The sequence below is a fragment of the Musa acuminata genome, chromosome BXJ3-6, assembly GCF_036884655.1.
Source record: "Musa acuminata AAA Group cultivar baxijiao chromosome BXJ3-6, Cavendish_Baxijiao_AAA, whole genome shotgun sequence".
NCBI classification, from domain to species: domain Eukaryota; kingdom Viridiplantae; phylum Streptophyta; class Magnoliopsida; order Zingiberales; family Musaceae; genus Musa; species Musa acuminata.
This window is the reverse complement of record NC_088354.1, coordinates 19,048,953-19,120,883: the sequence shown is the minus strand read 5'-3', so window position 1 is coordinate 19,120,883 and position 71,931 is coordinate 19,048,953. Positions and strand designations below refer to the sequence as shown.

Here is a 71,931-nt window from a genome sequence, read left to right as displayed (position 1 = left end):
CACTCAGGAAGGCGTCGCGCGTGTAGAAGCTCTTGCCGGCGCACCCGCCTTGAGCCTGGCCGATGATGCCGTCGAAGAAGCTCTGCGTCACGATGTCGGCCACCGAGACGTCGTTAGCAGGAGGAGAAGCCTCGCACGGCCCCGACTGGCACCCGGCACCGCAGTAGTCGCTGCCGGTGCCGCAGTAGCCCCACTTGCTGCAGCAAAGGTCGGAAGAGCAGCCGCAGTTCTGGCCGGCCACGGCGATAACTCCGGCAAGGAGGAGGCCTAACAGAAACGCCATCCTGTTCTGATGTGCCATGATTGTAAGTGTGGAGGTCTCGAGATTAGGATGAATTTATAGGAGAGCGCATGAATTGATGTTGGTAGTTCGGAGCCGTGTTGGAGTTCTTCTCCGAGCGTGAAACGGATTCGTGTTTGACTGATGACGGCGTCGGTTGACTTTTGAAGGAGATTTAGATGGTTGACTTTTAGCTACATCTGGAAAAATAGCTCATATGACACAGTTGAGTTCTCACAAAAATCAAATTTCAAGATTGCAACTTCTTGTTGATAAGCGTAGTTATCGGAACGGAAACCAACTCGGTCAAAGCTTTGGGTGACTGGGTGATTGGTCGGACCGCTTATTTAACTGGAAGAACAGCTTATTTAATTTAAATAGTTTAATATATGAAACCTAATTCAATATTATATATATTAAAAATAAAAAAAATAAATTTAATAAATAATAAATAATTTTAGATAAATAAAAACAAAACTTTAGACAAATAGAAGATGATAAAAATGATAATATTAACCAACATTATAAACATAACTCATATCTAAATTAAATAGCAGATACCAAATTAAAAAATAATAATTACTACATTAATCGAATCAAAAGTAATTTGTTCAACGGTGTAAAAGTAGTTTATCCAATGTTGTCATCATAACCTAAATAGCAACAGCTGCATGTGAATTTCTCAAAGATCAAAATGGATTTTCTTTTAATCATAAAAATGCCATTCATTAATTAATCTCAATAAAATCATTTCGTGTGTGTGCATATATATATATATATATATATATATATATATATATATATATATATATATATATATATATATATATATATATATATATATATATATATATATATATATATATATATATGAGCTCATTCTATATCATATTTTAGATTTCAAACAACTCGATTTTTGTTTACTGTAATATTGGATTTATTCTTCTCATGTTTTGTTTTGGTGATCAAAGGATGAGAAGTCAAGAGAGATACATAAGAGGAGAGATGGAGAGAGGATCACGGTCGGAAGAAGAGATAGAGGACAAACAATAGAGAAGAAGATCATTTTCTTCCTCACACTAAACTATTAATAAAGTCAGATTTGTATTGTTCAACCTACTCAGAAGCTAAGGTCACAATACGAGCCCCTTCTCAATCAGTGGTTAGCTGTGAAGTCACAATGTGAACCCCTTCCCAACCAATGGTCAGACATATAGAAATGTCGGCAGCCAGTCAACAACAAACGTTAATAACATGACGACCTTAAATCAAATATTCATGATAAGAAGGAACCCATAGTAGTCATTGACATGGAGGAGGAACCACAAACTTATCCATCAGAGTATGGACGTCTTCCTCTGTCAAGTGTGTGGCTAAGTTTCCATGAGGACGCCTAATCCCTCTAGAACTCGGGCATGGACCGGTCAAAGCCAATAAGCCATCAATGAATCCTTTGATTGCGCAACACCTACCAGCCCAGCAGCCGGCCACCACTACCGAACTTATAAATTTTGTTACGGGGGACCCACATCTTCTAAGTCAAAAAAGTTGACCTTTGGCTACTCGTAAAATTTATAGTTACTTGATTTCATCAATTAGGAGAGAAGAAGAGCATAAGGCTTGGTAATTACCACGGTGTTCCCCATGAAGGTGATGAAGAGCATTAGCATCATGCTGACCTTTGGCTCATCGTACGTATAATTTATAGTTACTTGATTTCATCAATTAGGAGAGAAGAAGAGCATAAGGCTTGATAGTTACCACGGTGTTCCGTGACGAAGAACATTAGCATCATGCAATCCGATGGTTAATCAACTTTGCATATGATGATGAGTGAAATTGTAAAGATAAATAAAAAGTACATCTCAATTAGTGTCATATAATGTCTATTTATACATAGTATAAGAGAGGAGTTTTCTCAACTGAGTAGCAAGATTTCCTTATGCAATTGAGGAAATCTCATCTACTATGCAGTTGAGGAAATCTCTCAAAGTTGAGGAAATATCTCTGTTATCATACCCTCGTAATCTGTTATCATGCCCCCGTAAGATCGAGCTCCTATCAAGGATACCGATCTTGGACCGATGCAATAAATATAGTTTGTGGACTAGAGGCTTCATGAATGAGTCTGCTAGTTGATCAGTTGTTTAAACATGAGAGACACAAAGTTGACGCCTGACAACTTGATCTCGCACGAAGTGAAAGTCGATGACAATGTGTTTCATGCGTGAGTAGAACACTGAATTGACGCATAAGTAGGTAGCTCCAACATTGTCACAATATATTGTAGGAGTAATGGTAGAGCTGACTTTGAGTTCCTTGAGGAGATTTGTAACCCAATTAAGTTCAGTAGTAGCGGTAGCAATGACACAATATTCAGCTTCAGTTGTAGACCGGGCGACTATATTTTGCTTCTTAAAACTCCAACTGATTGGATTAGACCCAAGAAAGATGACAAACTCTGAGGTGGAGGTGCGATCATCAAAGTTTCCCACCCAATCAGTATCAGTAAAGGCATGGAGATGAAGTGGAGTGTGTTTGAGGAGAAAGAGACCATGATTGAGGGTCCCTTTAAGACACTGCAAAATTCATTTAACCATAGACCAATGCATAGCAGAAGGTTGGTGCATGTATTGAGATAGTTTACTGACTACAAATGAGATATCTAGACGGGTGAGAGCCAAGTACTATAAGGAGGCAAGTACTTGACAGTATTGAGTTGAATCTATAGGAGTGCTGTCATCACATATTTTGAGTGATGCATTAGTAGAGAGAGGAGTTGCAACCTCGTTTGCATCCTATATATTTGTCTTTGATAATAAGTCTTAAATATACTTTCTTTATGATATGAGGAGACCTGAGGATGTAAATGTTGCTTCCATTCTCAAAAAGTAGCTTAGGAGTCCTAAATCTTTGAGGGAGAATCGATTAGCCAATTACTTTAAAAATGTCTGGTTCTCCAAGGTATCATTGCCTGTGACAATAATATCATCTATATATAGTAGAAGATATATTGTATTCTCATTTTGTTGTCGTAAGAATAAAGAGGTATCAGACTTAGAGTTGATGAAGCTAATTGATATCAAGTTCAGTATATCAAGCTCTTGGAGCCTGACGGAGTCCATAAATGACTTTTTGTAGTTTGCAAATATGTCTCGAATACTAGTGATGAACGAAGCCAGAGAATTACTACATAAAGATATCTTTAGTTAGAGTTTCCTATAAAAAGGTATTATTAACGTCCGATTGGCATAAATGGCAGCCCCTAGAGATGGCCAAACTTAGAATAAGCTGAATTATTATAGGTTTAACTATGGGGTTGAAAGTCTCTGTGAAGTCAACTCCAGGTCGTTGATGAAACCCTTTGGCAACTAAACGGGTTTTGTATCTAGTAATGGACCCATCTAGGTTCCGCTTAATTCGAAAGACTCATTTACACCCGATAATATTTTGTGTAAGATGAAATGACACAAGAGTCCATGTAGACTTATGGAGTAGGGCATCATATTCTTCACACATGGCTTTACGCTAGTGTAGAGATTTTTAGACTTGAATGATTGTGGTATGTTCACTGGTCTCAAGAGAGGATTGTATGAGAGCATGTAGGTCGAGAACCTGACGTGGTTTAAAGATATCACTTTTTGAGCGAGTTGCCATTGGCTGTCTGGGAGTTGTAGGTTTTGGTATTGGTATGGGTGGTGGAGAGGCATTGACATGGGTTGGGTTGGGCTAAGATACATCAGTGGCACTAGGTAAAGAATGTTGTGTTTCTGAGGATATTGTTAGGATCAGAGCGGCACTAAGAGATGAGGGGTAAATTAGTGCAGTGGATTAAAACTCGTAAGTTTGAAATTGATTTCATAAATATGTAGAGATTTCGATTCGACGAAGGATGACTTAGCTAAAATAGCTCGAGTAAAGGTAGTCAAGAGTAGGGAGATGAAAACCGAACGATTTGCAACTAAGTAGAGAAATTGTTTAGAAAATTAAACACTCACACATTCAAGGAACACCACGATATATAGTGGTTCGATCAAATGACCTACATCCACTTTCGAAGCCTTCTTCGATGAGGCTCCCAACTTCCACTAGCAAATCACTTTGAAGGGGAAGGACTAAATATCCCTCTTACAACTTTCTTACAAGTGGTTCATACTCTTACAGATTTTTTCAAAGAGAAAGAGGGAGGTGAACACTTAAGCTATTGAAAATAAGACTTTGCTAGAGCTTTTTCTCACTTTCTAACTTCTCAAAAAGGTGTGATCTCTGTTGAGAATTGAGGGGTATTTATAGGCCCCAAGAGGATTCAAATTTGGACTCCAAATTTGAATTACTTTTGGGTTTCCTGGTGCTGGCGGTGCCACCGCCTGTCAGTGTCTGACATTGACAATATACTGGCGGTCCCACCGCCGGACCTCTCGGGTTCTGGGTAGTGCCACCGCCTAGTCCGACGGTGCCACCGCTTGGACTATTCCAGTTCACTGGTTGAGCCCCAAACTTGGCCCAAACCAGTCTAAACTCGGGCCTAATTGGCCCCTAATCGGGTTATAGGATTAACCTTTAATCCTAACCCAAATTATATACAAACTATGAAATTAAGACATAGCCTCCAACAAACTTCTCGACAACATCGAGTTTCCTTCCGGCGAGCTTTCCAACGAACTTCCGGCGGACTTTCGATACACCCTTGGATTTCTTCCGGCGGACTCCCAACAGGCTCCCGGTCTTGTGGCGAGTTCAACGAGTCTTTGGCAACTATTCGAACCTTCTCAGTGATCTTCATGAACCTCTGACGATCTTTTTGGTGGACTTCTGAAAACTTTGGCAAGTCCCTGATTCTTTCTCGGTTGGTTCCGGTAGCACTTCCAGCGATTCTTCGGACTTTCGGTGGACTCTCGAACACCCATCGAACTTGACTCATGTAAACTTGCTTTATATCTTCAAGCTATCGTAGTTAATCCTATACACTTAACTCAATAATATAGATTAAATCAATTAACCCATCAATTGACTTCATCATCAAAATTCGAGATTCAACAGATATGACACCAGTAGTGGGTGATATTTGTAAAGAAGGAAGAGGAGAAGTAATAGAGGGAGTGAAGAGCTGTTGAACTAGGAGAAGAAAAGAGTGTGGATCTTGAGGAAAGGGACTGGATGGTGTGGTGAAAGGTTCGTTTGAGGGGATCGATGGTATACTCTAGTGATATATATTTGTTAGAGTAGCTTGCATGGTAGGAGAATCATGGTTTTGAAATAGAAAGGCAGACTCCATAAAAATAACATGGCAGGAGATAAAGACTTTTTGAGTTTTAAGATCGTAGCATCGAAATGTATTATGTTCAAGAGAATATCCTATGAAAATGCAAGGCTTAGATCTCGGTGTGATCTTGTGTGGTGTATAAGGACATAGCCATGGATAACATAAACAACCAAATATTGTGAGTTTGTGAAGATTAGGGGATTTGAAAAATAGTTTTTCAAATGGTGATTGATTTTGGAGGACTGTAGTGAGTATACGATTAATAAGATAGATGGTAGTTTGAAAAGCTATAGACCAAAAAGTGGATGGCATGGAGACTTGATGTAGAAGAGTGAGATCAGTTTCTACGATATATTGATGTTTGCGTTCAGCAGAGCCAACTAATTGAGGAGTATGTAGAGGTGACTTAAGGTGTTGGATGCCACAGGTTGAGAGGTAGGATGTGAGGGCTTGATATTCACCGCTACTATCAGAGTAAATTGTTTTAATGGTAGATTGGAAGAAGTTTTCGACCAGCTTTTTAAAGTTGGTAAAGATTGTTGAAACTTCTGATTTATGACGGAGAGGGTATATCCATGTATAGGTAGTAAAATAGTCTACAAAAATGACATAAAATCTAAACTTATCAAAGGAGGTGATAGGAGCAGGGCCCCAAACATCAGTATTAATAGTTTTAAATGGTGTATAACATGATATGGATGAAGTGCCATTACTGAGATAAGTATCACTATGAGTGATAATACTTGTATTTTTAAGAGTAGGAAGAGAATAACGAGAAAGTAATTTATTTTGGATAGAGAGTGAGGGATGACCGAGGCTACAATGCCACACATCAATTGGAGCTGCAACTGAGGAGTAGACAGCGGGCTACTTTTTTTTTGTGGAATTGATGACCATTCATAAACATTATCTTTACTCTAACCTTGGACCAAGGATGCCCCCGTACTCAAATTTTGGACAAGAAAATAGTTAGGAAAGAATTCAATGGAGGTATTATTTTGTTTGCAAAATTGAGAAACGGAAATGAGATTTCGTTTAATGTGAGGTGTACACAAAACATCATCGAGTGTAAAAATTGTGGTAGGTGAATTAAGCATTGTAGAATTAGTATGAGTAATAGGAATTCCTTTACCGTCATGTCTTCATTTCCACTGTAGTTGTTGTGGATGGACAAGTTCTGTAGATCAAAAGTGATGTGATGGGATGCGCCGGAGTCCACGATCCAATTTTGATCACTAGTGTTTGGAGTAGTCATGAGATTTGCTTGAGGCCAATGTGATTGAGCAGGGAGTCTGGGTCGAGATCGATATTCCTTTGCAGAGTGATCGACTTTGTCACATAGTTGGCACACAACTTTTTGTTGGTGGTGAGGGCACCAGGATTACTGAGGAGTGAAGTAACCACCTTGGGTGTTGTGATTGAAATATTGATGATGTTGAGGAGGTATGGTTTGTTTGGAGATCATAGGTTTAGGAGGCATCTTGGTCAAATCTTTGTTGACAGTCTTGTTATATGGATTGCCCCTCCTCGTAGATTTTTGACTGACTTGAGCTATGATGGATGGTTAGATAATCAAGACTTCCCTCTTATCTAGTTGTCATGAGATTGGATAGGAGACTAAGCATGCGAGTGCGTGAACTATTCGCCAGGGTGGTTTGCAACTTGCACTAGGCTTCAGTAGTAGTGTCACATGAAGATATAAGCGGGGCGAGAGATCCAACAACCAAGGCTTGAATTGCTTGGAAGATAAGACGATCCTGGCGTAACCATAGTTTGTGATCTGGATTTGGTACTGGACTGGATGCTCCTGGGATGTTTAGCATTGCTGGTGGACAATGAAGGGAGCCATTGACATAGCCTAGAAGATCATAGCTAAATAGGAGATTAGAGAATTGAGCACGCTAGGATGCGTAGTTGCCAACTTTGGATAATTTGAAGGGGATGAGGGTTGCTGCATTGATGGAAATAAGGCTTGTATGTGGGAAAGTACTATGGTTCCTTGTGGGAACAACAACTAGAGCATAGGTAGATGATGAGACCATATGGAAGTAGATAAAAGGTTGCAGCGACGACAATGATCAGGAAAGAAGAGGTGGTGGTGGTGCAGATCAATGTCACCTGAGCAAGGTTGTTGGCAAATGAGGTCTTTGTTGAAGGAGATGGTTAGCTTTGTGTAAGACAGTTGCAGATCTTTATGCAGCGGATTAGCAGTTAGGAATCTGAGCAGCGATACAGTGATGCAGCAAGTGGTGTGGAAAGGTTCCAAATGCTGCTTGTCGAGGTGAAGGTGAAGCAGGACATAGTGGCTGCCCTGATCACCGATCAGAGGCAACGGGAGAGAACTACAAATATTGTTTGGTAATAATAGAAAGGGATGGTAGGCCTGAACCAAGACAATGTCCTCTCCAGGACCAAGACATGACTCGATAGGAGCGTGTCCGTAGGAAGATCAAAACGCTGCCACAGGATGCCACCGGAAGTAGTGAGGATGATGTTGCCGGAGGCAAGGACACCGGTGGTGGAGGCGTTGGTAGGGGCCACACCGGAAGCAGTAAGGACAACATTGCCAGAGTGAGAGAGCCAGGAGCTAGTCGATGGTGCCCAGCGAGAGAGTTCTGGCAACCAGGTCCACAAGGAGGGCTGCCCGATGGTCCAATGCGCAGAAGTAGATCAAGTCTGGAGCAGCGGTTCAATGATGAGGCATTGGCATAGGTGGAAGGTGGGAGGTGAGAGGTGGGTGACTGCAGTAGCTTGATTACAGCGATCCACGCGGTGCTGTGCGTGGCGCAGTTGTACGTATACGTAGAGGAGAGTGCCGGACCACCCAGCATGCAGACTGTTGGGGATGTGGCTGCAGCAGCGGTGGTTGCTGGCCGAAGGCAAAGGTTCGCATCTCTGCTCTAATACCATGATAAAGAGAAATCACATCTCAATTAGTATCATATAATGTCTATTTATATATAGTAAAAGAGATAATTTTTCTAACTGAGCAGCGAGATTTCCTCGTGCAGTTGAGAAAATCTCATCTTCTCTGCAGTTGAGAAAATATCTCGTACAGTTAAGAAAATCTCTCTATTTTCACTTAGTTGGAAGAGTCAAAAAGAAGTTTTGGATAGAGATGTCAAAGGAGGAGCACTTGATCTACTTATCAATTGGATTTGCCTTTCTTCTGGAGTCCTTTCCATACTCTATCCTCTTAGTCTTTCTATGTTACATCCTGCCTGAGTCAATGAAATGAGATAATGGCAGGGCAGCATATGCACGAACCTTCTCTGTCAAGACAGTGAAAAAGTGGCAACCATAATTTGTGAGGAATCCTTAGTGCATTAGAAGATGAAATATCACCATCCATCTCCCCCACTTTCACTTCCACAAGTACTTCATATCTTTCTCTACATCATTTCAATTATCAAAGCAGCAACTTCATGCTTTTGATGCAAACCAATGTTATCTTCTGATAGCAAATCGCAAATTGATCATCCTCTTTTCAAGTGGATATCTCAAAATCCCAATGCCATTCACTTCCAGAAGTATGCTGTATCCGTCACTTCATTTTTTAAAGCAGCACTTCACATGGTTTATGATGACACAAATCGCTCTTACCTTCATATAAATAACACACACCATTTGCATAGTTAACCCAATAATGACAACTAACACTTTATGAAGTTTCATATTCATCTTTTAACTCTTAATATCTAAAATATTCACTTCTATTATTTTTATCAGTTTCATTGATCTCAAATAGTTGTAATATATGTCAAAATTTTGCTGGACCATATGTTACATAGGATCGATTCTGAATTGGATTTGCTATTTCATACTCTTATTATGAACAAAACTCATTGAACAACAATAAGTATTTGGTGATGCCTAAGATTTACATTGAAATCTAGGATATCAGATGCGCTACAGCTCTTGATTACAAATATCCTACAGCTCTTAATTATCTAACAATAAGCTCATCTGTCACATAGGACCAATTCTGAATTGGATTTTCTATTTCATACTCTTAGTATGAACAAAGCTCATTGAACAGCAATAAGTATCTGGTGATGCCTAAGATTTACATTGAAATCTACGATATCCGATGTGCTACAGCTCTTAATTACAAATATCCTAATATGGAGGATGATGCTGCTACCTAATTGTGGAGATATTGAGATTGCTTGACCACTTGTTTACCTAAGTGAAAGAAAGTACATACCTTGCGTAACAGTATAGGCAGCATTGGTTCTATCAGAGCCTTTATTTCAGATTCATATGGTGCATTATAATTTTAGTAATGTCTGAACACTATTTTGTGCTACTCCTTTAATCATGATGAAGACCTGAAGCATCTCATGTTTATGCGGGTGTTGTCATTTATATGTTGATGAATTTAGTCTTCTAATTTTCTTCCCACATAAAAGCGGCAGTGGACTTGATCCTTATGAGCATCGTCTGATCCTTCCGCTGCAAGACTGGAGATTATGCAGCTCGATTGGTTCATTTTGAGAAAGCTAAGTCGATGTCCATTGGTTCATTTTGAGAAAGCTAAGTCCTCATGCTTCTGATAGCCTGAGAAGATTGTCCATTATTTTTCCTTCAGGTGATGACATTTCTACTTCTGCACCAAATTCTCATTCTTTTCCAAGATGCATACGTACTTGGATGTGAGTGGAACTTGCGTATTTGATTCTTCATGAAGCAAAAAAAATGCAAGATGAGCTTATATGCTTTTTTGCCTCTGTGGACCAAACAATGAGATTAAAAGTAACTAGTAATTCGATTCGATGTGCATAGCAAGTTAAAACTTCTAATTGGAACGCAGTAAAAATTGATCAGTAAACAAATGAATCATATTTTCTACCTTTTTTAGCTAGTTTATATCACAAATCTTATAAGGATTGATCCTATCTAATTACCAAAATCCTCATGTATTGGACATAACATGACGATGATGTCGATAATATCCACTAAGCATGCAATCAATATGTTACGCCATGTCTTTGTGTATAGTGACTATGAAAATTTCATTTTTCGGAGGTTTGGTCACTTTTGTGTTGGCATACTTGTTCAAGCCTCTCGTTCGTTGCACAGACTTGATATGTGATATTAGGAGATGGTAGATGCATTCGAGATGCAAAAAATATGAAGGTTATTTCAAGTTCATAATCTCTTTAGCATCATCATGTACATCTCATAGTGGTATTACATTCTATGCTTATAATGCAGTGTATACTTCATTTGAGGACACAACGGTAAGGTTATTACGATACGAGAAACAAGATCCAATCTCAATAAGGATATGCTACTACTTCATAAGGCTTATATGAATTAAGTAAATAAATCCTTGGTGGAGTTGTGCAGTTTCTGCTGGTTTCTGAAATGCAAGTAAATGTAAAGACTTACTCTTTAATAAATTATAATGAAGATAACTTTATATAACTTTAGCAGCAATCACTAATCATCTTTCAATCTTCTTGGAACTTTGTAGCGGTACAGTTCAGGTTGATGAGTGAGAAAAACCTCTAGTCCAAGTTAACACTTCAAATCTGAGTTTACAGTTTCAGATTAAAATGCCAGGGTCCAGTGGTCAAAACTCTGCTTACACCCATTTGATTTAATTAGTAAAATATGATAAACTCAATACTGCTTTACTCTAAGATGCATTGCAATCCGTGGATGTGATTGGTCGATAAAGTAGTAGATGATACAAGTGAAAATTGCTGAAGCACACTCGAGGAGACACTAAGAGACAATAGATCTCTATCCCATGGGATAATTATATATTACTTTATAGTTAAATCTTTTTATTTTTTAATCTTTAGATTTATAAAATTTATATTCAAATCCCAATAGTTAGACCTCGATCCGTAGATTTAAAAAATTTACATTGAAATTTTTATAATTATGAAAGTGAAATATTTTACCTCATTTACCATAATATTATCAATTTTATCGATGGAAGATATAGATCAAGTCAAAATTATCCTTTTGCTCATCATTTTCATGCTATTCGTAACATCGATAAAACCAACCACTATGTCGTTTTCATCGATGCACGTGTTGTCACATGGTATTTTCCAACGACATTATTGTAAACAAGGTTAAATATTTCACTTTATAACTATAGAGATTTTAATGTAAAAAAACTGGGATACTAAAGAATTCTAACTATATAGATTTTAATGTAATTGAAGTCTAAGAACCAGAATACTAAAGAGGTCTAACTATAAGAGTAATCTATAATTAGCCCTCATCCCCTTGATCTCTTAGGGTGCACGGCATCTCGTCACATCTCTTGGGCCTATCTTGCATGCTTCTCCTTCATTCTTCATTGTTAACATTGGATGTCTACCGTACCGGTCTTCATTAGAGCAAAGCCTCTTTCACCAACTCTGTCTTATTTAAGGAAGAGAAACTTTAGTTGTGACACCGTTCGTCTTCTTATCTTATAAGTAAGTTTCTTTATCATCCACCTTCTTTTGCTATTGTCAAATATATTATTTCTAAACTTCAGCTTCCAACAAATCTCCCCTCAATCTTGACCTAGAATTGTGGTTTCTCCTTTTCTATTTCCACACAAATGCCAATGCCATGTAGGTCCTCACTGAAGGACCTTGTCATCTTTGTGGTAACATCCTTCAACTCATCCCATGACATCTCAACTTTCAACCAATGATTGTTTAGATTGACATTACTTTCATTTGGGTTCATCTTCAAGATCTATCCTTAGAGTATTAGAATGAGAAATCCTTCTTCCAAATTAATTCTATGCTAAGACACCCCATTAAGATCGATCCTTATTCCCTCGTATATGAGTGTGGTCACTTTGCTCATGTTTTTGTCGAGATTGACATTACCAACCTTTGAAACGAGGAATTTGGATTGGTGACCCTCACATAGGTTTGGTTATCTCCAATGAAAATATTACTTCCCTTTGCTATCATTACGATTGGATAGGACATCAAATTGATGCTTGTGCTATCAAGCTTATTTCCTCCTCTCGTACCCCTATAATGTCATCGGATTCTTTGGGCGGAGTTCCTACTACATTGGTGTAGAAGTCTCGATCAGGTCTGGCTGGTGAGGCAAGGAATGGTAATGATATATTTAGACCCTAGATTAGGGTCCAACGTAGATCCCACAACAGTAGAGTGCCAATGAGAGTACCAAAGCAACCCTCAATGATAGAGATGATGAAGCCTCGATCGAGCAGTTCAACACAGGCTTATCACGTGATAGAATAGTGGGCTAAGGATTCTAATATCCTCCCAACACCATTAGGTGCTCCTCCTTCCACAAACACCCTTACAAATGACTCTGCCAAATCCAATAGTTGTCTTGCCTTTTCTAATATCACTATGAGCAATAATACATTCAATACTTTCTCTATTCCCAATAACCCCACGATTACTCCTTCATTAATAGTGCAAAAACCACTTATTAACTCTATCAATACCTATGATTTGGCGACTGTGATTATGGATTCACCAGATAAGTTGAATTCAATAATAGATTTTTTGAAAAAAGATGAGCTGGCTGATCCCAATATGACAATGGATCTGACTCTTTGCCTTGATATGACTTTATCTTACCTTAGTTGCCACCGCTTCATCTAAGCCCTTAGGTATAGAAATAAATTACATTAAGATAATCATGCACATAGAAGTGAATTATATTCCCATTGAATGATACTTGACTTTAAATCTTATCATTCACCCAAACACCTCTATGTTTCCTCCCTTTGCTTTTTCGATAAGATACCCAATAATTGATAGTTTTCTTGAAGTATAGGATATGACATCCCGAGTGATGTAGAAGATCAACACGATAGGTTGCCTCTTCGATATTGTGAACCCTTAAAACCCCAATCACTATGCTAAAAATTTTGATCTCCTATGAGACTTTCTAGAGTATAAGAGTAAAGATTCATCTCCCTCTAAGTCTCACTCATCGAGAACACATATGCACTTTAGCCTTAAAGTCATTAGTGGTGTCATTAAAGGTAAGAAAAAACTTAAAAACTCTATATTTGTATCTTAATATGGATTAATGTATGCTATTATCTCTCCTGTTTGATGGATCGACTTCCAACTTTCCTTTTAGGAATTATGATCTTTTTATCTTATAGTTATAGAGGCACGTGGAGGAAAATAGTTAGAGAATTTCTCTCGTTTGTCATTAGAATATACCTATGCTTATCATTTTACAAAAAAAACTCACACTTCTTAGGAGCAATCCAATAGAATAATTCACAACTTAGTCGTCGACGCTTCAAGGGTATTCTCCTTACTTGAAATTCAACAATTGCTCAATAGATGATATTTGTTAAATTTCGGATTTTGATGATGAAACTAATATGATTATGTTTAGATGTTTAATTATATTTTGAGTGATGCAGGTCTATTCGATCAGGATTAGATAGTTAACGCAGGAGGAATTGACGTTGCGCCGGAGGAGATCACGTTAGGATATTGGACGGTAGAAGGCTTCGAACGTCGGCATCGGGCCAAGAGCGGAATTGCGCCAAGGATATCGGGGTTGCGGAGGTCAACCGCCGATTGGGCAACAAGCCGCAAGAGAGGACAATGCGTTGAAGAATCGAACGAAGCGCCAACCAATGACGTGCCAAGCAATAGAATATCAATTCGCGTTGTAATAATTGTCTAGATCAGAGTAGAGTTTTGGCTTGTGCGTGCAGGATTAACTACGATAACGACGAAGACATAAAGCGAAATAAAGTGTCAGAGTCAAGCACGAAGGATTTGTTGCGAGTTCGAGAGTTCGACGAAAGTCCGAAGGTTCGTTGGGAATGTTGCCGGAACTAGCCGAGAATGAGTAGGGAGCTTGCCGAAGGGTTTTCGGAAGCTCGCCGGAAGGTACGTCAGAAGTTCGCGGAGCTCACCGAGAAAGATCATAGCTTGCCAAAGAAGCTCGTCGGAACTCGTCAAGATCAAATCGTGAAGTCTAGGAGCTTGCCGAGAGTCTGCAGAATGGTTTCCGAAAGTTTATCGGAAGATCACCGGAAGTTCGTCGGAAGCTCATCGGAAGAAGTCTTGACTTGCGAACTTTGTAATAGCTTAGGAAATGTCTTTAAATTCATAGTTAGTATGTTAATTAGGGTTAGGATTAGGTGTTAATCCTATAACCCAAGTAGAGGCCAATTGGGCCCGAGTTCGGACTGGTTTGGGCCAAGTTTGGAGCCCAACCAGTGAGCTGAAATAGTGTAGGTGGTGGCACTGCCTAGAACCCGAGAACTGAGCGGTGGCACCACCCAGCACTCGAGAGGTCCGGCGGTGGCACCGCCAGTATACTATCAGTGTCAGACACTGACAAGCGGTGGCACTGCTAGCCTCGGAAACCCAAGAGAATTCAAATTTTAGAGCCCAAATTTGAATCCTCTTGGGGCCTATAAATACCCCTCAATTCTCAGCAGAGAATACAACCTTTGAGAAGCAAGAGATTGAGATAAAAGTCTTAGCAAAGTCTTTAGCAAGTTTTGTTTTCAATAGCTTGAGTGTTCACCTCCCTCTTTCTCTTTGAAAATTTGTATGAGTGTGAACCACTTATAAAAGGTTGTAAGAGGGGTATTTGTCCTTCCCCTTCAATGTGATTTCCTAGTGGAAGTTGGGAGCCTCATTAGAGAAGGCTTCGCAAGTGGATGTAGGTCATTTTGACCGAACCACTTTGAATTGGTGCGTTCCTTGAATGTGTGAGTTCTTACTTTTTTGAAACTATTATTTATATAGCAACAAGCTTTCGGTTTTCATCTTCTCACTTTACTCTAGCTACTTTCTCCAAGTGATTGACGAATTGAAATTCTATGCATTTACGAAATCATTTTTAAATTTATAAGTTTTAATCTGTTGCACTAATTCACTCCCCCCCCCCTCTTAGTGCCGCTCCGATCCTAACAATTGGTATCAGAGCTCGATATTTCTCATTTTGGATTTACACTCGAGAGAAATGACTCTTCATGGCTTTCAAGAGGGCTTATCTGTTGTTCGTCCACCGTTGTTTAACGGATTGGACTACACTTATTGGAAAACTCGAATGAGAGTTTTCTTGATTTCTATGAATTTGGATTTATGGAATATCATTGAAAACGGTTTTTAACTTCCCTCTAAACCGATGAATGAATGGTCGGATTTGGAGAACAAGTATTTTTCTTTAAACGCAAAGGCTATGAATGCCTTATTTTGTGCTTTGGACAAAAATGAGTTCAATCGGATTTTTATGTGCGAAACGGTTTTTGATATTTGGCGAACACTTGAAATCACGCACGAGGGAACTAGTAGAGTCAAAGACTCGAAAGTTAACATTTTATTGCATGATTTTGAGCTTTTTCGAATGCAACCAAGCGAGACTATAGGCGACATGTACACCCGTTTCACGGATGTCGTCAATAATCTAAGAGTTCTTAGTAAATCTTTTTCGAATTTTGATCTCGTAAGCAAGATCTTAAGATCCCTTCCAAAAAGGTGGGATCCTAAAATAACCACAATAAATGAAACAAAAGATTTAAATATTTTTTCACTTGAAGAACTAATTGGTTCGTTGATGACATATGAAATGATGCACAATGCACATGATGAACATGATGAACAAAATCACCTTCAAAAGAACAGGAAGGATTTGGAACTCCGGACAAATGAATACCACTTGAGCAATGACTCAAGTGATGAGGACAATGATGAACTTGAACTTTGAACACTAAATCTTAATAAGTTTATTAAACAAAATCTAAAATAAATAATGAACTTGAACGGAGGAAGAGGCCAAAGAAGAGGAAGGCAACCAAGGATGAATCAAGAACTTCCAAAGGTGAAACGACGAATTGGGCTTTGACGGGCTTCGATTACAAGGTAAGTAACTCAACTCTCTTGAATTATTTTGAAATTACTTGAAGTTTTTAATGAGTGCTTAATTTAGATAGTAGGAATAGGAAATAAAAAATTATTTTTCTTTTTAGCATCTTTGAAAATTTAAAAATTTGATCATAAAAAGTATATTGCTAAGGTTTCATGCATGTTATGTTTTGAAATGTTGAATGATGTATGCAACATTTAGGATGATAATTATATGATATGTGATAATGCTTAGGATTAATCCATGTGTATCTTGATGATTTTATGCCATGCATAAGTTTTTGAAGTAAATGTTGATTTGAAACTCTCATTTTAGATTAACATGTTTTTGGTCTAATCGTTTTTATGACGAATTAAGGTGACATTCTCATGACATATTAAGATGACATAGTGCATGTACATCTATGTATGAATTTCTTGATAGTCTTTTGATGATAGATGTGATATCATGATGTGTTTGGTCTTGATGGCTTCATGACGAAACTTATGTTTCGAGTTTAAATGATGATATATGTTTTCACAAAAGATTTGAATACCCTCACATGAAATCAATTGTATGAAATGGAAATGAAATTTCTATCCTATTGAGATTAATGAATTTATTTTATTAATCTTGTGAATCTCATGAAAATAAACATGATGAATATTTTGAAAATAAATGAGTGTTTCATGCATTTGGTCTTAATGATTTCTTTTGAACATATTTTTTAAAATCATACTTGATGATGAATATCAAGATATTAAAAGGATATTATCATAGAATCATGCTTGATGATTTGTTTTTCGAAATTTACCTTTCCATCTTAAATGTTGACACTTGTTTTATTAAAGGTAAAGGCATGCTTATAAGAAGCAAATCACATGAATAGAAATTTATAAAAACGAAATGCGATCCTCTATCTCATCGACTTTTCAATAAATCTATGCTTGTCATGTATAAATTGATTAAATGTGACTTTGAGGATGATTTCAGATTTCACAAATGCTTGATTCATACTTATGACATGAGACACATTTTAAATATGAATCAGGTTCAATTCTTCAATCATGTTATATCTCCCTTAATTCATTTTGTTCTCCTAGATTTATTTACCAAAGAGGAGAATCTTCCGAAAATGAAATGATACAAATGAATCACTTATCGATATAACTTTATGAAATATCTTTTTAATGTGATATTGATAATTTGAGATGCCTGTTGGAATTCATGACATGAGATAATTGAATCCTTGACTTACTCTGGCTTGAAAAAAGATGTTTAAAATCTTGCTTGATGAGTTGTTTTATAAGATTTTGCCTTTACGTCTTGAACTTTTATGCTTATCTTGATTTAGCATATAATGACTAAGGCATGCTTAGATGAAAAAGAATCACTTAAAAAATATTTTTCCCATCTGATCGAGATTAATGATTTCATGATATTTTGTGAATCTCGAAATTGATTTTGATGACTTGATTATGAATTTCAAGTTAACGATTTGATTTGAATGAGTTTTATCTAACTCATAATCTTGATCTTGCAAAATTAGAATCACAAATAATATCTTTTGGTATTCATGAATTGATACTCACAATATGAAAGTATTGGTATTCATGACTTGAATTTGATTGAAACATTGCATGCTTAAATTAATCATTCTCCTATGTTTCAAAAATTCTTTAAATGCCTTATGTGATGATTGAAAATTAATTTGCTTTATGATAAATCTATGTATACCATTTCGAATCTCTTGAAAGTAATGTTGAGATTTTGATGAATTTGACGATTTGAATTTGAATGAGTTTGTATTCGAATTATGATCTTGACTTCTTGGATTTACTACTTGAGATTTTTTTTTCACAATCTCTTCTTTCTACACCTACAATTTTTGTTATTTATAAAAAAAAGAGATTTGATAAAATGAATCATTGTTGACTTAATGTTCGGTATCATGAATACTTTATTATCATACATGAAAATAGTGATAAATATTTTGAAAATAAATGTTTGTATCACGTTATATGATTTTACATTTTGTGCATGATGAGTTATAGTGATGATTGAAACAATGATTGAAATGATATGAATGATGATTTGGAATCATGCATATAATGATGAGTTTATATGTTTTGAAAATATATATGATGATTTGGTATTATGCATGCAATAATGATGCACACAATGATGAAATGTTCATGATAAAATTATTATTTTGATATTCATGACTTGAATCTTCCTTTCTTTTTGCCAATGACAAAGGGAGAGAAAGAGTTGCTAATATGCTATCTTGAATTGATGTAAAGGGTCATCTCAAAGAGAAATTAGCTACCTTGCATAAGTCAAGAAAATGCAAAAACTTGCTTACTTTCTTGCACATCTAAAGAAAAGATACAAATGTAACACTTGCCAAATTGTTTGCTTGCCTCATGTAAAACATGGTCCCTTGCTAGTTTGGTATTTTGCTAAGGAAGCAAAAATGATACTTCTCAAAAGAGAAGAAAGAGCTTGCTTTCTTGAACATCTTTAATTTGCTAGCTAGCATAATATACAATTTGCTATCTTGAACATTACAAAGAAATACTATCATGCACATTGTAAAGAAAAACAAATATGCCAACTTACACATCTTTAAATTTGCTAGCTTGTATATAGTAAAACTTGCATATCGTAAAAGTTGCTAGCTTGTACAGAAGCAAAGAATTGCTATCTCGAAAGAAGCAAAAAATGTAAAACTTAGAAAACTTGCAATATAATTGCTCTTGCCATGCTTTGTATCAAAAATAGGTTGATATCCTTAAAAGTATCGCATTAAATTTTTTAGTATCGCAATGTATCACATGTATCGCAAATTAAAAATTTTTTAGACTATTATCATATCATGTTTAACAATTGATGTCTTTCATGACATGATTTCTTTGCATTTTTGTCTTGTATATATCATGTGATGATTGAAATATTGATTGATGCAATTTCATAATTTATGTAAAAGTCTAAATCATTGGTTCCTCTCCTTCTTTTCGGCAATGATATAGGGGGAGAAAGATTGCTAGCTTAAGGCAAATGCTGGTTAGCTTGTACTCTTCCCTTCTTTTCGATAAAAACAAAGGGGAGAAAGCTTTTGCTAGTTAGAACATACAAACAAAAGCAAAGTGCAATCTTGCACAAGAAGCAAGTGTTGAATTGCCATGATTGAACTTAAGAATTTTACTATGCTTTTGTGCTTATATGTTGTGATAAAAATCTAGCTTCATGTTACAAAAACTTGAATATATTTTAAAATAGCTAGAGCTACTTCTCCTTTTTGTTAATGACATAGGGGGAGAAGTATATTGATGACTTCATGCATTAAATTGAATATTTTATATATATTTGCATGATGGTTTAAATGTTTTTCATAACATGTGATGAATGTTACTTGGATTTGGGATAATCTAAGTGTTCTATCAATGGCATATTGATAGGGGGAGTTTGGTTAAACTCCGGGGAGTTAAGGTTAACTCCGTTAGTCATTAATTAGTTGTCATCATAAAAAAGGGGGAGATTGTTGAATCTTGGATTTTGATGATGAAACTAATTGATTGTGTTTAGATGTTTAACTGCATTTTGAGTGATGCAGTCTACTCGATCAGGATTAGACAGTTAACGCGGGAGGAATTGACGTTGCGCCGGAGGAGATCACATCAGGATATTGGACAGCAGAAGGCTTCGGACGTCGGGCATCGGGCCAAGAGCGGAATTGCGCCAAGGATATCGGGGTTGCGAAGGTCAACCGCTAATTGGGCAACAAGTCGCAAAAGAGGACAATGCACTAAAGAATCGGACGAAGCGCCAACCAATGATGTGTCGGGCAATAGAATGTCAATTCGCGTTGTAATAATTGTCTAGATCGGAGTAGAGTTTTGGCTTGTGTGTGTAGGATTAACTACGATAATGACGAAGACATAAAGCGAAACAAAGTGTCGGAGTCAAGCATGAAGGATTTGTTGCGAGTTCGAGAGTTCGACGGAAGTCCGAAGGTTCATCGGGAATATTGCCGGAACTAGCTGAGAATGAGTAGGGAGCTTGCCGAAGGATTTGTTGCGAGTTCGAGAGTTCGACGAACGTCCGAAGGTTTGTCGAGAATGTTGCCGAAACTAGCCGAGAATGAGTAGGGAACTTGCCGAAGGGTTTTCGGAAGCTCGCCGGAAGGTACGTCGGAAGTTCGCGGAGCTCACCAAGAAAGATCGTAGCTTGCCGAAGAAGCTTATTGGAACTTGCTAAGATCAAATCGTGAAGTCTAGGAGCTTGCCGGGAGTCTGTAGAATGGTTTCCGAAGTTTATCGGTCGGAAGTTCGTCGGAAGCTCAGCGGAAGAAGTCTTGACTTACGGACTTTGTAATAGCTTAGGAAATATCTTTAAATTTTTAGTTAGCATGTTAATTAGGGTTAGGATTAGGTGTTAATCCTATAACCCAAGTAGAGGCCAATTGGGCCCGAGTTCGGACTGGTTTGGGCCAAGTTTGGAGCCCAACTAGTGAGCTAAAATAGTGTAGGCGGTGGCATCGCCCAGAACCCGAGAACTGAGCGGTGGCACCGTTGGACTGAGCGGTGGCACCGCCCAGCACCCGAGAGGTCCGGTGGTGGCACCGCCAGTACACTGTCAGTGTCAGACACTAACAGGCGGTGGCACCGCCAGCCTCGGAAACCCAAGAGAATTCAAAATTTGGAGCCCAAATTTGAATCCTCTTGGGGCCTATAAATACCCCTCAATTCTCAGTAGAGAATACAACCTTTGAGAAACAAGAGATTGAGATAAAAGTCTTAGCAAAGTCTTTAGCAAGTTTTTGTTTTCAATAGCTTGAGTGTTCACCTCCCTCTTTCTCTTTGAAAATTTGTAAGAGTGTGAACCACTTGTAAAAGGTTGTAAGAGAGGTATTTGTCCTTTCTCTTCAAAGTGATTTGCTAGTGGAAGTTGGGAGCCTCATTGGAGAAGGCTTCGCCAGTGGATGTAGGTCATTTTGACCGAATCACTTTAAATTGGTGCGTTCATTGAATGTGTGAGTTCTTACTTTTTTGAAACTATTATTTACATAGCAGCAAGTTTTCGGTTTTCATCTTCTCACTTTACTCGAGCTACTTTCTCCAAGTCATTGACGAATTGAAATCTCTACGTATTTACGAAATCATTTTCAAATTTACAAGTTCTAATCCGCTGCACTAATTTACCCCCCCTCTTAGTGCCGCTCCGATCCTAATAATATTTACTCAACCAGAATTTATTCATTTTGTTATTCAATTATAAAATGGTTGGCTTTGGTTTCTTACAGGAGTTTATAGTTTGTGCTAGTACATTGCTATTTTTTGAAATAATATTTGAAATAATCTTTTGGAGCTTAACTTGTCTAACATTCGGAGCTTAACTTTTCTAACATTCGACGATGTATTTTAGGTGACTTTGACTATATTTTACATGGCTTTGATAAATATGGTGGTCATCATTTTCAAACTAACTAATATGTTTGAACTTTTTGGGATTTTACAAAAAAATTATGTTTTAAAGAATTTGGGTTTTTTTAGTTCTAAGTTCACTTGGTGTAATAATCGAAAGGATCATGCATCTATATACATCTTGATAGAGTTTTTGCTAGTCCTCTCTAGATTCATTTATTCTTAGAACGATTAAGTTTCATATTAAACATGAATATGATTAGTACATACTTTTTCGATTTCAAAACTTTTAGTCCGAGTATACTAAAACAATCAATTTGGTTAAATCCAATTAGAGTAACCCTTCAAATAACACTAAAACAATCAATCTCTGTAAGTTGAGAGGTGTTTTTTCATACTAGAACATACACTCAGCTTAGCGATTTAGATTATAATTTAGAGATTCTTTAGATTCATACTAGAACATACACTCAGCTTTTGAATCCTAAATTGAAGAGTTTACCATTTATGATTCTAACCTCTAGTAATTAAATTCTTTGTACAACTGTCAGTTTATCCTCATTAAGCAAATTAATCTTAGATGGTGGGCTAAAGCAAAATGCTTCCGAATAAATGATGGTGATAGAAATGTCAAATACTTATTTAATATTTTAGCTAATCATCATTATAAAAACTTTATTAAAGGTATCTTGAACCCTAGCAGGGGTTGATTCTTGCACTAATAAAATTAATTCCCTAATTTGCTAGTATTACATTGACTTATAGTAATCTCCTCCCTACACCTCAAATTTGCACTAGTTGGTCATGCATCCCCTCCTAGATGTTACAATGGAAGAAGACTATCTCTAATCAAATCATTTACTATAGATGAGATTCACTCTATGGTTTGGTCCTTAGGGATGGGAAAGAGTCTTAGCCCAATAACTTATTTATTGAACTTATTTGAATGTCATTATCCCCTCTCCTTTTAATATTTTTAAATGGTTCCACATGCTTTCATCCCTCTTTGCTGGACCAAAATCATTTTTACTTTTTTATCCCTAAGATAAAAACCCGACTATGATTATTCATTATCGAACTATTACTTTATCTAATGTTAACTATCATATTTTAATTAAGGTTTTTTCTAACCATATGAAACCTTATCTTCATTATCTCATTAGTCCCCACCAAACAATCTTTCTTCCTAATCAAAACATTCATGATAATAAACTAATTGCGCAAGAGGTTGCTCGTACCATTAACTCCTCTAAGGGAAAAAAATATTTAGTCATTGTTAAGATTGACTTAAAAAAAGCTTTTGACCTCTCTTGCGTAGCTATTCTTTGTGTTCTCTCTATTATGAATTTCTCTTATGAACTTCAAAACTAGACCCAAGCTTATATTTCCTCTTCATCTTTTGTCTATTTCATTAGTGGCCATATTTCTTTAACTTTCAATAGTTGATACCGAGTTAAGACAAGAAGACCCTCTCTCTACTTAGTAAATTTTAGCTTAACTTTATACTCAAGATATTGAGTCTAATCATCGTTCTCCCTTTAAGTTTGGCCCTAATTATAGCACTAGTTATTTCATGTGTATCGATGATATCTTTTCATGTTTCGAGGTTGATAAAAAGTCTTACTTGGCCATTCAATCTATTATTATTATTATTATTATTATTATTATTATTATTATTATTATTATTATTATTATTATTATTATTATTATTATTATTATTATTATTATTATTATATATACATATATATACATATATGTATATATACATATATATATATATATACATATACATATATATATACATATATATATATATATATACATATATACATATATATATATATATACATATATATATAGATACATATATATATATACATATATACATATACATATATACATATATACATATATATATATATATGTAAAACTATAACTAAAGAGGCTTAATGTTTCTTAAAATAGAAGAATTATGCGCTACAATCCAATTGATACGACTGACAATAATTTATAGAAACTTCCTATTACTCTAAAAATCCAAATGTTGTGTTGAAAATGACTCTACAAGAGGTTGCCTACTATAAATAGATTTCACTGGCTACACATACAACCCTATTAATCTTGTCCATTATGTCACAATATAATTAAAAGCATTACACACTTTTTTTAATATCCCTATTCAATCAAGTTTGAGATAAATGGTCTCAAGTTCAACCCAATTCCTCCTCAAAGAGTCTTGAAATATTAGTGATTAGCTTCAAGAAAGATCCTCCCTTGACTTTGGGAGTTGAGTCTATCATTACAAATCAATTATGGTTTCTCTTCATTTACAGGAAAATTATCCTCTATATTAGGGACCTGGTTCCAAAAAATTATATTTACCAGCCATTATGTGAGATCCACCCTTCCTAAGGGTAATAGAATGAATAATTAATTTTATATGGGTTAAATAAAGTAAACTATTCCTGGTTGGGTTAAGTTAAACACTGATGTTTGTGATTTGTGATAAAGATGACACTTGCAAAATTGTTGGACAACAATATATACAAAACAAATTATTGCTCTACTGTGAAGCGTACTTTTAGTAGTCCAAATTGAATTTGACACCTCAACTTTTTGCGACTTATTGACCAAAAACTTGATATTCGAACAACAATTAAGTGACATCAAAGTTCTATCTCAATTGATATCATACACAATCAATCTTATACTGCTTTTGCCAATATAATCAATCAATCAGTCAATTGGGGTACGTACATATATTGCCCATATAAATAAATATGCTTTCTTTTCAATTAATCTTAATTCTACACTCTAACCTCCAAAGATTTTTAATGGTCTGACAAAAGTGTTTTTTAAAGGCCACCCTAAAAGAGAATAATACAAACCCAGGAAAGTTTGGTTTCTGTCCGCTGATGGCTGTCTACTAAGAGAGATGATTGCACTTTCACTGTCACAAGGCGCAAGAAGTTCCATCATCTCTCTAATGAAAGCCACAAAGCCAGTGTACAAAAACACATTGTAATGCTGAAGCTCCATCTTGCAGTTGATTCATGGAGATGAGTGGTGGCTCAGAATCCCAACAAGGGCCACTTGGTTTCTTGCAGTGCGCTCGGCATTAGACACCACATGCCAAAGCCAACCGATGCTCTTTAATGCAGAAGCAACAAGAGCCACAAGCACACCTTTCCCGAGTTGCTGAAGGAATTAATTCAAGTGCTTGAATGCATTGCACAAAGTAGTCCTCCAGTTCCTAACCATGCCACGCCCATTGCTCGGTTGACATCTGTCGATCGAGCTGTGGCGAATCCAGATTCCAACTCTTATCCATTCCGTGATTACCAGCAATATGAACATAGTCTCTGCATCACAAGAAGAATGAGCAAGTGAGAAAATGGGAGCAGATTTTTTAGCAGGTCTCATCATCATGTTGCTTTTTCCTTGAGGCAAAGTTTGTTTAATAAGCATTATATATTACTGCAAAAAAATTCCAGTTCCAGTTCGATTGCCATAGTCCAACCATCGGGCAAAATTATTGACATCAAACATGTCACTCACAATGTGTGATGGATGTGCTTTTAATTAGTATTCACTTCATTCATCACTTTACATCTCTTGTGGAAGTTGATGTTTCAGAAAGTCGATATCTGATATATTTATGAGTATTAATGGAGATGGTTATTGTAGTGGTTATTTTGATTTATTGTCATGATTCTTTTTACTCTGTTAGTTCACAAGAGCATTTATGCAAGAATTTTTTTAATAGAGGCTATTAAAATAATTTGACATTTTGAATGAAAGAAAATTCTGTAGTTTTTTAGTTTCCTTATAAATATACCAAAAAAAAAAAATATGTATATCATCAGCCTATTAGGAAAAATCATCAGAGGGCGAGATCCGATAAAACCATATATTTATTTGTTTGCAATCAAGATTTTACTTATAGAGGTAAAATTACATATGATGATCTTAAACCTAACATTAACAAAAACTTATTGTCATGTCCACATTTTTAAAAGAAAATTCTCGAGTTTTTAGTTTCCTTATAAATATAAGAAAAATGATCTTAAAACCTAACATTAACAAAAACTTGTTGTCATGTCATGTCCCTCTCAGACTTCACATATCTAATAAGCTTATGGATATTGCCAATTTAGAGACAGTAAGTAAATGACTCTCCAAGCAGATACCATAATTATTCTCACAATTTTGTTTTCTGCTGACAGTGCCCATGCTTTCCTCCGGTTAATCTCATGGGAATATAATTATCTATTTCAGAGCACTTTGATTTGCACATTCTGCTTAAATAATATCTTGCTTTGATTCCATTCACCTCTCCATTAATCAAGCTTTTAGCTTTTGATTTGAGAGCCCTCCCAATATCATGCAAATTCTAACCCTCTCATCCTTAATTTTGGTCAACCACCAACAGAACACACAAAAAAGGGAAGGAATTCGACTACAAGTATCTTGTCAGTTAAGAAGAGATGAGAAGCAACTTTTCACCACCCAACTACTAAAATTCCTTCCAAGATGGTTTATCCAAAAGCATCTTTGCTGAGAGTGGCTGTGCGGATGATTTCTTCCGACGCAAGTTGTACTGTTCACCATCTGCCGTCATACTTTGCTGTCGGGAGTCCAAACACTGCCAAAGAAAGTGTGGCAAAGCAGCATCAGTAGATACCAATTTTTAATGCACTGTCACAGCCCTTAGCAGCTTCCTGAATCAAGGTGTGGAAGGACAGCATTAGGAGATAGAGATTTCTTGGAAGTCAAAGCAAGAGAGAAGCCACTCCTGGCCACGAGTTCCACAGGCCACCCACAGCCACATCTTGGTAGCCCCCCACTGGCCAAACAGTAGCAGTCATCTTCGACAATGCATCGGAATTATAATGGGTTCTATTCTCTCCATTTGAATCCTTCCTTCCATTCTGATGCTCTCCTGATAAGCGGTATGTCCTCACTGAGCTAGCTTTACGGGAGCCTGCACCTGAGATCAGTTCTTGTTTCTCTCTCGCTCTCTCTCTCTCTCTCTCTCTCTCCGTCAGCTCCCCTGTCTTTGCTGCCTCTGAGGGAGATAACTCTTCTCTGGTTGTGCAGTATGGTGCCTGCTGAGGTGACCTGAAGCCTGAGCAAGAGGAGGAAGAAGACATAGCAGAGAGGTTGGTAGAGAGAGAAGGGAAGAAAGGAAGAGGAAAGAGTGAGGAGGCATGAAGATCCAGTGCGACGTGTGCGAGAAGGCGCCGGCGACGCTGATATGCTGCGCCGACGAGGCCGCCCTTTGCGCCAGCTGCGACGTCGAGATCCACTTGGCGAACAAGCTGGCGAGCAAGCACCAGAGGCTTCGCCTCGACTGCCTCTCCAACAAGCTCCCTCGCTGTGACATCTGCCAAGTACTATACTCAACCGAACACCCCCCCTCCCCTTTTGCCTTGCCTTTCTCCCCTCTCATGCTCTCAGTCATCTCTCTTGCAGCATGAGGTGAGCAACTTAGACAAGGGAGTTCAAATCTTGACATGCTAAAGCTTGACAGTTTATTCTGTAGTTTCAACATTATTCTGAGTCCTTCAAATCATCTATAATAGCATGTAGATCAATTCTTCTCATTTTTGGGGCACCATTACCTCGAAACAGATATCAATCTGGTATTTCTTCATTGCGGTAAACTTGTGATGTCAGAATTGGAACTCTAGTAAATGGATTTGAATCATACAGAAAGAGATATTAGACACAAAACAGAGGGGCCTTCCTATGGTAATCAAGATATTAGCACAATGGTTAATACCACAGCTAAATATATAACTCAAGGTTAGGAGGGTTCAAAATCAATCAAGTAATTATGAAGGAGGACTTTTAATTCATTTGATTCAATGGATACTCACAATAAAGTTATCCATAAGATAAGTGTAGCATTTTCCTAGTTAGATTCGATAAGCTTTCAGAATGGCAGAGTCATCAGGAATATCTTCTTAGTGTTTGAGTGTGGTTCTTATCTCTTCCTTTGGGGAAAATATGCAAGTGGATTTATGGGGCTATAACATGATGTTGCTTATTGAGAGCATAGTCTTTTTTTTTATTCACATTTGAAATGGAGTCTGAAAATTTTGTAGGAATGGTACTGAAACAAAGGTCAAGCACCCACCTACAAGCTAGTTATCAGTGATAGCTTCCTCTGTGCTTGTGGAGTATCAGGATACAAGCATCATATTGCTGTCTATTTGCTTGGTTACAAATTAATTTTTTTTTCATCCTTCTTATTCAAGGAAACATAAGATCTTAGATTAATTAAACCACAGTTTTTTGAATTAATTATATCCATTCAACTAGGTGTTCAATTCAGGGGAAAAAGAACACCTTGATGATTGTCTTAACCAAAGAGGTTTTTACCTTTAGAATATGGGAACTTTTTTTTTATATATAATTTGAAACAAGATGATCACCATATCTTTAAGAGCATTGCTTGCAAGAATGGATCCAAGCTCAATTGGAAGGCCTACCTGCCTAGCATAATCAGCTAACAAATCATCTACTTGATTAGCTTTCTCTGGAGATATGCACAATGGAAAATTTTACACATTTTTCCAGCAAAATATGACATTCCAAAAGTATGTTGGTAATGATCTATGAGATGCTTGCCATTTTATTCAATATTGCAACAAGTTTGTAGGATTCTTTCTCATCGATAGCATCTGGAACATCATGATTAATGATTTGCGCTGGCAGCAAGAATGGAGAAAGCTCCCTAGAGGCCATGTTTTGTTAAGAAAGAAAAAGAAGGCTGAAGAAGATGAAAGAGGAAAAAATCTAAGCAGATTGAAGTCATACGAAGAATTGCATGTCTTTGCTTGAACATTTTTAGCTTAAGGCGTGCAATTTTCGCCATAGGGTCTTCTGAAACAATATTTCTCAAATTATTACTTCAAACCAACATCTTTCCAGCTTCCAACCACATGATATCCTTGTTATGCACCTGATTAGATTCATATTTCTTGGTTCTGTGTCACTTGACTACTTCAATCCTTCTGCCTGAAAGAATTTGAAATGCCAACAATAATACATTTGGTGCTAGATAAAGTTGTGTGCCGAATGCAAAACATACAGTCATGCTGCATGAACAGAAAGCAAAGGGTTTGGCTGAAAAGGAATTGACTGGAAAAAGAATTCCTCTTAAAAATGATCTTAAAGTTCAGTAAGATTCTCGAGTTCTTCAACATGTTTGATTTATGACCATGACACTCATCCGCATATCTTTCTTGTTCTTAGTCTTTACTTATCTAAAACCTTCTCTGCACGTCTGTAAAAAAACGAGCAACATCAGAACTGCATCTATTTAACAGAATTTAGCGGTCGTCGGCCTTTGCTAACCATCTTTTGTCTCTTTTTTAGCAAATTATCTGCACCTAATTTAATCACACAGTTATGGACTGATTAACCCAATGGTGATCAGATGTCATCAGCATTGTGTGTTTCATTTCAGCTCTGGCAAATGAACTGAGGTATCGACCCATCATTCACTCAAGAAATACAAATCTGAGCAAGTCATACCTGCTTGATCATCTCAGTTGATAAAAACACCAGGATTCCAGGGATCATAGGAAATCTCAGGACCTCGGAAAAGCTATTATTAGACTCCCCATATTGACCTTTATCGACCAATGCCACTGCACAGGCAGAATTAAGCAGATGGTCAGCTTATAAAACAAGAATATCACTGTTTGCAAACTAGTAATAGTGAGTAGCAGCAAATTCTGGAAAGATACTACTAGTATCCAAGTAAATATGTACATTGATACACTTCAACAGTATTTAGAGCATGTGATGATGATTCATATCAATTTTTTTGTTGTCTCCATGTATTTTCTAGGAGAAGGCAGCTTTCATATTCTGTGTCGAGGATCGAGCCCTATTTTGCCGGGACTGTGATGAACCCATTCATGTCGCTGGCACCCTTACCGGCAACCACCAGCGTTACCTGGCCACTGGAATCCGTGTGGCTGCAAATGCGATGTGCAACAAGGACTTCAATGACAATACCGAACCACCAAACCAAGGGCCAGCCACACCAGCCGCAAAAGTTCCTGAAACACCACAAACCATTTCATCATTCATGGACTCGGCATGGGCTGCTGATGAGTTCCTTCAACTTTATGACCAAGAAACTGGTTACAAGGTATGAGTTGCTGACACTTGATTGATTCGTAGAACTTCTGATTACTTCACACAAGGTAATCATACTTGGATTCAATACATTGCAGGGGTCTCCTGTAGGATATGAGGAGTTGGATTGGTTTGCAGACATTGGTCTTTTCCATGACCAACTGCCCAAGGCGACCCAAACAGCAGCTCAAGTCCCTGAGCTCCCCACCACACAAGCAAGCAACACAGGCTTCTACAGAGCCAACAAATTCCCTGTTCCACAAGCTAGTGATACAGGATTCTACAGAGGCAACAAGTGTGGCACTTTGTTTAAGAAGCCTAGGCTTGAGATATCTGATGAGGAGGAGTACTTCACTGTCCCTGATCTTGGATAGTTCTTCGGTGTTGCATAAGCCTATCGTATAATACTAGTGATTTGAATGACTATATAAAGACAGAGAAAACAGAGACAGGAGAAGGACATAAATATTTCAACAATTTCTGAAGAAAATGTGGATAGATTTATGATTCAGTTGACTCCAGAACAGTATATTTTAGCTTGATTTGCATGTTTGTCTAGGAAGTGAATACATTTGGTTGCATAAGCCTATCGTATAATTCTCCTAAGTAGCTTATACTCATTCAACAGCTACTATTTTTATTCTTTGAAAAACTATCTCAAGAGACAAATCATGAGAATGATCTGTGTCTAACCCAATCGATAAAGCCACTTGCAGCAGGTGAGCAAGAAACCTCACAAGCATGATTGCAAATTTATCCCAAATTTATGGAGGATTATAATGATTGTAGACTTAATCATCAACACCCAAATTATAAAGTTGACTGATTAAATGTGACAGTATTTGCTGGTATAATATCCCATCAATGTTGCCTTCAGTCTTCTTTCAGCTTGAGTATCTTGAAAACCTAAGCATCTGTTAAACATGCACCAACAATTAGCAACTTGTGAATTAAAATGCTGCGTAAGAATAACTAAATAAGAATCAAATGAGGCTAAGAAATCACATAAAGTGAAATTTTCCAAAGTGAATCAAAATACCAAACACAGCATATTTCAATTCCTTTGAATTATGAGACAAGCTTAGAATCATCAGACAAGGGGTTAGAGACTAGCATCTAATAGAGTTCTCTTGGCTTGCTCAGAGAGTTTGATGTTAGAAAAGAATAAATAAATTCATAGAGAAGTTATATTTTAAGGCAAAAAGAATCAATTGTAAATAATTCTAAAGATGGCCTCATGCCCACCAACATCTCGCGCGGAGATTGTATCGTACCTCACCCATTCCCAACCAATCACAGCTCACCTTACATATCTCCTGGATATGATATACCTTGGTCATCTTCTCATTCCTCTCTGCCACCCTCTTCTCGCTCTTTCCCAACCATTCCTTGTCCTCTCTCTCTCTCTCTCTCTCTCTCTCTCTCTCCCATGGCCAGTACCTCTCTCCAGTCCCTCCATCAATCCATTCTCCGCCACCACAACCACCATCAACATTACTTCACCTCGTCTCCTGGCTCTATCTTCTTCAAACCAAGCAAATCCTACAGACTCTTCTCCAACGTCCCCTGCTCCTCCTCCCCCCCGAGCACCACCTCATCCAGTACTGTAGCACCGGCCGGCGTCTCCTCCTCCGCGCCACTCGACGCCCTCGCGAACTACCTGTCGACGAGCGACTTCCGCCAGGCGGACGAGGAGACGCGCCGCCTACTCATCGCCCTCGGTGGCGAGGCCGCACAGAAGCGCGGGTACGTGTTCTTCTCGGAGGTGCAGTTCATAGAGGCCGCCGACCTGCAGGCGATCGACCGGCTGTGGCGGCAGCACAGCGGCGGCCGCTTCGGGTACGCCGTGCAGCGGCGGGTGTGGGAGAAGTCGGGCCGTGACTTCACGCGCTTCTTTATCAGGGTGGGGTGGATGAGGCGGCTGGACACGGAGGTGGAACAGTACGGATACAGGTCCTTCCCCGGCGAGTTCATGTGGGAGTTCAAGGACGACACACCGGAGGGGCACCTCCCTCTCACCAACGCTCTCAGGGGGACTCAGCTTCTCCGCAGCATACTAACACACCCAGCCTTCGAGGAGATCATAGAGGAAGGGAGGGAGAAGAGTGAGGAAGAAGGAAGGATGGCTGTGGAAGAGAAGGGGAAGGAGCAGCCAAAGCTACTGGGTGGCAAGAGGGTCTTCGAACCCGACTATTCCTTTTGAGCTTAATTCCCTTTTGGATTTCGGTTGGTGATTCAAAAGCTGCTTAAAATTACTATATGTGTTTTTTTTTGTTGATGTTTAGACTCTTACTATGTAAAACAAATTTGATGTTAATGTGTTGCAGCCACAATATTTATTATGTCACAGTAAAATTAGGCCATTTGTTACATATATACACCAAAGTAGTATGATCGGTGTTTTACTTCAGATTTCTTTTTCTCCTGTTTCTAGTTATTCTCCTTTAGATTCTTCACCATCATCATCATCTTCTTATTCTTCTTCAGACTGACTGATGTTAAAAAGTAAATAGAAGTTTATAAATTGATTGGAAGGCCATAAAATGATGAAACAAAAAAAAGTGTACGAGGTTGGATTGGCTATGGATTGCTACATGGCCCTGCAGGTTCCGAGTTAATTAAGTTGTTTCACACCCATTTCTCTTCTCAGGTGTACCAAAGATGGTGGAAATGCTGCAGCAGATCGAAGCACAATGTTTGATATCATCTTTTAGAATATAACATGGAAGGCTTGTAATATTATTATTATTATTATTATTATTTTACCAGAAAGCAACATTAATTTGCCTTAAATTCCACTCCAGTTGATGCCATAACATGACTTTCCACCCACAAAGACTTAAACTACAAAAAATCACCATTCTGTAGCAAAGGCATTTACCAAGAATCATAATTGATTTTGATCTTTCTCACAAATCATCTATCAACAGTCATAGGATTTGGCACTTTGGTTGTAATCCTTTGTCGTAAAATTCATCTGACTGATATTACAGAATGACAAATTATAGTACTCATGCAATCCTTTGACATAAAATTCATCAATCAATGCACAAAATGAAGTCTTTAAGTATATATTGATCATGAATGAATGAATCATTGTGTACGTATCAACTACAAAATGGTAGCACTCCAGCCTTTGAGCAAGCTCAGAGGTCCAATATTTCTGAACGTTTTTTCAAAAATAAATAAATAAATAAATAAACAGACATGAGATGTACATTGTGGCTTAATGCCAATCAGATGATAATAACTACAACAATATATTCCAACGTTAAATATGCTCAGTTGAAAAAGAATTTCCAGATCTCCCTCTCTGACGTTCTGGAAACCATGTGGACACTAAAAATGTTGTCCTCATGCACCATAGCTTTTAGTTGTCGCGCTACACCGTTAGGACCTACAAATTTTTTCTTCACAGCCAAATACGACACTCCATATGGTGGTCGCAGACACTGCACAGAAAGAATTTAGCCAGTTTTAGTCCACAATTCTTGACTACGAAACATGGATACTTCAGATTGCTTATTGAATCTGTATCGCTTGTACAATAATTCTTGAATACAAGCCAGATACTTCTTGGAAGTATATGATTTTTTTTAATTATTATTAAAAATAACAAAAACATTTAGGACCCAGTATATTTCTTGACATAATGCCCACAAGGAGGAAAAATTGACTTTCAAATTTCACATTCTACCATGCAATCACTGCAATTCTATATATTAACCAATGACTGTCGTACTGCCCATACGAAACAAAACAAGTGGTACATGTCTGACCAACCACCGGTGTGCGAACCAGCCTGTTTTGGGCAGCAGGCAGGAAGCAGGGGTGTAGGTGGTACACCCCTTGCATCGCTCTATACGGTCAATACTTGACCAGCACCAACTTGTATCGGTTGGTAACAATCGGATTCCAATCATACCGGTTCAATAGTTCAAGTCAATTGTGATCCAATGATCAATTTGACCATTGTTAGAGCTTTTGATATAAAAGCTCACTTTCTCCCTTTCTCAATTAAACATTCTAAATACTCCCTCGTTCTTACTCTTTCGCACTCTCTCAATTAAACATCCTAGTCCATGATTAGAGCTCATAAAAAACTTTAGAAGCTTCAGTTGGAAGGATTTTAATTAGAGAGATTCAAATGCATTATTTGGTGGAAGTTCTTACCAATTTAAAAGTATTTATGCTCTTTAGTTTATCTTTTGATATAATTAGATCCTCCTTATATTATGCTAAGATAGATGTATAGAGTTATTAGAAAAGATAAAAAAAAATATTTTTATTCATGAATAATTAAATATAGTTTCGATGGAGGATAAAATGATAGAGAATCGTTTAAGATGATATGAACATGTGCTTAGGAAGCTTACAGATATGGTAACCAGAGGTGGAATGATTAATATTAATGGTACGATAAAGAAAGACCTAAGAAGACTTTAATAGAAACTATAAATAAAGATTTAAGTCTTTTAAACTTAACTAAACATATGATTTTTTATATATCTCAATGGCGGTAAAAAAATCTATGTAGCCGACCCCAAATAGTTAGGACTTGTGACCTTATTGTTGTTGTAGACCCTTATTAGTGTCTTATTATGAATAATTGGTTGATTAATGTATTTCTCCTAATATTAGATTCAAATAAGTCTATTATCATACTTTTAGGCTCAAATTAGGGCTAATTTTGCCTGATCACAGCTAGTTGATGGTGGGTAATTTGAGGTCATCATCTTTCCTTAGTTTAGGCACTATTAAAATCATTATCTTACTTTTAAGACCGATTTAGGGTAATTAGGCCTAATCACAGCATGTTAAGCATGATTACTATATCTCTCTTAAATCTAGGCTTAATTAGATCCATTATCTTACTTTTAGAACCAATTTATTATAACTAGGTCTAATCATCATGTAGATTCATTATCTTACTTTTAGGGTCAATTTGAAATAATTAGGCCTAAAAAACCTATAATTACTTACCAGTCATGAATCATTTGCACCTTATTCTTATTGAGATTGAATTATAATTACATTAAAATTAGAATAAAGAGGGGTTAAAAGAAGGTTTTTTTATTTTTCAGTCAGTTTTGGCTATTTTCTGGCCAATTTTCCAAAAACCGGTATGAACTGGTCCAGTCCAGGACCAGCACAGCCAGTCGGCACGAGACAATGAACCTAGATATTAACTTTCACAAGTTAGTCATTAGTGAGTCTGAAAAATGACTATGGACAACATAACATGACAGATTCTGCATAAAGAAGGCTCAAAGTCTATGGGGGGTAATTAAAGCAAGTTTTAGAGACTGTTTCACGAGTTCCAAACAAGATTATAATGATCTGGAGAGAACCGGCTAATTTTTATACATTTCTTATCATATTGGTTTACCAGGAATCTCATGCACATTTGATACCAACGAAAATTTTCAAGACTACGAAGAAAAATTCAGCTAACCTTTGTCATCAGGGCATATAGCTTCCTCAGGGAGGTTACTGAATGAGGGATCTCAGTAATCAAAATGACGTCATAGCCTCCATCTCCTGGGTCTGTCTTACTTGCCCTTTCCCAGGCACGGCTTCCAGAGAGCTTCCTTGACCGCCTGGAGCTAGTTTCCTGAGCAATCACACTTCCCTCCTGACTGCTACATGCATCAATGTAGTCATCCTCAGAGAGGCTATGGCTAGCCCCACTTGCCAACTCGAAACCATCTACCCTCACCACAGATAGGACACTGGGAAGCTCCTCCCAGTCCCCAGCATAAAAGTGGACATCAGAAGTCAAATGCTGTCGAGATGGAGTAAGGGGACTCTCTGATTGGCGACTCTGCTTGTCCTTGGCCTGCTCAATATTTGCAAGGACATTGGGTATGGTTGTGCATCTGATGGTTTCAGCATTGAGATCGTGAAAATGAACTGTCGAAGCACCCTGTGACAAGTTTGCATGACAAATTAGACCACTACAATATGATGCAGGATGATATGAACTTGGATATGTGAATTTGAGCATCTTAGTCGTTAAAGGCATATGGATACCTTGAGGCAAGCAAAAGTCCCAGCTATCCCATAACCGCAACCAAGCTGCAGCAATTATCAACAAAAATTAGAACTATACTATTTCATCTGCAGCAAAAGAACAATCAAATATCTTGAAGTCATCTATCAACGAATAAAGTCAACAACATCTAACTTCCAAAGCATGTACATGAGAATTAAAATTATCAACATAAAAATGACATGTGGATTTTGTTAATATTGGGAATGAGATGATGTTTTAATATCATAATGTTCAACATTAGAATTAAATCATGACATGTGAAGAAGGATCATTGAAGCTTGTTAAAGCATTCTGGTATAGACTGCAACATTTTTTTCTAACTTAGTCAGCATCAAGCGGTATATAATATTTGACAAACTAATCAAAAGCTAAAGGCTGATAGATTGAGAATAAAAAGGACAGGGACTCCTAAAATGTAGGTACCTCTAAAACCCTTTTGCCTCTAAAACTCAGCAGCCCATCACGAATCTCAAGCTTGACACTGTTGACAAGATCGGTTGAGCTCTCCCAAGATTTCAGAGATCCTGCAGCATGAGAAGGTAAACCTATATGTAAATTTATATGAAAAATTTATATGAAAAATACAAAAATCTCTTAGATCTTATGTACTCACCATCAGATTTGGATGAAGCCATCTCCGAATTTGAAAACCCAATCACATCAGACAACCTAACCCTTCCCTGGGGCGTAAATAATAAAAATTAACACATAAACGTTGAAGGAAGAAGAACATAGCACACAGCAAGGTCCATTGATGGGATCACAAGTTTGCCGGATTCCTTTTGGAACAAAAGGCGATGATCCATTCAGAATCTGGTTGTCGAGGTTAAATCAGAAATTATGTAAAAATAAATAACAAATTTGGCGCATGTACCTTAAAAATTTTGAGACCTTGCAGATCAACATTTTCTCCAGCATACTTGTATGGATGAGCATTCTGTGAAACAACCATGGCAAAAAAATGAGGAATTGTACATAAACCCTATTTTGGAGGGCTTGTTCATCACAAGAACAATATACGGTCGCATATCTGTTAGACGTTAATAATTCATGCACATAGCAGAACACTTGACCAAATCGAAATTATATGATCAAAAGGAAAATCACACAAATGATGGTCTGTGCACAAACTAAACTGAGTTGATTTCTGCAAATACATCAAGCACTTGACACTTCATAAACAAAGCGAAGAAGTTGAAATGGTAAATACCTTGGAAGGAAGAATCTCGATGGCTGGTGAGGGAAGATGCAAATCCCTTTCAGAGACCAGGGAAACATCCGCCTTCAAACTGGCCTTGTCACGAGGCACCAACGCCGGCAAGCACTGCGCAAGAAGCGACGGTGACCTCATTTGTCCTTCTATCTCTCAGTATCTGGTAATGGAACTGCCAATGCCAGAAGATGCATCAGAAATGGATCAAAGCACACGCTAAAAGTACTACTAATGAAATCATCAATTCCACAGATCAAGAAGAAAAAGGGCTAAGAATCCTACACTCTAGTTGAAATTATTCTCAAATTCGTCCGTCAACTCAAAGATAGGATCTTTCAAGCTCCGAGAACATTAACAGCAAAACCCAATCCCGAGAAGAACAGGATCAAGAAAACGATACCTTGATGGGTAGAAGCCGTCAGGTGGAAGCGGGGATCGGAACACCTTGGGACCGTCAATTAAAGCCGCGGACGCGAGAGATGGCGGCAGCTTCAGCGAAGAATCCGACCCCTGCCTCAATTCGTCCCACCAAGTCCGCCAGCGGACCGACATCGAAGTCAAAAGAGCACAACTTTCCTTTACGGAGATCGGGCGACAAAAGGAGAGAAGGTTCGGACGCACAGTCGGCCAAGTCTTTGACCGCGGAGGGATCCTTTTCGTTATTCCGAGAATACCCCTATACCACGAAAGATACGTCTTGGACAAGCACGGCGAAGGGTGCGAGGTTGGTAAACAACGTGACTTCACGTGTGCCATGCTACCCGAACGGGTTACCTTTCTTTGTTGTCGGTTGGACGTACGTTTCAGGGCGGGGATAGTCTGTGGGTCCCATATACTTTCTCTCTAGGTGTAAAACCAGGGAAAGTTGGATTTGTCCTACCACGTGTCACGATGATTCTAATTGGGATCAATAGCTTTGTGAACAATATTCTTTTTTTCTTTCCAAGTAATGCCTGCCATAAACAAAACATGGATAGTTGAAGGATAGAAGAATAATGGATTGATTGATGTCCCTAATAGATAGCTTTTGAGAACATATTTGAAATATGTATTATAAATTTAATATATATGTTAAATAAAAATTAATATTTAATATTTAAAATTATAATTGATTTTAATGTTATATTGTAAATATTAAGTGCTGGGAATATCAAATTCTTAAAGTACCTTATGATGTCATCTTGAATCACAAAGTTATCAACATGATATTATAGTAAGAAACCAATATCATCTATATTTTTTAAAAGTTAAATTTTTTTTATTTATTTTTCAAAATTATTTTATATTTATTTATATGATTATATTATTTATTTATTTATTATATATCTAGGTAATTTAAATTTTTTTGTAAGATAATATACATTCATTCATTCAATTATGTACTTTATTTATTTACTTATTAATTTAAATAAAAATATTTATTTATTTTTGAATAAATATTAAAATTATCAGAAGAATAAATTTATCATATATTGTTCAATGAAGTTTTGAAATATAATTTAACTAAACAATAATTACATCAATGTATATTTAAAATACTCAAGATATCGATAATTACACACTTATTCAAATCTTTTTCTCTAAATACATATTAAAAATATAAATATATTCCAAATACAATTTAATTGATACATTCTTCCAAACATAGGGCATAATAGTCATTTCATGTGATCAAATTGAACACGTTGTGATGAGGACAAATTACTCTCGGATACAATTTTTCCCCACGCTGGTCAAAATGTTCTCTTCCACGCATCCACTAATGGTTCCATAGTCAACACCCAATCCCATAAATCTTAGGACATTCCTTCGCCCTAAAGATTGCAATAGATTTTGGCTAAGAAAGTCTCCATAGTAGACATTCTCTCAAATTCCAAAAGTCCACACCAACCATTGGGAAAAAACAAGCCTTGAGTCATTTCTTCGACCTACAAAGGTTATGATTAGATTAAGAACATTAAAATAAATTCATCAATTTTTAGCCTATGTTTTATATATACATACATATATATACATATATATATATATATATATATACATGTACATATATATACATATACATATATATATACACTCATATTTTACCGATTTCTTAAGAAAATAATCATATTTTATGTTTTTCTCAAAATAACCCTTAAAAGTTTTCTCATCAATATTTTTGCTCTTTTTTTTTTAACTATTACATTGTTTTCATTTGGCTAGTTTATAATATTTTTCTAATAATATTTATAATATTTTATTGATGTATTGAAAATACTATAAACATTATTAAAGAATTGTAAGTGATATCATATTGTTTTTTTTTTATTTTCATTGCTCATGGACTATTACAATATCATATTTTTTAAATTTGTAGTTAGTCTAGTTAAGGTTATAAATCTATTTATATTATATACAATATTTTCAAAAAGGTTTTACAGTATTTTTACAGTCAAAACACTATAAAAGGCCAAAACCATCATAGCAAACCAAAACACTAAAATATTTGGAAGATAGTTTGAGTTTTTTTTTTTTGTGTGTGTGTGTGTGTATATATATATATATATAGTGAAGTTGTTTGACTTTGGACAACGTTAGGTCAAAATCACTAATGTATTTTTGAATTGCAATGAACTTAAATGTATTTTTTATTTATAACAAGAAAGAAATATTCATATGACAACATTAGCAATAATTGACTCATGGCGTATCCCAAATTCAAAATCCAAAGTTCTCAAACAATTCAAACATTATAAAGTGAGTTTTAATTAAACAAGGAGAATATTTAAATGATGAGAAACTCGAGATTAATGAGTCAAACAACGCCACCAAAGTGACATGTTTCGATCATCTACTTCCAAAGAGAACAACAGGTGGAGTTGTTTGACTTTGAACAGCTTTATGTCAAAATCACTACAAATTGTAATGCTCAGCTCTTCCATTATTCAAAACTGGCAGGAATAATCGGAGGAACTAAATCAGAAGAATTTGTCAAACTATGTTGTCATCCAACACATCAAGGAGTTGGTGACAACATAATTAACTAAAATGATGTTAGAACATTAGTTAGAATAATGTTTATATTGTATATATATGAGCATCCCAATGCAAACTTTACATGAAAAATACAGGGAAAGTAAATGCAAAAATAAATAATTTTCAATTGTATCTATATACGTGGTCCATTATTTTATGTTTTATTAGGAAGAAAAACTTGTATCCAAGATTTCTGTATTTATCCTCTAAATTTAAGTATTTCATGTACATTCTTACGAATATCATTGTGACGAATCCCAATCTTTTAAGTTAACAAGGATGGAGTTTTCTTGAATAGATGTTAAAGGGTGGGATATATGTATATATATATATTAAATCAAACTTCAAATGTAAAATATGCCATTTAGGAACTCTGAAAGGATAGATATGTAGAAACCAATGAGTAGGTCAGTCAAACTCCATGATCACATCAAGACATAATAAACCCATCTCACCCCAGAGATGGGTGACATGAGAAGAGATGTGAATTCGATTTGAGGGAGAGTAGTTGAAAGCTTGGAAAATTAGTCCACAAGAACATTGGAGAAGACCACCTAACAAGATGGTGGATGATGATGGTTGACCTTCTTGTAGAATCTGACGTACGTTATATGTGGAACATATTTAGATTAGTCAAACTAACCCCCCACTTGTAGAAGGGATAAAGAATTAATACTCGTATTTCGTGCTGATGATGAATCCCGTGATGCAATCGCTCATCATATCATTTGCCCGAGAGTTTGAAAGTGCACTTTTATGTGCCAACGTTGTTTTCACATCTTTCACCATATTGCATAATTTGTGATGAGAAGAAAGCTACTAAGCTTGATGGTTATCACATATGGGGAGGTCAAATCCACTTATGATGTGTATATGAACTTATACCAACACATATCTACTGATCGATTTTAGCAGGAGAGGTCAAAAACACTTTTAATTTTGTTAAACCATTCCAAAAACCTTGGATTGACTATATATATATATATATATTGATGATGATTGATCAGGAAAATATTTATTTTTTGTGTATTTCCCGGTACTCCCATTTTTGTTATTCCTGATCCATGACCTCCTTTTCGAAAATACTAGAATTACCATTCAAAAAGCTACAGCAAATGTTTCCCATCGATTTTGGGAACCGATCGAAGGACCGTCGATCAGTTCATATGAATGGATCGGTGGATTTGGTCCAATGTCAATGGTTTTGATAAAACGATATCAGTTCATATGGTTAAGGAAATCTCTCTATTATCAGGTTTAGCCTCAAAAACTATTTAGGATTCAACTTTCTTCTTTTCCATCTTTTACTTTATAAAAAAAAGATCATCAACCAAAGAAACTCTTGCACTCCTCTCTTGTTTGGAAATTTTATTATTTGAAAGTGTTTTTCACATGTGTTCATAGTTTTGTGGGTTTTTAAACCCTCCAATTTAAGAGACTTTTATTGTTACAGATGCAAGTAATATTCATTCTACTTTAGCTTTTTCATCAAGTTATCTCCTTTTTTTTAAAAGATCGTTAAAAATTGTGTATGTCTAATGACTTTCAAGTTTTTACAGTGTTTTTGTGTTTAGTTTGCAATTTTTCTGAACAAAAGAAGAATTCGATAAAGTTTAATTTTAAAAAGATTCTATAAAGGCTAAATCATTCATTTATTTTGGAAGCATATTTTATATAATCAACAACAGTAGAATACACTAATCATAACTTCTTAATGCATGAACTGGAATGAAAGTAAGTGTAGACACTCATGAACTGTAATTGTTTACATGTTATCATGAACAGAAGTAAAATTTTTACAGTGTTTTTTTTATATTTGTGTTATAGTGTTTTTATAAAAACAAATCAAAATACTTTTAAATGCTTTATAAAAACATTATAACCATATACTTGAATCACATTGTTAGAATCTAGGATGCAAATGATGTCCTATTATGTGATCCTTATAGTGTTTTAGAAATAAAAATACTTTAAACACTATAACAAAATATTTTTTATCATTTTTTTAATGCATGATGCAAATAATATCCTAGTACAATTGTGTGTATGGAATGCAATGTAATGAATGTACAAATTACAAAAAAATATTACTTGCATAATATTTTTATATGAATTTTATTGTGTTTAAGAAATTCGAATCAAAACACTATAAATACTTCATAAAAATACTATAACGAAATATGTTTATTATTTTTCTTGGAATACATGATGCAAATGATGTCATAGTACAACTGTGTACATAGAATTTAGTGTAACGAATATAAGAATTATTGATAATATTATTATATATATATATATATATATATATATATATATATATATATATATATAGTATTTTTTATGAGCTTTCTGGACATTTGGAGGTTATATTAGGAGTCTTAGGATTAATGCAAGATCTATGACAAATATATATTTTTTAACAGAGATGACAAGAAAAAAAATCGTAAAAATAGTTCGAGTTATTTTGAGAAGCATATAAAGAAATCAAAAGAAAAGAGTAGGTTTTTTTTGGAGTTTTACCTCATATAAATTTGAAGTCTAGACATTCTCACAGTTATAGTGAACATTGATAATAAAACATATTTGTGTGGTTGATTTTAGCTATTTGGAACCCCATGCTCCATATTTGTTTTATGCGATCATTAGCTATAAAAAGTTTGAATCCATATTTGTTTTATGATTTTTTTTTCGACAAACACATACGAGAAAAAATATGTGAAAAATATATTTCCGACATGAAGCAAACAAAATTAGATTTGACATGAAGACGAAGAAGAAGAAAGGCTTAGGATGATTCTAGGCCGCAATGGTTGTTCGTGTAGATTGCCGCCAACTTAAGCAATTGTCGTATGCAAATTTTTAGACATCAGTGTTGATTTACTAAAATACTAGCATTTTTGAGTTGTATTGTAGTATTTTAATGTGATTGACATTTAACAAAACACTATATTACATATACTATAAAACATTGTAAAACCTTACTTACTGTGAAACACACATTTAATAAAACACTATTATCATATTACTAAAGTACTGTAAAACCTTAAGTGTGCAAAAAGAGATATTTAACAAAACACTATATGACATTTCTAAAACACTCACTGTAAAACCTTATTGTGTAAAACAGACATTTAACAAATCACTATAAAATTTTACTGTATATAATGGACATTGAACAAAAATACTGTATCATTTATACCAAACTTTTACTTTGTAGAATAGACATTTAACAAAACACTAACTATATCACATTACTAAAATATTGTAAAACTTTACTGTATAAAATAGATATTTAACAAAACACTGTATACTATAAAATCTTATTGTGTTGAATGGACATTTAACAAAATACTGTAAAACTTTATTGTGTATAATAGACATTGAATAAAATATTATATCACATATACTAAAATACTATGAAACCTTACTGTGCAAAATAGAAATTTTAATAAAACACTATATCACATTACTAAAACACTGTTTTGCGTAAAACAGATATTTAACAAAAACATTATTGTATCACATTACTAAACCAGTGTAAAATCTTACTGTGTAAAATAACCATTCAAGAAAGAAAACACTATATAAAATACAGAAAAACACTATAAAATTTTACTGTTTAAAATAAATATTAACAAAAATACAATAAACACTATATCACGTCAAAAACACAAAAGACAACTATATCACTGACAGTTTAACCATATCAATATTTTTCTTTTTTTGGACAATATTAACATTGATTTTTTTTATGCCAATAGTTTGGATAAGGACGAGAGAAATAGGTGTTTGCTGCACTCATAATCAATAATTGATTGTACAATGTCCAGTCGATACCGATACATGTTTTGCTTGTCGCATATCTAAAGATAGACCATAGATCAGTGCATCAATGAACTTCATAACAAAAAATAACACCATAATTATTACCGTCAAACAAAGCCAGAGAGCATGCAAGTGATATGAAACATACAACTACATTTTAAACAAAACCCATGAAGACTCACGATGCATATTACTTGAGACATTTCATCTCTTTTATTTTTCATTCGACAAATGAATAATGTGTGGCGACATACTTGTTGAGACATCTTAGTTGATTAGTAGTTATATCTATGATAATTTTCTTCTATTAGTAATGTGTTGCGATGTATTTTTTGAAATATTATAATTTCACTTAGGACACATGAAAAGTTCACTTACCGCTTTCTTGAATACAGTCTAGTATTTCTTGACAATTCAAGGTGCCAGTGATAATGTGTGTTAAGGGGCACAAACATCAAATTGATTAGTCCATCATAATTAATTTTATAGCTTAGGTTGAATATCCAAGTCCCTACTTACTGATAATACTCTTGCATTAAAATATAGTAATCAAATTAATTAAATAATATTAAAAATATATAATAACCTTACTAATAGTAATAGGATATTACCTAAAAATTAGTGTACATAATAATACTCGAAACAATTGATGCGTTGGACTTAGTAGCAGCCTTCGATATTAGGATGGTAGAATTTCTTAATTACGCCTCTAAGATGTCTAAATGAAAGATAGATCTTCTTGTCATCCTAAATATAATAACTAGAAATACTATTAATTTATAAATAAGATAGCATATTCCATGAATCAATTAACTACTCACTCACGATGAATAGAAACAATGAAACATTTGTTGATAAATAAAATTTAAGCTAAAATTGATAATAATGTCATTGAACATGTAATCGATAAGAACTCAAACTCTATAGATAAAACTCATGATAAATACTTCAAATTGAATATTATCATCATGACTTCCTCCTTGTCATACGTTCGAAGAAAGACATCAATTAATAAGCTACAAATAAAATATTATCACCGAATCAAATAGATATGCCGCTATAAGTGAGCCACAATCGATCTTCATCCATTTGCTCAATTTATTCAATTACATCACTTATTGTTGTTAATTTATCTCCCTCCCACAATATTGCAGAATATCTAAGTCGGTCTTTTTCTTTTGAACTCCAAATAATCTGTATTGTCTGAATACCAACTTGCATGAGCTACCTGGTTTATTACAGACTTTTAATTGCTCTCTCTCTCTCTCTCTCTGATAGTTGGACTTCATACCTTTCGACATAGCTTTGAGCTTTTTAACATTTAAACTCAATCGGACACTTTACAGACCAAATTCGATGTCAATCTGTCCCCTCTAGACACGTTATATTTGTATAACTTAGTAATGGTAAGTTTGACTCTCTTAAAAGTGCAGTTTATATTTGCATTGGGACCATTTACACGCCTAAGATGTGCACATCTTTAATCTTCTTATGCGCGGGCAGGCTTTCCAGCAGTTCACCGGAATAAAAATACAGCTATGTATTGCAGCCCTACGATAGATAGTCCAGATGGCTGGTTTCTGTGGCAGGCGCCGATTAGCACTCACCAGTTTGACAGGCATCGATCGTTGTTTCACTTCTCAGACTCTCCAGGGTATTATTCTTTTTGCAGTCATCTTGGCTGCAATCCCTTCATGTCCCTTGTGGCACCGGCTTAGGATGGATTGCTATTTTCCATTGGTTTCTTCTCTTCAGGAACGAGTCCTATTCCATGGGCAGTGAACTCGGAGATATATCCTGAGGCCTATCGTGGCATTTATGGAGGCATGTTCCGCCTGCCTCCATAAATTGTTTCGTTAAACATTCCTCTCGATCGTTGCAGTTTGTGGGGACAGCGGGAACCTTCTTCGTTATCGTCGGCGGCGTGGCTGTGGTGGCAATTGTTTTCGTAATAGCTAGCCTACTAGTCTAAGAAGGCTTCAGCTTGGCATGTTGTGCTTTTAAATGTACTTTTCATTACCTACTTAGAATAACAACACTATTGTCGAAGATTACAATAGCACCTATACCTTCACCCAATAGCAAACCGAGGGTGAGCTTCAAAATACATTTAAAATATGTATTGGGGCCCAATATTGCTCAAATATAAATTAGTATTTTGTTTTTTTGTTTTTTTTAATCTGAAACTACTCAAATACTAAATACTAGTATTATTAGCATTTCAACATTTGTAGGATGTTAGTTTTTTTTTTTTTTTTATTTGAAAGTATCTTATGATTTTATTTAAAATTATAATATTGTCAAAATAATTTAGTAAGATTTATAATCTCTATAAGATGAATTTTTATTTATTTTAAAAAAAAAATATATTTTTTTATATGCTTATATTTTTATTTATTATATATTTGAACCATACAATTTTTTTTTATCAAATTACATTTATTTATTTATTATTTATTTTATTTATTTAAATAAAAAAATATATTAAAAATATTAGAAGAATAAATTTATCACAATATTGAATTAATTTTTGTGATATAATTTTACTAAACAACACTACCTCAAAACATATTTAAAAAAATAATATTCATCTATTTTTATCCAACGATCAAAGTTTTTCACAACTATACATTCACTGAGCTTTTTCATCCAACTACATAATAAAAATACAAACATGATCCAAACCTAAGTTTTAGGTAGCATTGTTGCTTGAAATGTTTCCTTTACCATAATCTGCTGCTGTACTTCCATGACATAATAGATTCCACAACACCACCCGGATCAGCAGATTTGGGTATAAATGGAGAACAGGATGCACAAATGAGATCTCCAACGGCATCCCGTAACAATGCTTGCATACAATAAAAACAAAAAACACCGCTTAGCATATGAAGAGCATAGACCACACAAATCAAATCGAATTGAATGAGCATAACCAATGCTGATAATATTATCGGATACCAAACCACCATCGCATTGTTTTTCACTTTTCGGTATCAAGCAAGGAGAAGAGTTTGGTCATTATTTGGTACATCTGCCTCTTTGATGATAAATGACATAAGTGTTGAAGTACCGCACAAGATTACATTTTTGTAGCACAGCATTCACATTATCAGCATACACAGACTTATATCGTCGTCAATGTTTGCTTACTGAACTGAAAATTATTACTGCAGATATTTGAACTCAAATGTACCATACAAGAAGTGAAAGCACATCTTCACATATTATGCCATGAGGAGTGATTAGTTCTTCCAAGATATCCAGGATCTTGAGGATGCAGCATTATTCAGCAGGGCATATGTCTTCCAAACTGCGAAAAAGAAGTTAGTAAAGCTGAAATTTCAAACACTTTTTCTTGGTAAAACTACTTTGTAAGTGACAGCGGTACCTCTTCCCCAAGTACTCAATAATATCTGTAGTAAGTGTTGCTCGTTTCTTGTTTTGGAACGCAAGAGCAGCAGCTCTTCTAAGCAGTGCAGAACCAGCAATGCACCCGAGGACCATTGGATTTGACAAACTTGAAATTTTCAAAACAGTTAGAAGTGAATTTTATTAAAAGAATAATGATCTCATCCAACAAAATGTATATAGTCAGACTGTCAAACCTCTTTCCAGTGGCTTCTTTTGTAGACAATAAATGCCGGCGTGCCCATGATGAAAATACTGCAACACTAGTATCACATGAAAATTATGCAAAAGTGAAAGCTTTAGTTTGCAAAACAGTGTTGCAGCCGTGAAACATAGCACATAGATTATGTACACTCTATACGACTTATATATATACCAATACACACTGGGTCTGTAATGTGCTCAAATGTGTCTATCAAATTGGGAGCACTTGACTGTGTACCAGAATTTAGAAACATCAAAACTAGAGTATAATATGTTTTCTAGAGTCAAGATCTTAAAGTTGCATGTAGTTACATGCTTATATCTGCTGGCAAAGAAATGCTACTTTACAACTGATAAGGCCATTTAGTCTCACTTATCAACAACCCTTTCATATAATCTGTTTTCAAGGTAAATTCATCACTGCGGTAAATGCATTTTAGTTTTTTTCAAAGAAAAGAAAAAAATTAAACCTTACAGAAACAAATGGCCTAGGGTTGTATAACTTGAAGAAATGCAACAGATTTAAATGCAAAAACGTGATTGGCAAAATACTACAAAGCTTATCTGACATCCTAAATCACAACAAACCTGCCAGAAAGGATGTCACCTTGACCACCACAACGTCGAGGTGAGCCAAATGTGCTCACACTTGTGACTGTAAGACATAAACCATCAGAAAGAACTACAGCTAATTATATAATGACTATGATACCTAAAATTCAAAAAAGATAGTAATATGTACTGCATTTAGCTAAGACCTGCTTCACCATCACTAATAAAATCTGACTTCCCTTTACGAAGAATAGTAACACCATCAATCCTGAGAGGACAAAAGGCTATGTTTAGCCTTCTTGTGAATCACAAGAGAAACAGAAAAGAGAAATTCAAAAGATGATTACCGCCTGGCAAGCAATTGTAATTGGTTGGTACCATCTTCATCATTAACTTCACAATCCAAAGCCTTCTCGACAAGGCGTTTATACTCATTGATATTTGGTGTTAGGACAGCTAATGGGTTTCCACGAACTAAGTCAAGGTTGTTAGTGACAAGAAAGAGACCATCCTGCAAATCATATCAACGTTATCTCTTATGAATTAATCCATGTGCTTCTGATTTAGAGAATAACAATTGAGATAAGATGCATGTTTTATAATGCAGAAAACACATACCCCATCAATGACTATTGGAATGCTTGATTGCCTTGCATGCCTCATGATGTCACTCACGCAACCCTGGCATACCGTACAAGCTTTATTTTGACCATGGGAAGATTACATGGTTTGTTGAATCTGTTCTCAACATTTGGATTTATAATAGGATATGCATATTCATCAAACCACATTCCACTAAGGATGCAGATTTTCTCTTTGTTATTGAGTCATTCTAACTCTTGATGTTTTCCCAACAAATCATTTCCAATTGTCATTAGAAAGAGGATAGATTATCGAAAGAGCTTTAGAAAGTTCTGCTATATACACACACACTAAATTCCCATGTATACTGCAGCTAGCAAAATGTTGGTCCCCCTTGATAGTGTGAAATAGTCAGAAAAATCATACAATATTGCACTGCACCAAGTTGTAGCCATCGCTTAATCACATAATGATTGTCACTGAATGAAATATGTTCCTATCATGAGAATTCATCCATGCCTTGTGAATGACAGGGAATCTGGACAAAGGGTGTCAATTCACAATAAGGTCATATTGATTGCAATGGATTAACTGTTGCAATGGATTAACATATAAAAAGAGTTTAAAATAGATTAACTGTTGCAATGGATCAAACAGATGTCTGAATAGTAGATTCAACTTTCATGTGGTTTTAGGAGCACCTCAGATTTAGCAGCAGAAATAGTATTTCCTGAGCTAATATTACCTTTCTAATTTCCACTGTTTCCTATAATCTTCACGTACAGTAGGTTTCTCAGAAGAAGGTACCTTAGTGAACCCATTCCGCACCCATACTTTCTTCATGTAATTTAATTTTAAGAAAGGTGTGTTGTAATAAACATACAACACTTTTTTGAAACTAGATGGCGAAGGCAAGAATTGGAGAAATGATATGGGAAAACAAATCACAAAGATAGAAATAGGACAACCTCATAAAAGTCAATGGTTGTGAGAATAACTTCTCAAGCTAGCAGCATACCATAAGAAATTGATCTCTTCCTAGTCCCGGACCAACAACAATACAGTCAAATCTTTCCATCCACTTTCCAACTTCAGAAAGAACCTTAGCAGAAACAGAGTCTCTCTCGTCGTCCCTAAGAAACCAAAGTGTATATCAACCCTTGTTGTACAAGGCCCCCAAAGAGACTTTCCTAAGAAAGGATTACCTTACACTGTAAGATTCTTCTAAAACTGGATGCACAATCAACTCCGGGCTATAGCTCTTTATCACTGTTGCTGCATCTTTTGTACAAAAAACATGTGATAAGTCTGCCCCCTGCATGGTACATGCCAACCAATTTATATTTATGATGCTATATGAAATTAGAAGCAACAATGAACACGGAACAAAGTTCGACATACTTAATATATGAACTGACTATATGAGAGTGATGGTACTCACGAGTTTTAGAGCTGATATAGCAGCAAAATATGGAGCCCCTGTGTACTCACGACATCCACCAATTACTGCAATCTTTCCTGGAAAAAAAGAAGAAAAGATGGTTAGGGTGAAAATAACTCTTTGACAATGACATTGATCTCATCGCACTCAAAGTACAAGAAGGTCATGGTAGTTTTTGTCAATGAGTTGAGTTCAGCAAGATTTTGCCAAAAAAAAAAAAAAATCCAAATTTCAGCAAAATATTTTGTTATACTACAAAAAAGAATAGTTGCTTCAAGGATACGTCTTTGAATTTATGCGAATCTAAATGAGAATATAACATAATATTCAGGATTAATCCTCAAAGCGAATCAATTGGAAGTCAAATCTTATCTTCAATTTGTGCAAAACAAATGATTTATTAAAAAAAATTGCAAGTAACTTGAGATCCATTTAATATGAACTTAGTTTCGATACAGTAACACTGAAATGAAGGCAAAGCTATCAAACTACAAGGACATAAGCTATTCATGTTCACGAGAAACCAGCACACTATCTAGTTGCTAGATTATAAAGTTTGTTAATCCAAAGGTATCAAGCTTTATTTGATTCATTCATGCTCTAGCATAATTTTCTTGATATCATCCTTAACAAGCTGGATTTAAAGAAACCAAACTTGGAGTCAGGAATTGCTGTACAGGCTAAAAATTGTCAACAAGGCATGACTATTGATCAATCAGGTTAACCAAACGATGAGGGAATTCATGGTTTCTTTTACAGATTGTAGGATGCCATGTCAGCTTTTGCATCAAGTAATGGGAAGAAATGACTTCTTTTGAATTTAGGAAGTGTGAGGTAGAAAACAGTTATGCTATGAAGTTATAGTTGAAAAGATATAAGTATATGAAACATTTTCAAAAAAACTCCTGTTTTGCATAACTGGGTATTTTTCATTCATTTTTAATTTTTAGGCATTAAAAGTTATATCAGCATGACATATGTAGCAAGGTCAATAACTTTAAAAGAGTAAACAAGCAGCAGCTGCAGGGGTTTCAGTATGTATAGGTAAATTCTAGATTGAAATTCTTAGTTTGTGAACAAGCTCAATGAATAAGGAGAGAAATCAGGAGAGAATCAAGAGAGAAATAATAAAAAGGAAGAGAGGTTGAAGAAGAGGTTTTGGAAGCAACTATAAAGATGATAATATTCATAACTTCAATTTGATTTGATCTTCAGGGCTGATAATAGTCATCATTCACTTATCCATTTCTTCTATCCCCAATAAGACTTAAGAACCTTCTACAATACAACACAGATGGAAACTTAATTCTGAATCACCACAAGTTGACTAGACATTACTTTTTAACAAACTTCAGGTTTTTTTTCCACATACCTTCCTTTGGTAGCTCATGAGATGACTTTTCTTGTTAATGTGATGCAGAATAACCTATGTTCTCCTTCTCTCTCAATTAACAGTGAAAATATAACCTTTTTTTATAAGAACTCTAATATGCTACAGTGATGGAAAATGTAAATAACCTCATAGATGCATAATGGTAAAGTTAACTACCACCAACACAATGACAAAACTAAATTGCTACCAATTTTACAAGCATGAAAATGTTCACCTGCTTGGCCTTTATAACGAATGGGGTCTAGCGCTGGTGTTACCCTCCGAATAATGCTCTCAGCATCAGCCTCTGATGCCTCGACATTAGCGCCTTGTATCCCTCGCATTCTATGTGAATGTATCCGACAACAGTATCCACCCAAAGACCTTATCAAGAAAAGCTGCCTCCTTACCACAGCTGACGATGCCCACATGCAATACTCTGGACAACCAGAGGAAGCGATGGAACCACTCATATCATGTCTTGATCACACATCAAGCATCTGTGTCCCGGGTAAAAATCAATCATAAAAAAGAAGGAAAACCAGGAATTACCGCTAGCAAATGTACTTTTCTCAACTAATTCATACATGGCAATCAGAAAGCCCGAATTTTCGATTCGAATATGATTCTATATATCAAAGTGAAAAAAATATTGGCGCAGATCAAGCTAAACCTAAGAACAGATCCAAGGGAAGAATTAAACGTTGGACCGACAGGGATACTGAAAGCATTGATGAGATTATCCATGCTTACCTCGTCGTCGACCAAACACCCAACCAATTCCGTTCCTTCGATTAACAAATCTCGAGTCGATGCAAGAAAGAGAAACGGATAGAAATGGCGACACTTGGGGACAACAAACGGGGAGCGGAGGTCGAGACTCCATAGAGAACGAGAAACGGATGTACGGGAAACGACACACGAGTCGAGCAACAGAGAGTGTCGCTTCCTCCTATGTCGGGCCGGGCCAATATTGGCTTTGGTCCAACGGCCTACAACCAATGACCGGGTCCCGCCTGGGGACTAAACAAGGCTTTCCATTGGCCCATAAGAACCGGTTCGGTTCATCTTGTGGCCAAGGACGAGGGCATTATGGTCAGTTGACGCAGATCGATAAAGAAACAGGGGACAAAAGCCACCGTCGCGTTCCCAAGTCTCACGTTGTCCACCCAGCCTTCAGCCGCCGTCGCCGGCGCTAACCCACTCGCTTCAGTGCCACCCCCGCGGCTCCACGGTCAAGTCCTGCCTCTTACCGCGGGCCAGTCGCTGCCCTCTTTGCCTACGAGTCGTCGATCAGGGTTAGCAAATCTAATAAGCTTCTTGTTTAGGTTACCACCATTATTATGTATTGAAATTTCAATCGTTTTAAAATTCAGTTCTTTTGTCGGATGATCTTATTTTGGTCAATTTGCTGTGAAAAATTAAAGCGCAATGGATAATCTGCCGTTGGTAGTTGACTAAAAAGCCATCTCCTTTTACTAAACGGACGCATTTACATTATCTACTGATTAACCTCCATCAATGGTCGCTAGTAGCTCATGTATGTATGTATGTACATACATGTTGCTTGAGCTACTAGCGACCATTGATGAAGGTTAATCAGTAGACTTAATGTATTATTGTGTGTTGCCCAAATCAGTTGATATGTAATTTGGGGCATATTTACTTCATAATTTTTTGGGACATGGCATATATGATTTTGCACTTGTCATACATTCTTGAGGGGAACTTTTAATGCTCAAGTTTCATTTATACAGACCTCGATGTTGCATATTAAAAAGTGATGGTGGAACACTCGGATGACATATTGACAATCTCAGCATGATCTCGTGGGCTAAAGTTCCTAGAAGTAAAGTTACATTATTTTTATAAATTTTTCATGGTGCATCCTCTCGGAACAAAATGGAGGATGTGGAAAAAATAGAAAAATAATCTGCAGAAATTTATCTTAAATCATATAATTTGCATATTAAATTTATTAATATTTGTATTAATATTGTCAAGAATCATGTTTTAGAATATTTCATCTTATTTGGATGGTTTTTGGACCATAAATCTAGTCAATATCTTGGATCATGTTACTGGATTTGTTAATTTAGGTATTCATGATGAATGAGTAATAGATCATAGAAAAATTGAATTTTTGTTCTTCAGCAATTTTGGTGCTTCATATCTTAATATTTTTTATTTCCTTTTTATTGGCTCCATCACTGACTTTGAATTGGAACTGAGGTCCAGTCAATAGCTAATATAGTTCTAATAATTTTGCATCGTGTTGGGGGCCAAAGTACGTAGACTTCTGGATAAATTGCTGTCGAATCAGATATATATAAAGTGAACAACTCAATTCTAGCGAATTGAATTGGAGAAGTCCTTTCTCGAGACTTCTTTAGCCAAGTTAAGAACCAAGAGGGTTTATACTTCCTCATCAACTTCTTGTAGTAGGCTTTTCTATTTTTTTATTTCTGTCTGATTTTCGTTACTAATTTAGTCTATAATTTAATTGGACAAAAGAGTTATATTTTAAGCCTAATTAATATCATGCAGTCCCAGTATAAGCGATCGTATACAGTTAGGAAATTTATTTTATTTTAGTTTGAGAGGTACAGTAACAAGATTAACTTATCTTTCACAACTGCCATATATATGAATCCTAAGGCTTGTACTTGGTTAGCATTTTAATTTCTATACCATAAATTTATCTTTATTAGTATTTTAGTTCTCTAATTGATAATTCAGGCTTGTACTTGTTGGAGGCATCAACATTTATCATGCCACTATGTCTACAATGTACAAATTGGAAGTGAAATGGTACAAGATTCTAGTTTCTTCCCTCTCTTTGAGGACAAAGGTCCAAATCCATGTCCTCTATAAGTTATAATGCCCTAGCTAATTATCCAATGTATTCATGGGTACGATGATGACTAAATGGGTTGACATTCCTCATAACACACATTCATGATAACGAAAAAGTTATCTACAATAATTCATACAATTTATAGTTATTTTATTATAGCCTCAAAATTGTTCCCAATTCTGTCAGTAGCACAATGAATGTGATTTAAAATGTTGAGTTTTGTTGGAACTCAAATTACTTTGTAACAGACAGATTTGGACATCATATATAGCAGAAAAGGGAGATTAAGGAGACTGGTCCTTGTGGGCCGGTGGCTTCAGGGCGTATCAAATATTTTTGGATTGGTATAAGGCTTCAGGGCGTATCAAATATGTGCGAGTACAATATGTATAATTATCGTACAAAAAGCTTCCATGCTGCTACTCCTTTCATGGGTTCCATAGATGATGTTCTTCTAGGACTTGATTAGTTTTTTTTCTCCACATTAGTGATCTGCCCATGAAGCAACTGGAATATTTGAACATATATTTCAAGTGGATGTATAGAGGAAGTTGTTTAAGGACAGGGAAAATGTTTCATCTTTTATATTGTTAGGAACTCAGGACACTCTTCCATAATAATCTTATTAGTGCTGCTTCACATATAGCTAGTGAGTTTTGCATGCTCTAGTGCGTATCTTTAGCGTTTAAGTTGCTTGTTTTCTCTTGATCCATAGTGTAAAAAATGGCATGCGGTGGAGCTGTTGTCCAAGTGCCCAACCTTGGCTTTGGTTCACAAAAAAAGTTCTACCTTCAGAGATACAAAATGACACAGAAGTATTCACCCAGATACCGAAGTATTCGAGCAGTACAGGAAAATGAGGGCCCACGAAGACTAATTGACATCATTCGCCTCATCCCAGATGCCTCAAGGAATTACTTCAGAAGCCGTCCTCGCAGAGCACTTTTTGGTGGTATCTCATTGTTGGGTGGCTTTTATGTTGCACAAACAATTTCTCTGTCATTTGGTGCTTTGGGTGTGAATGATGTAATTGCTGCAGTGGTATGTGTTCTTCTTACTGAGTATGTGACCAGATTTTACTACAGTCGGCCCAAAGTAACCTTTCCTATTGCGCTACTAAACAATTTCAAGATGGGATTCACATATGGGCTTTTCATTGATGCTTTCAAGCTTGCTAGTTAAGATGGAATTCCCAAATAGAAGCCGAATTCTCATTCATTCAGTATGTAAGCCTTGCTTAATGTTAAAAGGTTTCGATTCAGTATGGAGCTTGGAAGTGCAGAAGGATGTAGGCAGCTAGTGTTGCTTCTATTTCATGGCTATTGTATATGCAATGGGCATTCTCATATATTTATACATATCTGGTTCCTTGTCTTGGAAATTATTTTGTGCATCAGTTCATGTGGTGTTTTGTTAGGATTATTTTGCTGCATGCTTGTCAAACCAATTATTCCGATTAATAAATCTAAAAAATAATATATTATCAAAAATTAGAGGGAAGATAAAAAAAAAAAATCTCGAGGTATGAACCCTTGTCTAAGATATAATTTTATCTTTCCTTCTTGTAAGGTTTGTATTTTTGTATATCGATTACCACTTCAATCACTATTCTACCGGTGCATCCGAGTGTTAATATGTTGGAGTGTGCTTACTTTCAGAAAAAAAAACCTAAAATAGATTGAAAATAGAAAAAAAAATCTGGTTATACATACATACATACATACATACATACATACATACATATATTTATATATATATATATATATATATACATATATATATATACATATATATATATACATATATATATATATATATATATATATATATACATATATATATATACATATATATATATATACATATATATATATATACATACATACATATATATATATATATATATATATATATATATATATATATATATATATATATATATATACATATATATATATATATATACGAGTTTTATTTCCAACAGATTGGCCAAACACTTGCTCCAAGGATCAGAACCATTCACCATCTCCAGCATCCAGCAAGGAGTTTGTGCTGCAGATGTGCAGAAAGGCTCAATCAATATGCATCTGCAGAGCTGTTTAAACTGCTTCAATACAAACTGGACAATCTCACATCACAATGCAACTTAACAACCTCATTCCTTCCCATTTCTGACATGGAAATTTTTTTGGAGATTGGGGTTCATGCATTCTGATGGCGCTCTCTAAATCTTGCAGTAGATGGTGGCATGAAAGCCTGTTGGGGGGTACTTAATGGATCCAAGGACAGGAGGCTGAGCAAGCAGCTAAACGTGTTGGCCAATTACTGCCATCTTTAATTGGAGAAGTTGCTGCAGAGAGGAAGCATAAATCTTTGAAGCAGTGACGCTGGTGATTAATTCTTATACAGATAGGGCAAGAATCAATGCTGCATTCAAGGAGAGAGTGTCAGACACATGAAAAGCTTGACTTCTCCTATTTGTGGAGCTTGTTGATCAATCAAACAATGGAATTTAAATGCTTGCAGGAGTGGATTGAGTTGGTCTTCAATGCACATCTTGTTTGATGGTGTTATTTTAGTACTAGTTATGAAGACATCTCCATGTCTTGTGCATCAAGATATTGTTCTTCATCACAATAGTTGTCTTCTTTATATTACATTACCTATAAAATATTAGTTAGTGATAGTCATCACAACCTAAGGTTCAAAATCTTATTTAATATATTTATATTAAATTCACTTAACAAAGGTTTAGAATTTGAAACCTTACTTAACAAAGGTTTCTGAAACCATATTTCATATATTGTTTTACATATTAAATATTAGTTTATTCGCAATGTACCATATTTGTTTATCAAGGATCAAAGGTTTAAAACATCATTGGATCATATGATAATATACTAGACTCATCTAACAAATATTGAAAGTATGAGACCTCCTTCGATAAATTTCGAATTGCTAATTTAGTTAATAAAGATTTTGTCAATAAGATCCCGAGATCAAAGTCCGCATTCATGATTTATCTTTTAAGAAAAAAATAATTATATTAATAGTAGTTAATAATTAATGATTCTCATGATCAAATTAGTAATTAAAAATATTTAAACCTGAGACACATCATTTGTATAATAATAAACTAACCAATCAGATGTCTAAACGAAGACACTGTATTTATATTTCTAAAAAAAATGGATGAGGAAAAATATTATCCCTAACTTGTTTTTCCTCTTACTGAATCCTACTGATATATCCTTCTTGCCGAACTTCTTAGATGAATTTGAGTTTGAGCTAACAATAGTTGGACAACGAAGGAGTGCAGTATTAGAAATAAAACACACAAAACGAATAACGCCAAAGTATATAAAATAAAATCTTAATCTGAAAAAATTGCTGTTTAAATGCAACTCTAATGATATAGTCAATTGAGCACTGAAATGTAGAAGATTTAAAAGACAAAAGATAAACATCAAACTCAAAACATTCCGATCAAATCATCAACACAAAAAACTTAACCAAACAACAAAAAGAAAGTTCCAAGTTTAATTGGTATTCTTCTACAATTTCATCCCTATAATTAGTGAAAATAGATATCCAACATTTTCGGAAGTGCTTCTCTTATTAGCTGTTTTTAAGGAGAACAAACATGCATCTGCACAAAAGAGTGCACTTCATTTAATGTATAGATCAGATCTATGCACAGAGTGATGGGGTCAATTTGGGATCATTCATCAGCCAAGGTCTGTGCTGTGGCATTTAAACCTGGGAGAGATGTAACATCACAACATTGAATAGGTGTTCATGCTCCAGCTACCAAAGATGAACACCCTAAGTACTTACTGAGGGTTGTGCACCTGGCGAATTGTGATATGTGGAAGCTGCAACACTTCCTCTGTGTTCCTTCTCTCGTGCCTTTGCCTATTTTGCTTCATGGTGATGATGATGGCGGTGAGCTTGCAGATATTTATTGCTCTCTCTCTCTCTCTCTCTCGCTGTGACGTACGTCTTCTTCGCTTCTGTATCAGAATAAGGGTTGGGCACGGCCATGAATGAATGCTCACCCACGAGGAGCAGTTCATATATATATATATATATATATATATATTACTTCGTGGGAGTTTAATGCTGGTCTTACATGCATGTATGCGGATGGTATATGAGAGATGATCAATACGAAAACGAGGAAAGGATGCTCTGTAGCCTCCATGGCTTATCATAATGTTTTTCTTAGTGTCAAGCTTCTAATGTTTAGCTCGTGATCATGACAAACAGATATAGCACATTTTTTGCAACCCTGTAACGCAATCTATGACTTAGTTGCAACTATCTATACTAGTTGGTCTCCATAATTAGATGGAGCTCCAATGTGCATGGTGAAGTTGTTTCAAGGCTTTGTTTTCTTAAATCGATTACTCAAAGCTCCCCGCCGACATAAATGCCATATATATATATATATATATATATATATATATATATATATATATATATATATATATATATATATATATATATTATTGGGTTTGGCCTGCAATTTAACGAGTTAAAGTTTTGGGGTTTAATCGATGTCTAACATAATGTATATTAATTAATGGTTAGTTTCACTCACTCATCATCGTCGACTTCAACATCGTACCAGATTCCAAAAGGATGGAGTTAATAAAAAGGTTAAATGTTGAAAAAAATTAGTTGAATAGCTATCGTTGCGAACAAGAAGAAGATAATTAAAATTAAAAAAAGGATTAAAAAATAATGACACGTTACTAAGGATTGAAAGAGACATTAAAAAATAAAAAACTTAAGACAGTTTTTTGCTCCTTCTAATTGGATAAATTGCTGAAACACTCAGTCATGTAGGGAGAGGTTCCAAATGGTGGCATTTGAGGCCATTTAAGATCTCTACTTGTTTACTTTAAATGCTTGGCCTGTACGTGATCCTTTCAATAGGGTCGGATGAAGCCTCTTTAAGAACCCTCTTAAGTATCATAACCCCTCCTGCATGTACTCCATCCACCAAAACCATACTCCAACATCCTCTTCCTCAGTTCTCCCCCCTCCCCCCCCCCTCTCTCTCCTCTACTCTTCTCCATATATAGAAGCAGCCTTCTTCCTTCTTTCCCTCATTGTACATACAAGGTCCACTATCCGAGTAGCAAAGAATGATAAAGGAGATCCCGATGGCCAAGAAAGAGATTCCTTTTGGTGGAGAGAAGGAGAGGAAGGTGCTCGAGTTGAGAGCTGTGAACAACCCGGAGCTTTCGCTGGGTGGTTCCCTGTCACTCTTATGTGGGAGAACAAACAGCTCATCTTCAGAGTCGGATGCGAATTCGCGGAGGAAGAGGAAGCAAACTTGGTCTGATCCTGTGATGATTCAGACTAGTATTGATCTCCAGCTCAATGATCCCTTGCCACTGGATTGGGAGCAATGCCTAGATCTTCGAGTGATCATCTCTCCCATCTCTCTGACACTAATCTTTGGTTATCTATTATAACTCATATCATGAGATTTTGGCACATTAATTGTCTTCTTTCTTATGATGTTGCAATGTGTTGCAGTCTGGAAGGATGTATTACTTGAACAGGAAGACATTGAGAAGGAGCTGGACGAAGCCAAAGGAGCAAAAGCTTGACCTGGAGCTCAACATCTCATCCTTGCCAACCTCAGATGAGAAGGCTAACTCCACAAATCCAGACGAAGAAGCAAAGAAATACACCCTTACCGGAAACATGGTTGCAGTGGTGTGCATAAACTGCCATCTCCTTGTCATGCTGTTCAGGTCATCTCCTTCGTGTCCAAACTGCAGGCACATGAACTCGCTGCCTCTCCCAGCACAGTACCCCATGACTTCGGGCAAGCTCGAGACTGTCAACTCCCCCAAAACCCTAAGTCTTCTCCACTAGTTAGCATGCAGATGGACACAACTACGGGAGATTAGGGTTTATATATATATATATATATATATATATATATATATGTATATATATATATATGTATATATACATATATGTATATATATACATATATGTATATATATATATATATGTATATATATATATATGTATATATATATATATGTATATATTTATATGTATATATATGTGTATATATGTATGTATATATATATGTATATATATATGTTTATATTTATATATATATATATATATATATATATATATATATATATATATATATATATATATATATATATATATATATATATATATATATATATATATATGCATATATGTACATATATATGTATATGTATATATATATGCATATATGTACATATATATGTATATGTATATATATATGCATATATGTACATATATATGTATATGTATATATATATGTATATATATGTACATCTATATATATATGTATATATATATGTGTATATATGTATGTATATATATGTGTATATATGTATGTATATATATATATATATATATGTACATGTATATATATGTATATATATATGTATGTATATACATATATATCCTGACAAAAGTGCAAGCAACAACGGACATACATGGCTCCACCGTCTGAACTCGAGCTGCGCAATGTAATGGAAGGTCATCACGTAGATGCTGTTAATTTCCACTGCATATGGATTAAATTAGCTTATTGATGGAGTAATACTGGAGAAAGTGGCACTTGAAACGCTTCCATTTCCCTTGAAGATACCTTTTCGCATGCATGGCTTCTATTTTTTCATGGTACATCAGGTTTTATACATAGATATCTCTGACACCATCTTAAGATTTATTATCTTCTTTTTTGTCTAAGAAAGTTTCTTATATTAACGTCCAAAATTTGGAAATTCTCATCAGTTTCTCTTATCTGCTTCAATGAATAGATTATGTAGAAAGGTTAACTACATGAACATTAGAAGTTAACCACATCCAATAAAAGCATGCTACAGTGTCCAGTAGTCAATCATGAGACGAAAACTTGCACTCTGATAGAAAGAAAAAGCTATTTGCAAGGCTCCTACGAAGGCCATTTTCTTTTTACAGCACAAGCACCATTGATTAGCTCAAGTGGATAGCTCAAGGACAACTAATTTGTTTGGACTGGCCAATGAAAACCTTGCTTTTGATCAAAAGCCTGTTCTCATTTGACTGTTGAGAAGAGGGAACAGCAACATTGTTCTTATTCCCAAGCCTCCACATTAGACAGCAGAGAGAGTGCAACAGAACACGAGAGTCTGTTGAGTTCGGTCGGAGGATAATGCCATCAGGTAAGCCTTTGTTTAGGGGATGACAAAGGAACGCCAATCCACTTGATTTCATTTCCAGCCTTGGCTTTCACATCCTCAGTAATGACCTGGAGTTGAAAGAACATTGGCTGCATCAGTCCAAGCTTGGAATTTGGTCATTCTTCCTCAGGAAGGGTGAGAGGTTGCTGATAGATAGCATGCGGCGTAAAATGGAGAAAATTGTCACAAAAAAAACCAGATTATTAGGCATTATAATGTGAAAATAACTTCTACTGTCTGTCAAGCTAATCAGCTTAAACACAGGACAACATCTGAAATTAAGCTAGCTTGAATTACTTTGGACCAAAAGCTATTCAATTATGTTTACAGGCGAGATGAAACTGAAATGAAAACATCAGCTTAAACTGAGGTGGCACCCGCTGCTCACTCCGCTTTCTCCCTCATAGGCCGCTACTTGTTCTCCTGGGAATGCCTCTGCTCAAACCCCCGAGGCGTTATTGGCACTTATTTAATGACCCTAGATTCTCATCTCCTGAGGTCAGAGTGAGACAACTGATGGTGCCTACTGAGGCATTTCTTAGTCTCACCCATCAAATGTAGGCATTGGTAGGAATGATGTTGACCATTACACCCCTCATCTCTCAGCTAGCCCAATAGGTGGCTCCGGGCGATTGTATCCACTTACCATTAGGCGGTGAAGTTCCCGACCTGAGCCATGATCGGGGAGGTAAGGAGCAATCCTAGAGAATCAAGGCAATGTTACGTGACGGTAGTCTTGCTACCCAAAAAACTGAAGCCAGAGCTACTGCTAGCGGATCCTCGAGACAACCAAAACACCTCCTCATCCCGAGTCAACCGAACAAGTGCTGGAAGTCCCCCTCGATAAGAACCGACCTGACAGGGTCATTAAGGTCAGGTATGCTCTTCTAGAAAAAGACCAAGTTCAACTCATCAATCTTCTTGCGAAAACGCTGATGTGTTTGCTTGGTCTCCTAAAGACATGCCAGGAATCGACCCAAGGGTCGCACAACACCAGTTAGATATCTCTCCTAAGCCTCGTCCTATGAAGCAAAGGACATGAAAGTTTGCCCCTGATTGACAAAAGGCAATTAGCGACGAGATGGACTGACTACTAGAAGCATGATTTATAATTAAACTAAACTACCCTCAATGGCTGTCCAATGTAGTTCTAGTCAAGAAATCTAATGGAAGCTGGAGGATGTCTGTTGACTATATCGACCTCAATAGGGCATGCCCAAAAAACTGTTATCCCCTCCCGAGGATAGATCAATTGATAGATGGCACCCACCTAAGGATATGAACTCCTCATGTTCATGGATGCCTTCTCAGGTTACAAACAACTCTAGATGGCTCCCTATGACCAAGAGTATACTGCCTTCATCACCGACCAAGGAGTATATTGCTACAAGATCATGCCCTTCAGCTTAAAGAATACCACAGCCACATATCAAAGGATGGTCAACAAGATATTCAAGAACTAGATTGGGAAGAACATGAAGGTATACGTCGATGACATGATTGTAAAAAGTAAAGCAGTCGACACACACTTAGCAGACCTGGTTAAGACATTTCGAACACTCAAGAAGTTCGATATGCGGTTGAATCCTTCCAAATGCATCTTTGAGGTTAGCTCTGACAAGTTCCTTGGCTTTATCATCCATTAGAGAGGGGTGGACACAAATCCCGAGAAGATCCGGGCAATAACCAAAATGTAGCTACCCCACTTGATCAAGGAAGTTCAACGCCATACCGGAAGGCTAATAGTGCTCAATCGATTCCTATCTTGGTCGGGCGTTAAATGCCTCCCCTTCTTCTGAGCTCTGAAGCACTCCAAGGACTTTGTGTGGACCTCGGAAAGCAAGGAAGCCTTCGAGAAGCTGAAGGCGCACCTTGCCTAATTGCCCCAACTCACCTTGGCCAGTCCAATCAAGCTGCTCAGCTTGTATCTTGCAGCCTCAGGCCATGCGGTCAGCTCGATACTAATACGGGAGGACAAAGAACATAACAACCCATCTACTATACCAGCCACATCCTAAATGAGCCCAAGAAGTAATACCTCCTCATTGAGAAGCTAGTACTAGCCCTAGTGCAGGTGGCAAGGAAGCTACGATCGTACTTATAAGCCCACATAATAAGAGTGGTTACTAACCAACCACTTCGACATATCCTCTCCAAATTTAATGTCTTTGACTATATGCTCAAATGGTCGATCGAACTTAGAATTTGACATCTAATACTTTATAAGAAATGTCATAAAGGGCCAAGTGTTGGCCAACTTCAACTTCGAACTGGCCCCTATAGAAGCAACCGACAACCAAGGGTGTGCCAATGAAAATGGACCTTATATGTCGACGGATCGGCCAATGCAGTAAGAGAAGTGGGGCTCATCTTAAAGGGGCCAAACAACCAGCTATATGAGCATGCCCTCTGATTCAAATTTAGAGCCACCAATAATGAGGCTGAGTACAAGGCACTATTGTCGAGGCTTTGACTCGCGCTGGAGTTGCATGTGAAAGAGCTGGAGGTTTTCAGCGACTCGCAACTAGTGGTAAGCGACATTGATGGAAGCTATGAAGCTTGAGATGCAACCATGGTGAAGTACTTGGCCGAGGTATGCCAACTCGCAAGTGCATCCTCCGTTTCTCAATAACAAGGGTTCTTGGGCAGAGAACACATAGGTCGACACATTAGCCAAGCTAGCTTCGGCAAGGTCAACAAGGGAGTTCCCATTGAAGATCAAGACACTCACCCCCCGGACCATTACAGCCTAAGATATCATCGTAGTAGAAATTATGCTGAACTGGATGGAAGAGATCCTTCACTACAAAAGGGACGGGATACTGCCGATCAATCTGATTGCATCTCATCGACTTAGACATGCCCAAGCCTAGTACTACAAAATCAATAGCTAGCTCTAATGCAGGTCCTTCAACCAACTGCTCCTTCAATGCTTGGTGCCCCCGAAAGCCAAGATAGTATTGGCCGAAGTCCACTAAGGCATTTACAAAGTGCACATTGGCAGACGAACTCTAGCCTTCAAGATCCTTAAGTAAGGCTACTACTGGCTGACCATGCATCGAGATGTTATAACATACATGCCTTGATATCAATAATGCCAGAAGCATTCCTGGGTACAACATCAACTTGTGATCCCCCTAACCATGATCGATAGTGCCTGTCTCTTCACTGTTAGGATCGGAGCGGCACTAAGAGGGGGGGGTGAATTAGTGCAGCGGTGAAGTGCGATAAACTTTTCACGATTTAAACACTTTTCGGAAACTTCGTACGATAAAAGTAACGTTTTCGTTTAAAACCGTTTCGGTTGCGTTTTAAGTTGAAGAGATAAGTAAGACGGAGACAAAGCAGTATAGCATTAAAGTGCAAATGGTTTGCAGTAATATGAATGACAATAAGTAAATGCAAACCAGAGATTACGTCGATTTTACAATGGTTCGGTCAAATGACCTACATCCACTTGCGAGGCCCCTCTTCGATGAGGCTCCCACCTTCCACTAGCAAATCTCTTGAAAGGGAAGGGTAAATACCCCTCTTACAACTTTTACAAGCGGTTCACTCTCTTATAGATTTTCAGCAAGAAAGAAGGAGGTGAACACTAGCAAATTGAAAACAAGACTAGCAAAGACTCTTCTAAGACTTTTCTCTCAATCACTTGCTGCTCAAAAAGTTGTATTCTCAGCTGAGACTTGAGGGGTATTTATAGGCCTCAAGAGGATTCAAATTTGGGCTCCAAAAATTTGAATTCTCTTATGTTCCCGATGCTGGCGGTGCCACCGCCCAGCCAAGCGGTGCCACCGCCCAACGCTCGGGTGCTGGACGGTGCAACCGCCCAGCCCAGGAGGTGTCACCGCCCAGCTCTCGGGTGCTGGGCGGTGCCACCGCCTAAGCCAAATCAGCTCACTGGTTGGGCTCCAAACTTGGCCCAAACCAGTCCGAACTCGGGCCCAATTGGCCCCTACTTGGGTTATAGGATTAACACCTAATTCTAACCCTAATTAATGTGCTAACTACGAATTTAAAGACATTTTCTAAACTATTACAAAGTTCGTAAGTCAAGACTTCTTCCGGCGAGCTTCCGGCGAACTTCCGGCGGTCTTCCGATAAATTCTCGGAAACCATTCTGCGGACTCCCGGCAAGCTCCTAGAATTCACGATTTGATCTTGGCGAGTTCCGATGAGCTTCTTCAACAAACTCCGATCTTTCTCGGCGAGCTCCGCGAACTTCCAACGAACCTTCCGGCGAGCTTCCGAAAAACCCTTCGGCAAGCTCCCTACTCATTCTTGACTAGTTCCGGCAGCATTCCCGACGAACCTTCGGACTTCCGTCGAACTCTCGAACTCGCAATGAATCCTTCGTGTTTGACTCCGACACTTTGTTTTGCTTTATGTCTTCGTCGTTATCGTAGTTAATCCTGCACACACAAGCAAAAACTCTACTCCGATCTAGACAATTATTATAAAGCGAATTGACATTCTGTTGCCCGGCACGTCATTGGTTGGCGCTTCGTCCGATTCTTCGGCGCATCGTCCTCTCTTGCGGCTTGTTGCCCAATCAGCGGTTGATTTCCGCAATGCCGATATCCTTGGCGCAATTCCGCTCTTGGCCCGATGCCCGACGTCCGAAGCCTTCTGCCATCCAATATCCTAACGTGATCTCCTCCGGCGCAACGTCAATTCCTCCTGCCTTAATTGTCTAATCCTGATCGAGTAGACCTGCATCGCTCAAAATGCAGTTTAAATCATAAACACATATCAAGTGGTTTCATCATCAAAATACGAGATTCAACATTCACATGATGGGGAATGGACCTCCTCGGCCCATTTCCCTCTACCCGAGGACAGCGAAAGTTCCTTATAGTCGAGGTTAAATACTTCACAAAATGGGTGGAAGCCAAACCACTGGCTTCTATCTCAAAAAGGCAAGTGGAATGATTTGTTTAGGAAAACATAATTACACGATTTGACAGACCAAGGGCGATCATGACCGATAATGAAACTCAGTTCAATAACTCCAAATTCAAGGAATTCTATCGATCCTATGGAATCCAACTAAAGTTTAGCTCGATTGCATATCCCCAAACCAATGGCTTGGTCGAGGTGACTAACCGAGCCATACTCGAAGGTCTTAAGAAAAGGGTCATTGAAGCCTATTGTCATGGACTTAGCTGGTTTTGCCTAAGTCGTGCAGCACCCTTGCATGTTCGTCCATAAAGGTTAACCTCCCCAAAACCTCCTATAGTCCCTTAGAACCTATAAAACAGAAAATAAGTTAGAGAAAGCATCTCATTTAGGATCCATAAGCAATCATTTCAGGAAATACTTCATAACCAATGTAAATTACAAATAGACTTTACAAGCTCTAAACAATCGCACAACAAAGGATCCAAAATGGTCCACTATAGATCGAAATCTCTCACAAGTGTCCACATTACATAACCTTTATTTACAAACCTAAAATGACCACCAAACCTAACTAAACTAGGGTTCTTAAACCTTCGACTGTCCCTCTACATACTATGCAAAGCATGAACAAACCAAAAGACACAAATATACATGAGCATTATATTAAACACCATGTTTATAGTTTTGTCCGTGACATTCTTCTCACTTATTCCTTCGATGTCCTCATTGAAGCCTTTGCCGACACTACAACTCCTCGCCTTTGATGAGTCTTCAATCTTTTGCTCTAACTGTAATGCGCCTCTTGGCTCCCAACTGCTCTCCGTTGTTGTTGTTGAGTAGTTGAACTTTTGATCCGCTATGCTGCTTCAACTCGCCAATGATTTTGACTCTAGTGTGGGGTTGGTTGAGTTGTGTTGATCCCTATTGGTTCTTGCGGATCTTTCAGATAAAAGAAAAGACTATCCTTACTATGCGCTAGTCTCTCAAATGTCTTATGCTACTTGAACTAGGTGGATGCTTATTTGAGCTTTAACGAGCATCGACTCGTAAACTTTTGAAGTTTTGGGTCCTTCCTCCATAAAATTTACCCATCGACTCTTCTTTCACTTAGTTATCACTTCCAAGTAGATTCACATCACTTCCGCTTTTGATTGATATTCTGTTGAGAAATAAAGCAGATAATATACTCTCAATAGCACTGATCACCATCAGTGAGGATTTGACAACTATTGTCTTCCATTTGGTTTCTTTGAAGGGTCTTTGAACATATGTATAGCTCCTCTACTAGATAGATAAGAAAATTAGGGTACTCGATTTCGCTCATTCTTTTAGGAGTTGAGAAAGTAAAGATTCTTGACTTCGCTCGTATCCTCGAGGGTTGTACTCCATGCATCGAGTTGGTTACTAGCCTTTGCCTATTCTTTGCTCACACTTCTGAAGTACTTAAAGTGTTTGCATTCCTTACGTTGAGTTAGTTATTGTGATTCACCTTCTCAATACCATCGAACTTCTGGAATGCAAGAAGTTTTCACCCCAACTTAGAGTAAATCTCTAATAGTTTTGGTCACATCTAGGATTGTACCATCTTCTCCATCAACCCTACAGCCAACTCCACTGAGTAGCAAAGGTACAACATTACATACTACTTACTTCGTTCCTTGGTCATGCACTCTTGCATTGACCTGAAGTCCTTCATTTTCAGCTATCTTGATGAGAAGCTCGTTGACACCAGTTTTACGAAGTTCCCTGTCCTTTGCCCTTCAGCCTTGTCTCGGTACTTAAAGTTTGCCTTTATATTCTCTACCTCCTCGGCCCCTTGCACGACTAAGCACTCTTCCCCCATGAGAGCAAGTGATCGATGACTCCATGAAAGTCCCACCTCTGTGGTACTATGGCGTTGCCATGCCCATGGTTCGACTATCCGTTACCTCGCATTAGCGTCCCTTTCTTCATGATTGGTAGATCTGCCTCTATGGTACTATGGCACTTCTCCAAGTCCACCTCCATTCTAATCGATGCTTGGGTTTTGAGTAGCTAAGTCCTCTAGACTCGTTGTCGCTTCCTCGCCCCTTTCTCTGCTTTAACATATCTGTGTTCTCCAAACAGTTCCCCTTGGTCGATAGAAAGATAGACTATAACTCCCATGCATAGACTTTGCCATCATGTTATAGGGTTTACACTGATTATGTTCTCCTTAGCTTCTTTGGTAGCAACGTTCTCTTACTCGGCCTTGACCTCTAACTTGCCAGGCTCCCTTAAGTGAATATGAGCTCTAGAGTAGTCCAACACTCCAACCGCTCCGATCATATCTCTGCATGATTATGTCCCTCTCATGAGACTCACTGGTATTTGCATTCGAACTTTTCCCTTAGTAGTACACAACCCCTATATGTTGATGACCAAGGCTTTCATCTTATGCAAAATTCAATGCATGCACAAAAGACCCATCTCTCCGGTACCATGGTCTTCACTCCTTGAATCCATAGCCCTTTTTGCCGCCATGTTGTTCACCAAAGTGGAGCTCCCAGTAGCTCCCAATTATACCTCCGTATGAAATAGTCTCTCACGGGACTAGATTCGTGTGTATCGCATTGCCACAAACTATTCCACCATGATCTGCTGCACCATGTCGCCTCCTGGTGACATCTCCATTACATTTTGATATTTGTGGGATGAACTCGGATTGTGATCCTTCCATGTGTGTCCTTTGCTAACACATCATAGGGCATTTTCCACTTTCGATTATATTCGCTCATTTGGTAATTGACCTTCGTCCACCTGCTCTCCGGTCACACCTAGATGAAACACCGCTCTAGGATAGTCCATCGCCTAGTAGCTCTTGAAGCCCACCGACTTCGCTGAAATTGATGCATCATTATCTGGATCCTAGGCTATTAAGAACAAGTCGACACTGAGGGGGGGGGGGGGGGTGAATTAGTGTAGTGGTAAAAATGTCGGTTTTGAAAATTTCTTCGAACGTTGAAAACCGATTCATAAAGATGCTTAGATTAACTTAAAAGTGTATGCCAGTGAAAGCATAGTAAAGAGGAAAGACAGTTTGCTATAAAAGCAAATTGCAAGAAGGAACCGCAAACCAAATTTTTATAGTGGTTCAGTCATCGTGACCTATATCCACTCCACTGATTCCTCTTCCGTCGTGGCCACCGGCATCCACTATCGATCTTCCTTCAATAGGTGAAGACCAACCACCTTTTACAACTCGATTCTCCTTTTACCGGGTTTAGGAGATAACCCTTACAGCCCCACTTACTCCTCTCTCAAACTATTCTAACACTTAGAAGAAGGAGAGGAGTTCACATAAGATTGCAGTAGTATTTTTTTCCTTTTTTACTCTCAAGTCTTGTGTATCTTAACTAGGGATATTTATAGGCCTCAAGTTGATTCAAACTTGGAGCCTAAAAATATCTCATCATGGGTTTCCTAGGTATGGGCAGTACCACCACCTAACAAAGCTCAAAGACTAAGCTCTGGCGCTACCACCGCTTGACAGAGCTCGGAGACCGAGCTCTGGTGATACCACCGCCTGACAGGGGCGGTACCACCACCTAGACCACTTGGGAGACTGAGTCTCCTAGGCATTGCAACCGTCGGCCAAGCTTTCAGCATCCTAGTTGGGCCTTGAATTCGGCCCAAACCAGCTCAACTTCGGGCCCAGTTGGCCCCTAACAGAGTTGATGGGATTATCTCCCAATCCCAACTCTAATTATATGCTAACTATGATTCTTAAGATATATTTTAAGCAAAATAAGTCTGGTTTCTTTCGGCGAGCTTCCGACGATCTTTTGGCGAACTTCCGACGATCTCTTGGCAATGTTCCGGCGGACTCCTAGCAAGCTCCCGGATTTCATGACGATCTTCTTGGTAAGTTTCGACGAGCTTCTTTGGCAAGCTTCTGGTTCCGACAGAGCTTCTGACGAACGTCCGGACTTCCGATGAACTCTCGAACTCCCAATGAAATCACATTCTTGACTCTAGGACTTCATTTTGCTTGATGCCTTGCTATCGTAGTTAATCCTGCACACATAAAAGCATGTTGAATATCATAATTTGATAATGAAACCAATTGATAATATTTATTATTTGATCTAAGTTTTGAGTGATGCAAGATGCTTCGATCAGGATAAGACAATTAAAGCAGGAAGAATCATGTTGGGCCAGAGGAAAATATGTCAGAAGATTGGACGTCGGGTCGAAGGATCGGTTGATGTATCGACAGAAGGCTTTAGGCCATGGATTCAGGCATCGGGCCAAGAAGAGCAGATATTGCGCTAAGGATATTGGAGTTGCGGAGTCAACTGGCCAATTGGGTAATAGGCCGCAAGAGAGGAAGATGCGCCGAAGAATCGAACGAAGCGTCGATGGACCAATGACATGCCGGACAACATGATTCAAGCTTAGTAATAATTACCTAGATCAAAGTGTGTTTTATATGTGCAGGATTAACTACGATAGCAAGGCATGAAGCAAAATGAAGTCCCAAAGTCAAGGACGCGATTTCGTTGGGAGTTCGAGAGTTCGTCAGAAGACCAGACGTTCATCAAAAGTTCTGTAGGAACCAACTGAGAAGTCCAGGAACTTGCCAGAAGAAGCTCGTCGGAACTCGCCAAGAAAATCATCGTGAAGTCCAGGAGCTTGTTGGAAGTCCGTTGGAACATTGCCGGGAGATCGTCGGAAGTTCACCGGAAGATCGTCGGAAGCTCGCTGGAAGAAACCAAGACCTAGGGACTTGTTTAGCTTAAGTATGCCTTAGATTTCGTAGTTAGCACGTAATTAGGATTGGATTTGGGCTAACCTAATTAGGGGCCAGTTGAGCCCATGTAAAAACTATGTTGGGCCCAATAAAAAGGCCTAAATAGTGCCCCAAGAGGTGACACCATCGTGGCATAGTCTTCGAGATTGTGTCAGGTGGTGGTACCGCCCAAACACAGCCTCCGAGAGGCTGCAGGCGGTGGTACTGCCAGTTTGGGCGATGGTATCGCCTAGCACAGCCTCCCAGGCGGTGGTACCGCCCGGACCTAGGAAACCCGTGATGAGATATTTTTAGGCTCCGAGTTTTAATCAACTTGAAGCCTATAAATACCCCTCTCATCCCTTGTTAACATACACAAGTATTAAGAGTAAAAAGGAAAGAAACTCTGCTGTAATCTTGTGTGAAACTCCTCTCAAAGTTCTAAGTGTTAGAATAGTTTGAGAGAGGAGTGAGTGGGGGTATAAGGGTTATCTCCTAACCCAGTAAAAGGAGAAAGAGCTATAAGAATGAGGT

The 71,931-nt window shown here is 37.0% G+C and overlaps 7 protein-coding genes across 12 annotated transcripts in view; 4 read left to right on the top strand and 3 right to left on the bottom strand.

The window, feature by feature from the left end:
* LOC135640353 (chitinase 6-like) overlaps positions 1 to 316 on the bottom strand; it is a 1,062-nt gene extending 746 nt beyond the window's left edge. Inside the window, exon 1 of the mRNA XM_065154700.1 lies at positions 1 to 316. This exon is cut by the window's left edge and continues 99 nt beyond it. Within this exon, the coding sequence (XP_065010772.1) occupies positions 1 to 301 (301 nt within the window). The 5' untranslated portion in view covers positions 302 to 316.
* Positions 317 to 26,616: 26,300 nt separating this feature from the next.
* On the top strand, positions 26,617 to 30,473 carry LOC135641202 (B-box zinc finger protein 24-like). 4 transcript variants are annotated; one of them, XM_065156396.1, is made up of 4 exons: positions 26,617 to 26,757; positions 26,906 to 27,198; positions 29,670 to 29,975; positions 30,061 to 30,473. In XM_065156396.1, the coding sequence occupies exons 2-4, from the start codon at positions 27,016 to 27,018 to the stop codon at positions 30,334 to 30,336; spliced, it is 765 nt and encodes a 254-aa protein (XP_065012468.1). In that variant the 5' UTR covers positions 26,617 to 26,757; positions 26,906 to 27,015; the 3' UTR covers positions 30,337 to 30,473. The 4 variants fall into 4 exon arrangements, with proteins under 4 accessions (XP_065012468.1, XP_065012470.1, XP_065012471.1 ...); XM_065156398.1 differs by having other exon boundaries at positions 26,732 to 26,804; XM_065156399.1 differs by lacking the exon at positions 26,617 to 26,757 and adding an exon at positions 26,794 to 26,810.
* A 711-nt stretch (positions 30,474 to 31,184) lies between these two features.
* On the top strand, positions 31,185 to 32,372 carry LOC135641609 (tetrapyrrole-binding protein, chloroplastic-like). The gene has a single exon (XM_065157120.1). The coding sequence runs from the start codon at positions 31,200 to 31,202 to the stop codon at positions 32,163 to 32,165; it is 966 nt and encodes a 321-aa protein (XP_065013192.1). The 5' UTR covers positions 31,185 to 31,199; the 3' UTR covers positions 32,166 to 32,372.
* Positions 32,373 to 33,008: 636 nt separating this feature from the next.
* Positions 33,009 to 37,816, bottom strand: LOC135584777 (uncharacterized). Of its 2 annotated transcripts, none has more exons than XM_009407286.3 (8): positions 37,631 to 37,816; positions 37,228 to 37,402; positions 36,892 to 36,954; positions 36,631 to 36,697; positions 36,441 to 36,541; positions 35,996 to 36,040; positions 35,418 to 35,888; positions 33,009 to 33,414 (listed from the first exon to the last, which is right to left on the bottom strand). In XM_009407286.3, exons 2-8 carry the CDS (start codon positions 37,366 to 37,368, stop codon positions 33,244 to 33,246), a joined length of 1,059 nt encoding a protein of 352 aa, XP_009405561.2. In that variant the 5' UTR covers positions 37,369 to 37,402; positions 37,631 to 37,816; the 3' UTR covers positions 33,009 to 33,243. The 2 variants fall into 2 exon arrangements, with proteins under 2 accessions (XP_009405561.2, XP_065011015.1); XM_065154943.1 differs by having other exon boundaries at positions 37,513 to 37,649.
* Positions 37,817 to 46,991: 9,175 nt separating this feature from the next.
* Positions 46,992 to 52,544, bottom strand: LOC135639401 (ATP-dependent (S)-NAD(P)H-hydrate dehydratase-like). 2 transcript variants are annotated; one of them, XR_010496919.1, is made up of 12 exons: positions 52,386 to 52,544; positions 51,868 to 52,132; positions 50,261 to 50,337; positions 50,025 to 50,134; positions 49,838 to 49,952; positions 48,856 to 48,918; positions 48,585 to 48,748; positions 48,444 to 48,505; positions 48,274 to 48,340; positions 47,679 to 47,736; positions 47,462 to 47,590; positions 46,992 to 47,383 (listed from the first exon to the last, which is right to left on the bottom strand). XR_010496919.1 is itself a non-coding variant. In XM_065153142.1 (12 exons), exons 2-12 carry the CDS (start codon positions 52,103 to 52,105, stop codon positions 47,356 to 47,358), a joined length of 1,119 nt encoding a protein of 372 aa, XP_065009214.1. In that variant the 5' UTR covers positions 52,106 to 52,132; positions 52,386 to 52,544; the 3' UTR covers positions 46,992 to 47,355. The 2 variants fall into 2 exon arrangements, 1 of the variants encoding a protein (XP_065009214.1); XM_065153142.1 differs by having other exon boundaries at positions 47,679 to 47,744.
* A 246-nt stretch (positions 52,545 to 52,790) lies between these two features.
* Positions 52,791 to 55,880, top strand: LOC103988677 (uncharacterized protein ycf20). Its single transcript, XM_009407284.3, has 2 exons — positions 52,791 to 52,930; positions 55,205 to 55,880. The coding sequence occupies exon 2, from the start codon at positions 55,213 to 55,215 to the stop codon at positions 55,669 to 55,671; it is 459 nt and encodes a 152-aa protein (XP_009405559.1). The 5' UTR covers positions 52,791 to 52,930; positions 55,205 to 55,212; the 3' UTR covers positions 55,672 to 55,880.
* Positions 55,881 to 59,643: 3,763 nt separating this feature from the next.
* Positions 59,644 to 60,384, top strand: LOC135641004 (protein CURLY FLAG LEAF 1-like). The gene is made up of 2 exons (XM_065155939.1): positions 59,644 to 59,924; positions 60,040 to 60,384. The coding sequence occupies exons 1-2, from the start codon at positions 59,661 to 59,663 to the stop codon at positions 60,382 to 60,384; spliced, it is 609 nt and encodes a 202-aa protein (XP_065012011.1). The 5' UTR covers positions 59,644 to 59,660.
* Positions 60,385 to 71,931: the final 11,547 nt, after the last annotated feature.

Bases quoted from the DNA above. Each gene is read 5' to 3' on its own strand.
- LOC135641202 (XM_065156396.1), top strand. From the start codon at position 27,016: ATGAAGATCCAGTGCGACGTGTGCGAGAAGGCGCCGGCGACGCTGATA. The intron at 27,199-29,669 runs GTACTATACTCA...TGTATTTTCTAG, and splicing joins CTCGCTGTGACATCTGCCAA to GAGAAGGCAGCTTTCATATT. The intron at 29,976-30,060 runs GTATGAGTTGCT...AATACATTGCAG, and splicing joins ACCAAGAAACTGGTTACAAG to GGGTCTCCTGTAGGATATGA.
- LOC135641609 (XM_065157120.1), top strand. From the start codon at position 31,200: ATGCCCACCAACATCTCGCGCGGAGATTGTATCGTACCTCACCCATTC.
- LOC135584777 (XM_009407286.3), bottom strand. From the start codon at position 37,368: ATGAGGTCACCGTCGCTTCTTGCGCAGTGCTTGCCGGCGTTGGTGCCT. The intron at 36,698-36,891 runs GTACATGCGCCA...TTTACGCCCCAG, and splicing joins AAGGTCTCAAAATTTTTAAG to GGAAGGGTTAGGTTGTCTGA. The intron at 36,041-36,440 runs GTACCTACATTT...TAATTGCTGCAG, and splicing joins GAGGCAAAAGGGTTTTAGAG to CTTGGTTGCGGTTATGGGAT.
- LOC135639401 (XM_065153142.1), bottom strand. From the start codon at position 52,105: ATGAGTGGTTCCATCGCTTCCTCTGGTTGTCCAGAGTATTGCATGTGG. The intron at 50,338-51,867 runs GTGAACATTTTC...CTTTTTTTCCAG, and splicing joins TCGTTATAAAGGCCAAGCAG to GAAAGATTGCAGTAATTGGT. The intron at 47,384-47,461 runs GTACCGCTGTCA...TCTTTTTCGCAG, and splicing joins ATTGAGTACTTGGGGAAGAG to TTTGGAAGACATATGCCCTG.
- LOC103988677 (XM_009407284.3), top strand. From the start codon at position 55,213: ATGGCATGCGGTGGAGCTGTTGTCCAAGTGCCCAACCTTGGCTTTGGT.
- LOC135641004 (XM_065155939.1), top strand. From the start codon at position 59,661: ATGGCCAAGAAAGAGATTCCTTTTGGTGGAGAGAAGGAGAGGAAGGTG. The intron at 59,925-60,039 runs GTGATCATCTCT...AATGTGTTGCAG, and splicing joins AGCAATGCCTAGATCTTCGA to TCTGGAAGGATGTATTACTT.